The sequence below is a fragment of the Prionailurus bengalensis genome, chromosome B1 (assembly GCF_016509475.1).
Source record: "Prionailurus bengalensis isolate Pbe53 chromosome B1, Fcat_Pben_1.1_paternal_pri, whole genome shotgun sequence".
Taxonomy (NCBI): domain Eukaryota; kingdom Metazoa; phylum Chordata; class Mammalia; order Carnivora; family Felidae; genus Prionailurus; species Prionailurus bengalensis.
Genome location: NC_057344.1, coordinates 163,045,743 through 163,117,831, shown reverse-complemented (window position 1 = coordinate 163,117,831; position 72,089 = coordinate 163,045,743). Strand labels below are relative to the sequence as shown.

General features: G+C 37.3%; 1 protein-coding gene across 2 annotated transcripts; it reads right to left on the bottom strand.

Moving 5' to 3' along the window:
* Positions 1-15,813: 15,813 nt before the first annotated feature.
* On the bottom strand, positions 15,814-69,954 carry CHIC2 (cysteine rich hydrophobic domain 2). 2 transcript variants are annotated; one of them, XM_043572667.1, is made up of 6 exons: positions 69,404-69,954; positions 46,377-46,431; positions 46,073-46,228; positions 21,186-21,242; positions 20,960-21,019; positions 15,814-17,256 (listed from the first exon to the last, which is right to left on the bottom strand). In XM_043572667.1, exons 1-6 carry the CDS (start codon positions 69,520-69,522, stop codon positions 17,206-17,208), a joined length of 498 nt encoding a protein of 165 aa, XP_043428602.1. In that variant the 5' UTR covers positions 69,523-69,954; the 3' UTR covers positions 15,814-17,205. The 2 variants fall into 2 exon arrangements, with proteins under 2 accessions (XP_043428602.1, XP_043428603.1); XM_043572668.1 differs by having other exon boundaries at positions 65,031-69,891.
* Positions 69,955-72,089: the final 2,135 nt, after the last annotated feature.

The window sequence follows — 72,089 nt, the reverse complement described above, 5'->3', positions numbered from 1 at the left end:
AGCTTCAGAGTAACAGAGGCTCGACTGCTGACCCGGCAGAGTGGTGTTGGTAATCTTTCAAGGGGAGAGAGCAACCAAAACTGTATTAGGGTCAGCAAAGGTAAGCTGGGATGTGCGGAAGCTTCTGAGCTGTCTGTGAGATGTGAGAGGAGCGGCAGAAAGGGATAGGAGGTCCGGGGAGGGTTTTGTTTTGTTTCAAGATGGGAGGCAAAAGAGGATGTTTGTGTGTGGACGGATGAAAAGATTCAGTGGTAGGAGAAGGTTGGTGCTGGACACTTAAGAGGGAAGCAGAGATACGACAAAGTAATTTTGGAGAGCAAGGGAGCAATTGTATTTGCGAAGTATAACAACACCTCTGGGTGGTAACTCTTTGACACTTGTGGTAATGAGCTAAAAATGAAATGAGCACTGGTTGTGGGTTCTTCTCCAGCCTCCTTCGGCTGCTAGGTGTAAGCACCGAGTCGGGGACAGCTATGTTGAAGACACGTTGAGACTCCCAGGTGACTATGACGGGGGGGTGGGGGGTGGGGGGGTCGGAGCAGATGAAGAAACGGCTGTAATTACAAGGCAGCAGATGCTAATGACAGCCTTTGATAAGTTGAATTCCCAGTGCAATGCGAGTGTTTATTAAATGTTTGATGAAAAACACAGATCTGGAATCGAGCTTAATCACTTCCTAGAAGAGCAAGTTTATTCAGCTTAAGTCAAAGCTTCCTTTGCAGAATAGAAAAATTATCCTCTATGTACAGGATTTCATAACTTGTGTGTGGTGTCTAAAATCGCACCTGGCGATGAGTAACCACTCAGGAGATGTTAGTTTCGGTTCCGCTTTCCAAGCACAGTATGGTTTCCTCCTTGAGTTGTTCAATAACCATTTCTTCAACACTTAGTCTATGCAAGGCATCGTACCAAGTGCCTGGGATAAAATAACAGACAAACAGGGCCCTGCTCTCGTGGTATATCTGGGAACAGAGAGATCATATGAATAACTGCACTTAATATTTAAGTGCAGTCATGATGAACACTATAAAGGTCGGCCAGTGTGGTATTTACATAAAATAGACATGTTGGAATTAGATTTTTAAACTTTCCGTTAAACTTGCATAAAAATGTTCAAGGAATCAGAAGTTTAACATTCTGATTAATCCTTCCTGATTATGAAAAACACTAACTCAAAGTAAAAATCTAAAATGTAAGAAAAATCTATTCACATACAAGAGGCCAACAGAGCCACGATGCCAGATTTCAGAAAAGCATTTGAGACGTGGGCTCAATATCACAGTTCCTTAAGAACTATTCCTTAAGCTTTAACTGTTTGCCAGGCATCGTGCTCACTAAGGGGAGAAAAGCAGTCCATGGCATCTGGAGGCTGGCTTGTTACTATCAGCTAGGCCTTGAACGTACACTTAATGTCACAGAACACCAATATTAGGCAAGGTCACTCTATGACCCTGATGAAATGAGAAACAGAGAAGCCCTCTTCATAATTTCGTCTAAGTATAGACAAAAACAAAGCCACGGTGCAAAGCACAAATTCCAAACATCCCCCTCGCCCCGTCAAGACTAGCGACTGCCGCTTCTTTACCAATTACAGCTTTAACTTCGCTGCATTCTTCCCACCTTATAAACAAGATCCATAAAATAACCCCACTTCCTGAGAGAATCTCAGGAAGCAAGCAAACTCTTGCTTCCTTGAACTCTCCCAAATAAGTCCATATCCCATAATAAAGTCCTTTTCAGTGCTGTCCGATAGGAATACACTCACTGATGCCCTATTGTGCGCTCTAGTTTCAACAACGCAATGAACCCAACTTTGTTCGACGCCTACACTTCCTGGTGGCTTATGGCCAGTGGCATTGCCAGTGGCACATAGGCAGGATGTTATTTAATCCTCACAGCTATTTCGTGAGGGGTGCCTGGGTGGCTCAGCGGGTTGAGCGTCTGACTTCAGCTCAGGTCATGACCTCACGGTTCGTGAGTTCGAGCCCTGCGTTGGGCTCTCTGCTGTCAGCAGATTCCTTGATAAATTCCCAGATAACTATCCAAAATTGTCTGAAGGCTAGTCTTTAAGTTAAAGGGCAGAATCATTTTTCTACACCTCCATTCCCTCTTACCCATTATTTGCTCTTATTTCCAGAATAATGAGTTCTTTAAGGAAGTATGACTTTAACCTGTTTTACGCATTAAAACATTAACATTGGGGCTTGTTTCTTTTGGCTGATTTCAGGGTCAGGATGAGCTTTGTCAGGGGCAGACCGATCAGGCCCGCTCATTTCCTAAAAACCCTTTGACAGCTTCAGGTTAGAGTTAAATTGCAGCAGGCTATACACACCCCTTCTTCCTTTTGTGGCCTCTTGATGCTTCCACTTAATTCACTGATTTAACATATAATACTATGTACCAGACAATTCTCCATTTTCTACTCTTGCAGAACCCATTTTTGTCGTTAGTAGTGTGTGTGTGTGTGTGTGTGTGTGTGTGTGCTTGTAGTTGGCATACAATGTTGTATCAGTCCCAGGGGTACAGTGTAGTGATTCCACAACTCTGTATGTGATGCTATGTTCACAAGCACAGCTGCCATCAGTCTCCATACAACCCTTCTACAATACCATTGACTTCATTTTCTATTCCTATGCCGTTCCTCTCATCCCTGTGACTTCTTCATTTCCTAGCTGGAGGCCTGTGCCTCCCACTCCCCTTCACCCCTTTTGCCCATTCCCCACCTCTCTCTCCTCTGGCAACTGCTCATTCCGTTATTTATCAGAACCCCTCAGTTTTTTTAGCGCAACATAGTTCTGTCTCGGCACACGTCCGTTAAGTTTCAACTGGGGCTTCGAAATCACCTCTACTCTCTCTCCTGCAGACTTCACTGAACTTCCCCCACGGTACACAATGTATTGCTGAATTACATGGTATGGTCATTACCACGGCCGATTCCCTTGGCTCTTGTCAGACCACGTTGCATGTTTATTCCTCCAACCTCAACTCTTCAGAAACAGAGATGTTATTTCCTTTAATATCTTGTGCACTTGGCACACGGTATCTGGGAATGGGCCAAGCTTAATACATTGTTTGAGCCTTTCCTTCACCAAACCCATCTGAAATATGACTCGATTAAAGAGAATAATTCAAATGTCTTCAGTAGTAACTTATTTCTAGCTCTGTTACCTGGCACTCAAATCTACATTAATCAATTTAGTGCATTCAGCCACAATGAGGGGCAATTGGTTTTCAGACTATTTTCCTAAGATCGAATGTGGATCCGAAGACAACTTATTAATTGAATTTTTTGTCTTAATCAGGAAGAATAATTCAACAGGTCTTTAGAGCACCGTGGTGTCATCTCTTGGAAGTACACTTCAATACATCTTTTTTTTTTTTTAATTTAAATTCTAGTTAGTTAACATAACTACCTTTTTTTTTTTTTAAAGGAAGTCTTTATCTGCAATTCCAGGCCGCTCTATGTGATTTGTGGACGCTGTAATAATATATCTCCTTAATGACTAGTAGGAAAATAAATACTAATAACAAAAACAAAATAACCTCACAAGATAAGGATTACTTAAGGAAGTGAACTGAAGAGAACGAAAACTAGCAATTATTCTCTTTTGTGCCTTCTGAATTTTGAACTGATGTCAAAAAAACTTTCATCTGATGATGAAAGTACTCTTTAAAGCGAAAACTGTACTTGTTGGAAGTAACAAGAGTCCTACGGATCGTGTGAGATAATGGAGACGACTTTTTTTTTTTTTTTCAATCTACTTAAATGTAATGAACAATCTTATTAAGAAAAGTATACTAACAGGGAAGCTTTTAACAGTAGATTTGCCATATTGAGCTGGACTCCTTTGCTTCAGGAAAAAAGATGAGGTAATCACCTATCTTTAAACTGTTAAAATTAGAGTCAAAGAAAACACACTTGAAGTGGCATTTAAATGACAATAATAAATTTGTCAAATTTGTTTCTCTCTTTTGCTTTGAAAAAAAGATATTCTTGAAAGGCAATTTTGTAAGTAAATAGATTTGCTGTCATAGTAAATCCTATCTTGTTTGACTTATTTTTGCCATTCCCTTGGATTTGTTTTCAAAACTTCAACAATTAGACCTAGCAGTTTCAAAAAATCCAAAGCCTTAAGCCTTTTCGTTGCTGAAGAAAGCAGAATCAGCATTTTGTCAAAATAAACATAAAAATAACACTCAAATTCTGAAATCTAAATGTTACTTCAAGGCAGAACTACTACTATCTCTGGTCAATACTTTGAACTATTTAAAAACAAAGATCATTTTTGTCTTACTCCTTGTTTTAAGCTACTTAAATATTCCCCCAATTGATTTTAGACATCACTCAAAGGTGTACCTTGAACAAATTCTAGCATGCTATTTAAGTAGATAGGGTTCAACATTGTCAGCTGCTATACTTCATCTTCCTGTTTAATTGAAAACATTCTCCAGTTGGTTTCCAATGATGTAATGAACTTCATTTGTGGTCTTAATACAAATTCATTCCAAGAATGTCATTTCGATGAGTAAATCAGAGCAGTTCAATGGAGGAACCACAGATATAATCAAGAGATGCTTCATGTTTACCCTTCATGTTTGAAAATGTGGCATTCGGGATAAAGAAATTGTGGTTTATATACACAATGGAATACTACGTGGCAATGAGAATGAAAGAAATATGGCCCTTTGTAGCAGCGTGGATGGAACTGGAGAGTGTTATGCTAAGTGAAATAAGCCATACAGAGAAAGGCAGATGCCATATGTTTTTACTCTTATGTGGATCCTGAGAAAATTAACAGAAACCCATGGGGGAGGGGAAGAGGGGAAAAAAAAAAAAAAAGAGGTTAGAGTGGGAGAGAGCCAAAGCATAAGAGACTCTTAAAAACTGAGAACAAACTGAGGGTTGATTGGGGGGGGGGTGGGGGGAGGGAGGGGAGGGTGGGTGATGGGCATTGAGGAGGGCACCTTTTGGGATGAGCACTGGGTGTTGTATGGAAACCAATTTGACAATAAATTTCATATATTGAAAAAAAAAATGTGGCATTCAGGTAGAACACACCTGAAGCATAGTTTTAGGGGCTCCATACTGCCGCAGGAAGACAATTACCGTGAGAGACAACGTTGAGCTCAGCAATCCTACATCAAAAGGCTCTATCTTCGCTGACGGCTGCTTCTTTGAGAAGAGAATCCCAAACTATGTAAGAATCTGAGAGTGCTCGAAGCATTCAAAGGAAAAGCACATTCATAAAAACTATTAAAAATTCTGTGATTTTTAAAGTTTATAGTTTCCTCAAAAATATACCTACAACTGCTATGTTTTTTTAAGCTGCTAAATTTTCAAGCTGTACAAGAACAAGTCCTTAAATGGGAGATTCTGGTCAAAGGACTTTCAGTCAGTAAAAACAATTTTAGACATTATAACTTTCTGCAATTGAATAGTTCACACATCAAATTCATATGATAGACTACTTTCTTCTTCAGTCACGGCCTAGAGCCACAATGTCATTATTACTGATGCCAATAACTAAAACTAGGGCCTTTCCTCTCATCTCTCAGGCACCTGCTTGTCAATTACCCTACACTGGCAGCCTGCTGGCCAGCCAGCCCCTCCAGCATGGAGTTCTTAGTTCCAACATTTCAATTCATTACATTAGTCAGTCGCTATTTCCTCCACAACCCTTTCAAATCCCTTGTAACTTCGCAGAACTTCCCAAAGTATAAGATGTTTAAAAGAATGGCAAACTGAAGTCGAATTTCTAGTCCCTAGTGAACATTAATTGTCGAACATTCCATTTTTATATTGTCACTCCTTATCAAGACAATTGATTTCTATCCACGTGGATGCAGAACTAGAGTGGCAAGTCTGTGGAGAATGGGTTTACTACACAGCCGAGCAATGATGCTCAGACTACACTTCATTATCCCCAAGCATTTGTTACATAGGGAAGAGTACATGAAGTTTACATGCGTAGATCTATAGAAAATGTAAAGCAGGGTTCACTGAAATTAATGTTGCTACACATTATAGTTAACTCACACTTTAAAAGAAAAAGAACAAAAAGGGGGGCGGGAGAAAAAATAAAGAGGGAAATTAATGGTAAGGAAACAGGATATAGTTAAGTTAGCATCACATTATTCACTGTTTGCTTGGAAAATGCAATGAGAACACACACATACAAATCGGTATTTGTAGACCTGCCTTTGTAATTTAAAATGTTAATGAAATGTAAATTTTTTCAATACAAAATTCATGAATGTTCATCTCTGGGCCACATTGTGTCCAACCTTCTTGGAGTCCTTTTTTAAATTTTATTAGTACCAAAAGTCCCTCGTTGTCCATTTCTCTTCCATCTCACCACCACGGAAGAAAATACACCTGACAATCACAACCAGAATGGTGGCACTAACACATAAAATAATTTTAATTTAGAGAACAACACACCCCTTGCATTTTTTGTAACGAAATCAAGTTTTTGGGTTCCAAGCTATTCATCATGAAGAGAATGTGTTTAATTTGATGTGAAGTTGGCTACCCAGCAGTCTCGTCAGGCCGTAGAATGTTTAACTCGGGCCTGGGAGGCTGCCAGCCATTCTGAATGTTTTCACACGGATCAGCAATAAATAACTAAATGTCTAAGTCACAGCTCTCAGGTTGGGCAGGACCTAGAGCTAAAATTTCCTCACTTTGGACCTAAGAAATTTTGAGAACTTTTTGCTCGAACAATTTGCTTTAGATGATACTCTTTCAGCGACAAAGAATCAATTTTGATAATGCTTTCTGGATTTCAAATGGTAACTTCTTGGATTTTTTTTAAAAAAATCACTAAGTTGGTAAAAAAAAGACTCTATTTATAGCATTTACTGCAAGACAGACCCCACATTTGTGAACTAGGGATTTTAGTCCTGGTACTATCACTAACCATCTAAGAGTGTAGACAAGTGACAAACTGCCTAGGTCATTATAAAGTTAGAATGGGAAGGGAAAATGTCTTACCATAATTGAGAACACTTTTCAAAATATACATGCTCTCCTTGCCTCTCCTCCCAATTCTAATGGGGGTTGGGTGGGGATACAGTCATGGGTAATGGGAAAACAAAAATACTCCCCAGTTGATTCTAATGCACACCCCCCATAGGACATCTTTGGGGTTTCTTCCAGATCCAATATTCTACATTAAAAAAAAAAAAAAAAAAAGGTCTGTAAGCTATGGCTAAAAGGCAAGACCCACTCACTAATGACAAAACTGGAAAAGAAGGTAATTTATTTCCTGCACATATCCTTTCTTCAGAGCTTTTTCCAGCCAAATTGTCAATGGTTTTGACAGTATTTACACACACACCATGCATTTATAAATAATCCAACTCATCTTTGCCCTAAGTAGTATGCAGAAGAAATACTAGTCAGTCAAGGCAGAGTGGTTGGTTTTACACCTGTATCCTTTTACAAAAATTACCTTCCAGCAGGTAGTAGTAGCATGTTATAAACAGAAGACTGACTAACTATAAAGAGCTGGCTTATCAGAGTTCATCAATCTTATAATACTTCCGGTAAATTTTACCTATATTTGGAAAATAACCTCGCAAGAGTTTTTGGTACATGCTTGATGCACAGAGTAAGACTATAATGATTATGTTTTATGCACATGAACAGAACAGGTTTGCCCGCCTCTTCAGGTCAGGCTGTCCAAGTATGAGAATTCCAAAGTTTAAAATAATGTTGGAGCGCTGGGTGGCTCAGTTGGTTGAGCGTCAGACTTTGGCTCAGGTCATGATCTCACGGTCTGAGTTTGAGCCCCGCGTCGGGCTCTGTGCTGACAGCTCAGAGCCTGGAGCCTGCTTCGGATTCTGTGTCTCCCTCTCTCTCTGCCCCTCCCCTGCTTGCTCTCTGTCTCTCTCTCTCAGAAATAAACATTAAAAAAACAAAAAATAAATAAAGTAACGTAAAAGTCATTTTCAGTGGAAAGAAAAAAGCTCTCAATATATAAAAATACTTGTGTTTCTCACTACTTTTCACCTATAATGAAGTCTTAGCCATTTTCCTCATTCTTACAAATTCTCAATTTTAGGATTCCAGCATTGAATGGTAGCATAGAAACCATTGATAAATACAGTCAGAAACACAAGGCTGAAGATTTAAATTCATCCCTATACTTTTCAACTTTAGTCTTTAAGCTATAGGTAAGCTTTAAAAAAAAAAAAGCTTTAAAAATATCACAGGGGGGAAAACATCCACAAATATGTATATACCAAGGTTTTTGATTGTAAGAAAAATTCTTACTGGATGTAGTCTGGAAATTGGGATTTTATCTATGACGCACAGTAGCCAACAAGCATCTTCTGGGGGAAACAACTAATGAAAAGGTACGATAAGTACAGGAATTAAGAATTTCCTTTTCAGATGTCTTTTTAATAAATTTTGTATTTCCCCCCGGTAGCAGAATGCCTTTGCAATTTATGCTTCTTGCCCAGATCATTCAATATTAAAGAACTACTAGTTTAGAGTTTTTACTGATGTAATTAATTGTTTTGACCAGGAACAGTCATTTCTCACCTCCAAATCACACAGACTTGTTCTTTTAATACTTGAGATACTTCCCTTGTGATCAATTTTAAATTTGCGGAGATTCGTGTAGCAATTTTTCTTCCTAGTTTCTAGATTTCTGACATTTCTAATCGAAAATGTCTAAACTTTCTTCAAGTTATATCAGTGCAGTATTTGTGCTGAACAAAAAAAACAAAACAAAGCCACATGCATCAATGCCAGACTGTCTGAACGATGTCAACCACTAAAAGGGTGTGTACGATGTGCCATAAAAGGAAGTCCTTAGCACCTTCAGGTACTGCAACCTAAGCAAGTCAGTCCACTGGTTCAAGACCGAATTGGATCCTCCTTCCACTCAACTTTATAGTGAAGAGAGTCTTGGAAGTCTAGAACGTGATACCAAGTAAGGAGCCTATAACTAAAACCTTCAATTTCACAATCCAGTTAAGGTCTTTCTCACCTAGAGCCTTCCCAACAATTATGAATATGCTAATCCTCACAGCCAAAACTGGTTCATCCACAGGGCCTCCTTTAAAGGACAACTTCAGGTCATAAGGTGTAGGAAGTCTAGCCTCAGTCACGCACCAGGAAGGATTCGGAAAGAGAGTTGAACCATCTCTGTGCCACTTCAGAAAAGAGTTTCTCACTGTTTTAATGGCCCCATATGAGTCAGTGAGGTCATCTATGGTATGCAGCCTTGCGCTCCAAAAAGTGGGTGGTCTTTGCAGAGGGGAGGTGCTCACTCACTCTACCTCTGGCCAGAGCCAGTTCCTGCAGCTGGACCGAAGGCAGCCCACAGACTACACTCGGCACAGTTCTTCATTTCTCACTTGAGTGCCCTTCTTTAGTTCCCTTTCAACTGCCCACTTTATATCGGCTTCATTACACCACCGCTCCATTTGTGATGTAAATTGGGAAACTCGGGGAAGTTTTTCTTTTGGCCTTGTCTGCGGAAGAATACGGAGAGGTATTCAAAACGTATTAACACAAATCAATGGCACCAATAAAAGCAAAATCTCCTTAGCAACATAATCTTGATTGCAAAAGGAGAACTGAGAGCATTTAGCAGAACAGTGGCCCACATGGAATACGCATTTGTCTGGAAGAATCCAGCACAAAGCCTAAAAGAGAGATTTTGAAAAAATCCAAAATTAACTCACAGGGAACAGTTACTCTTTTTTTCAAAAGTACACAATTGGCTACATTAAATCTATCGTGTGCTTTTGGCTCAGCAACATTGTATCACACCGCTTTGCAAACTGAAATTACAACACCCTGCATGCTTCACATGAGTTACAGGGTGTTTTTTGTTTGTTTTGTTTTTTGAGGGTTTTTTTTTTCTCTTCGTTGATTTCTTTAGTAAAGCAAACAAAAAAGTCTCAAGAAATATTCATCTCACACACAATGCAAAGAAAACTGAATGGCTACCTAACAATATCTAAGGCTGTAGGTACAAAAGGTTGAGCTATCTTTTTTAGGCTTTCTGTGCTGCCTTCTAAGATAGTAACTGCTGCAAGAGGTAATGGCATTTTTGCTTAGGCCTCCATTTGTGAAAAAGGAAACTGAATACACTTCTGAGAACTCTCATATTTTTCTCATCAGAACGAAAAAAAATAAGCTAATGAAAGAGCAGGAATTCAGAAAATAAGGAATCAATTCTTTGAAAGCTACAGTATTGAGATGATTTGAGGAAACAATCCACAAACACAAAATTTCCCTCTTAGTTTTTAAACGTTTCAAATAGAATTGTCATTTTTATTTTAACGTCAGCAATCCAGGTGAAGGACGGAAGCACCTTTCCTGCCTACTGTGAAGAGAAGCCTTAGTAAGCTAAGTTACAATTTATCTTCGAATGAAGTGTGTGTGCATGTGTGTGCTGGGTCATCAAGTACAATGAGAACGTCAAAAATCTGTATGACAGTTATTTGAAACAATACAACAAACTTTAAACACTGCTAAATATGTATATTTACAGGAGTAGTGATTAGAATTATTTGTGTCCCCCTGAAAGCTTAAAAACCGAGGCTAAACCTAAATAAGATAATTGAGAATCCTATTTTAAAGCTGTATTGGCTTTTGAAATTTAGGAACAACTTAAATAAGATCTTTGGAGAAAAAAGATAATATATAAGTTGTATTTTTTCCTCTTCTTCTTTCTAATTACGTGCAAGTTATGAATACATAAATATAAAGGTTTGTTAGGCATGGTTCCTAAACTCATATACATAATGTCAATTATTTAATTCCCTGATATTCGTACAATCCATGTCTACAGAAGTATTTGTGTGTGTATTCATTTACATGGTCAATTCAACAGACATCCTTAGTTTGGCCAATTTCTTTTAAAGTGTTTGATCTCTACGTACCAGGCTCTCTTTTTCAACTTCACCTAAATTGCCTTAAAGTTTTATCTAATATTAGTAGAGTCTGCAAAGACCAAATGCTGTAAATCAGCCCACATTTTAGTTTCAAGCATAGAAACATGCACTGAAGTCACTCATTAAAACCAACTCACTTAACAAAACCTCAGCTAGCCAAAGCAAGCAAGTAAAGAAAAAGTAAAAAAAGTCCCCTATTTCAAATTAGAAATCCATTTACTAGAAAAACCCTCTCAATTAAGACTTGATTTTATAAGACTAAACCTACTGCAACCAACATGTGACCAAAAAGCAAATCGCCTCAAATAGAACCCATCTACATATTTCTTCACAATTATGAAGGTCAACAAATTTTTATCTAACCCCCCAAAAATCTAATTTTAATAAAAACAGACGTTTGACAATGGTGTTAATTTCTCAATGAAAGAAAAATACAAATACCTTTAAAATTCAGCTGTATATTTTACCGGTCATTTTCATTTTTTACAATGTTACTAGACTTACCTGATTGTAACTAGAATTAACTGAAAACACAATACGGACCCTGATCTTGGGTCTGCATAATTGTTCACCCATCATGAGTTTCTGATTATTCTATGTGAAAACTATTCCATGCTCCTTAAGGATATATATAGGAACAAATTCCTAAAATCCTTTATTTAGTATTTTTTTAAAAAACTGTCACACTTCCATTATAAAAGATAAATAAAAGAATACTTTATTCAAGGTAGCCTCCCATTCTCTTCTCAAAGGACATGATAGCCGAGGAAAACTATCTAGAACAAATTAAAAAAAAAAAATTCCATTGTAATACATAAAGAATGTATAAAAAGGAAGCAGTAAAGCTGTGTGCAATTCCCAGCCATCGCATAATTTTGCCCCTTGGAACCAAAGTGTAGGATAACAATGCAGTTACTTCTCTTGGCCAGTAGATTTCAGCATACTGCTTTCCAGTCATGTCTACCTTGCTTCCACTGCCAGCTTCATAACGCTTAACTCTTCTGCCAGGACAAGATGTCAGTCATTAGCTCCGACAAATGTCAAGAGAAATACGAACTTTCAAAGGGCTTTGATAACTTCAGTTAATACAAACTCCTGTTCATGAAGACCTCAGAGCAATGCAATGAGATTATTGCAATTAACCTAATTAAATAAGCTGCTACTTAGAAGATAAAGAAGGAGGTGGTCTTTTTATTAGTGCCAAAGGTTTCTTGAGAGAACAGAATGCTCTTTCCTTCTAGAACATTTTAAATCTGTATAGTATTTGTGTCAAGAAAGAACTGGAACCAGCTATACTAAATTACAAACCGGCAGGAAAGATAATAGGAGGAAATCTGCAGTTTGAGAATGTATTATGGTCCAGAAGAGTAGCCAAAACACTGATCCATTACTTGTCTTCTCTTAAAGGCTGGCTGACTTTCTTTAAAAATAAAATGTTGGCTTATCTGCCCAAATTAAGAATGCCTGGTATAGTTAGTTTACTGAAATATTTCTGACAAAGAGCTAGGAAAGCAATATATTATCTTTCATACAGAGAAAAAAGCACTCAACTCTCAAATTCCGAGCACCATGTTTTATGAAGTAGAGGAAATGTCACTAAAGGGGGGGCATGGTTTTGCTCAAGTATCTGAGATGTACCTATTATCTTAAAGGGTCTTATTAGAAAGAAACCTTTCTCCGGTATTATATTTAATGTCTATGTGATTTTTAAACATGCAAATCATTACTATATATATAAGGAGTACTCACTCTCTTTAATTTTAAATGCAAAATTGGACAGTAACTCAAATTTCTGCTGACTTTGTAACTCAATCAAAAAGCTACTCATTCGTTACTATTGAACATCTAGCTACTTACTTTTATATAGGATTTAGTAAATAAAAGCAAAATAAATGACTTAAAAATATGAGGTAGTCATAGTATCTTCCTTTTGTGGAAATGAAAATAAATGCAAAGAAGCCAAGTAATCTGATGATTTTGCAGAACATCAGAAATAAATTCAAAATCAGGATTAGCACTCTGAATTTCTGCTTTCAGTACTGTCTATTAAGGCTACAATCAGCCTCTGCTGTTTCAATTTACCATGGTGGGAGGAAGGGCAGTATTGCTCCCCGATTACAGAAACAAGTGCACAGAATTATGACTCACAATATAAACAATATTTAAGCTTCTCTTTTGTTACTACCTAAAAATCTCTGTAAAAGTACAGAACAAGATAATAAGCCTTAAAGACTAATCACCTTGAAATTTCAACTTAAATAAAAGGTATGTTCCTTAACATAACATAAAGTTGGCTATTATATCTAAAAGTATATTTAAGCACAACTATTATGGGATGATTAATAGTCTGGTTTAGGACTGGCCTTAGGGCGCCTGGGTAGCTCAGTCGGCTAAGCATCCGACTTGGGCTCGGGTCATGATCTCATCATTGGTGAGTTCGAGCCCCGCATTGGGCTCCGTGCTAACAGCTCAGAGCCTGGAGCCTGTTTCAGATTCTAGATCTCCCTCTCTCTGCCCCTCCCCCACACCCGCTCTGTCTCTCAAAAGTAAACATTAAAATATATATATATATATATATATATAAAAACAAAGGATTGGCCTTGAGCCTCTTCTTTCTAATACTCTATGAATAAATCAGCTTTCTTCAGGAATGGTGGTTTGAGAAGCCCCACTTGCAACCATCCTTGCAGAGTCTGGACTGATAGTCTGATGAAAAGGAAAATACCAATTGTACCACTGCAACAATGGGAAACTTAAGTCAGGAAATTTTTTAAATTCAAGTACCATCTTAGCAGAATTGAGAGAGTCAGCCATTAATCACTTAATGTGACTAACTCAATTTAATTGGCCTTCTAAACACCTAGCCAAGAACGCAAAAGAATTACCATTTGTACTGGGGAAGGAAGACAGAGGCATGGTGAACTCTGTCCATGGACATCTGGACGTCGAGAGGGCAGCAAAAGGACCCACGGTACTTCAGTAGGATAGGACAAGACAAGGAAACAGGGTCCAGGACTAGATGCTGGAATTCAGTCAAAGACAGTTTTTTAAACAGGTTGTACTTCTGATTTAGTACTACTGACCAACAGCCGAGCCAAAGCAAGTATTTACAGTGAAAATCAGGCATGCAGCTCAAGGTTGTAACCATAAAGCAGAATACCATACAAGTGGAAACAGTCTATGTACATAATGTCATGTAAGACTACTGTAGTTTGAACACATGCAACTGTGAATCCAGCTGTACCTGTCACTATTAATATCATTCTTTTATAACCAAAGATGGATATGGAATGTTGTCAACGTTTTACACAGTTTGCCTGTGTCTACTAGTATAAAGAAGCAATCAGAAGTCGTCTGCAAATAACATTGAGAACACAACCATGGAGAAATTTGTAGTTCTTCCTGCTCTAAAACTGTTCAATTATAAAAGTACTTTTTCTAGTAAGAAAAGGGAATCATTGCTTACTATTAAAGGTTTGAACACTTCTTGATTTTTGGCCCAAATTGTATGTTTGAATTTCAAATGAATGGAACCTAGTCATTGAAGAGTCTTAATAAAGCATCTGACGACCATTTGCCATAGGTAAGGTGACCCTCTTGTGAATGGGGCCAGTATCTGCCTTAGAAGCTAACTGTGTCACTTGAGTTTTACTATAGTCATTAGGTTTTAGAGTATACGTTTTAACCCAGTTATATTGTAGTCATGTATTAAAATATAATAAGCTTTGCAAAGTAAATGTTTCTACACAAGAATGATGGACTACCTGTAAAATGCCAATCATACATAAACAAGGATCACAGTTATTCACTTAGCCTATGTAAAATCTACACATTAGATTTTCTGCCAATAATACCTTTTCTTGGCCAACTTAAAAAGTACCTATATAGTTTATGTCTCAGGAACTTTAAGTCAGAAAATAGGAACTGAAGAACAATTACCATTTTAAATATTTCCTTTGGGCTAATGTTCACACAACATATGCATCTCTGACATTTCAGCTTCTAGTAACATGGGCCCTTAGATTCATGAATCAAGAAAAGATAAGCCAGAGGGCTCCGCGGGAGCTAATAACGAAAAGCCGAATGGGGAAATGGAACTGCTCAAGGTATAACTGGTTAATGGTGATGCCACATATTAATCATTCATCGTTCTTTTCTACACACACATTGAAAATATGAGAGTGCATATTTCTAGGGAACTTAAAGCAACTGACATACTTCTCAAAATCAGAAAAGCTTGAAAAAATCCTATTCCTAAATATTGTCAACTATGAATATTATCTTACTGTTAAAATATTCTCATGGGAATAATTTTAAAATTCTAATTTCCAGAAGACTAATAACAGGAGAAAAAAATTATGCCTAAATAGGTATAGTTCTTCCTATAAAGCTGATCAATATGGTACTCTACAAATTTACAAAATTTTTGATATGGAATACCTAAAATATGTAGACGTGTTGCAGTGTCTACACATGTATTTTTCTGTTCTTTCTGAATCCTGAGGCAGAGTCAGCCTTCTCCACTTAATACTTTTTCACACTGAAACCATACAGCAATACTAGTTTTTGAGTAGCATTCCCTTTTAGTTCCACTACTTTAACGTGGTAGGACGTGCCCTGGACATAAAGTCAATAAAGCGAGAAAGAAGTGTTTGAATCTTTGTACTCGAACTCTTCGTAGGAAAAGTGTTTTGGGGGGCAATGGAAACAAATCATTCTCAGACAAAAAACAAAAACAACACCCTAGTTTTTAAGATAGTTCCTAATGTCCAATATAGGATATAGGATATAAGATTCTAGACTCCAACTCTTCAAATTTATATACAATTACAGTACTCTGGAGAAGTACAGAGAAATACTTTTAAAAAATACAGGTATATAAATTAAAGAAACTGGTATTTAAAAGATTTAATACAAGGAGAAAAGATACTGTATAGTGGTACCAATTCTTAATACAAATTAGTAAGCATAGTTTATATAATTTCAAAAGTTATTCACATTATTGCTAGATACCACAGTTGAATGGAACAAGTTCTTGACACACATTAAAACTTGTATAATTTCAGGTTTATAAAAACAAAAATTTACACAGAGGCCATTCAGAAATTTAGAAAGTTTTAAAATGCATGGAGATATGTACAACCAAAAGGGGGGGGATATGTATATTTGTATATATTTAGAAGAAATATGTTAATCTGATTCAAACTTACATGTCGCATTCTCAGTCAAAAAAGTATACATGAACTGGACTGAAAGCAAACTAGTGGATAAAAACAGTACTAAATATGTCCTCCGTTTCTTAGCGATAGTAATCTGTTCTAAGTATCAATGGGGTATTTAAACACCAGCTTACTTTTAATTCTAGAACTTTTGCTTTCTTCCAAAAACTTTTCAGAAACATATATCCATTCTACAATTATGTTAGATTGGGAGAAGTATTTTCCTTAGAAATTTTTAAAAGGAGTATTTCCATACTTTTCTATAGAAGATTTGACAAACAATAAAAAATAACGCAAGTAAGGCCATTATTATCATCTTGATCAAAAATATACACAGATTGTAATGCTACTATATTTTGTGATCCTGAGCTCTAGTAACCATTAGGTGCATGCATACCATTCATTATTTGTCTATTCTATTAAAAATAATTTAATACTGCCTTACTATCTCTGAAGACAGAAACACTTTCAAAATTTGTTGATAGGTCTTCATAACGTAACAGATATTTCTGCTGTAAACAGAGCATTAGGAATTGTATGGAAAAGGATATGTTAGATTCCAAAAAGCTATTAAAGAAAACTTACTATTTTAAAATAATAACTATTTTAAATTTTAAAAGGAAGAAAAATAATACAAAGAGTGTGCTTGGAATAGATAAGTAGAGGCTTACAAAAGTGTTCTTCTATATTATGGAATTAATAAATAGAGGACTGTGTGTGTACCTTGGTGATAAAATAAAAAAGGCTGGCCACTTTTTATGCTAAGTTCAAATGTATTTTTTCGATAATACAAAAAAGTAATCCTTGAAAATCAGAATACATAACAGAAAAGAGCACAATAACTTAAGTATTAAACATCTGTATGAAATAACTGTTGCAAAGTTTGACAAAAATGCACACTTAGAACATGCGGTTATTTAAAAAAACAAAAACAGAAAAAAAAAAAACAAAAACAAACACCACACGATTCTGTAGAACCAATGTTATGTCACCACCAGGAGAGCACCAAGCAAGGCACCATTGGAAAGACAACATACTTGGAAAGTCTCTATAAATAAAGTGAATGCTAATCTGGTCGAAAAATCGGTGTCTTTGGTAAAAATTCTATGAGGATGACCTGTAGAGGGAGAGAAAAAAGTTTTAAAAAGATTTAAGTACATTTTTATCTCAAAAACTTTCAATTCTAGTCCGTCGCTCACAGCAATTTTGCTGCCTCTGAAGGAGAATGCATGCATGCGTGACAAGAAAAGGGAGCCAGAGCTAGCAGTCATGGGATGAGAACTGGACTACATACCAAGTGTTTCATACTCTACCCATCTATTTAATCCCAACAACTTTTCTACGAGGCAAGTATTAGCATCTCATTTTACAGATGAGGACAGCGATGATCCACCAGGTATAACATCATGGACTGTGGAGTCACTGCTTGAACAAAGGGCTACCTTAACTCCTAAGCCTTGCCCTTTCTACCGCACCACGTGGTTGCAGCCAACCCAATATTTATTTCTTCAGGCTTCCTCTTTTGTACCTAACCCAGTTCCATGGGTCTTTAGGTTCTAGATTTGCTCTCACTTTACTGCACCAGGATATGTGGATCTCTTGATAAAGGATCTCTTAATTTTTTTAGAAGCCCTTTTCTTCCTAAGTATTAGCAAAATTAAAGGTTAAATTTGTTCCAAAAGACCTTTTACTAGGAAAAACAAAAACACAGTAACACAGAAAAACACAAGTTGACTAGAGCTAATTTTTATTCCAATCTTGAGCTGCTTTAAATTACAATCAATTCTTTCCCTTGTTCCAACTCTGTATGAAATAGATGCTAAACAAAACATTACTTGAACAGCTTCCAAGTTTGGTCAACTCCTCATTTTTTCTTTCACAAACTTGTCCTGATGTAACCTCCAGGTTTGGACACTCTTGTACATTTAGCCAAATAGGCCAGAAACATTCATTTTCACTATTCATTTCTCTTGACTTTTGATCTGCCTCAATAAAGAAGGCTCTTCCACATACAGCTCAAAAACATTCCTCCGCTACTTTGGTTATCTCATACTAATAAGCCTTAGGTGCCACTCTCTGACCTGTTATTTGCTGACAAAATGTCCACTAGCTTCCTGTCTAGCTTTCTTATTTGAGCTAGATTCCCCTGTTTCTCAGTTTCCTCATATTAAATAAAGGGACTGGACTAGATGACAAAATTCTGTGCAGCTCTAAGATCTGATGATTAAACTACCTGATTTGAGGTTTAACAACTTATGAGTCAACATTCAATAAATACTTCTATATTTCAAACATGTCCTCATCAAGCAGTTTTTATAATTTCAGGTCTTAGGTGTAGGCATTACATTACATACTACAACTACGGAATACAAAATAAAAGCTATCTTTGACTACATGTCAATTATTATTGGTTTTCAAAAAATATATCCTAGAAACTCTTTTCCTTCAGAGTCACACACAGAAACTGGCCACAGAAACTGCAATATTTCTTCTACTGCATCTGGATAAAAGTTGGTATAAAGTTTATTTTTTTCCAGATTGTCCCCAGTATTCAAAATATAACCGAGAAGAATTCTTTTCTTTTAACTAACAAATGAAATTTCTGTAAGTTAAAGAAAAGTTAAGGTCAAAGAGAAAGCTGTGGTAAAAAGGCCCAATTCATTAGAAAAACAAAGCACTCTCTTCTTACTAATTATTGTGCTATCTTAACTTTTTAAAATTATTTCTTAGGGAGTTTTTGAAATTATGTTATTCCACCATGCGACTATCACAAATGACACGTACTCTGAGAAAATTTAGAAAAAAATACATTTTGTAGCAATTTTTCTGTATTTTTCCTTGTTTAAAAACAAAATTTGTATTTTTAAGTAATCTCTATACCCAACATGGGGCTTGAACCCACAACCCCGAGATCAAGAGTCCTATATGATCTACTGACTGAGCCAGCCAGGCATCCCTGGTTTTTTTTCCTTTTTACTACTCTTCTGGGTATCTTCTATGACGGTGTAAGAATAATATGGCTTTAGAGGAAAAGTGTTTATCTAAAAATTTGTAATAAATTAAACTATTTTACAAACAAAGCACATAGTTCAGAATGTTTTGGAAGGTTAGTAAATTATTTTTAGTTAATAAAATATGTCATAAAAATAAGCATGAATATAATGAGTACATTTTATGAATGGATGACTTTCTTATAGCTCTATCTGGAAATAACAGCATTGGGAATAACTTTTATGTTTTACTTTAAAAAAATTTTTTTTTCCAACGTTTTTTTATTTATTTTTTGGGACAGAGAGAGACAGAGCATGAACGGGGGAGGGGCAGAGAGAGAGGGAGACACAGAATCAGAAACAGGCTCCAGGCTCCGAGCCATCAGCCCAGAGCCCGACGCGGGGCTCGAACTCACGGACCGCGAGATCGTGACCTGGCTGAAGTCGGACGCTTAACCGACTGCGCCACCCAGGCGCCCCTATGTTTTACTTTTGAAAGTCAATTTAGAAATTCACTACTATTTGGGTTTATAAATATAGCAAGTATTTTTTCACAAAAGCCTTTAAATCTACATATTCATCCCTCCTCACAAAATACATAAACTCTCTTACCATCATGAGAGCACAAGACCAACATTTTCACAGGTCAATCTCAAAACGAGTTACTGGAGTGTACTTTTTTTAATAAAAAAGTATCAAGTGACTTTCACATCATCATAAATTAACATGTCTGATATACTAACTAATGATAAAATCTACATTTTTGATTCACTGAAACGACATTTTTAAGATGTCTTTTCTGTTCAAGGTTAGAAATGGGATTTGACTGTATGATAATGAAAGAAAGGGAAAACGCTACAGAGAAAAATGATTTTATGATAATTTGCAACTATTTAAGCACTGTTTTAATCAATCTCTTATCCATACACACACTCTCTCACACATGCACACACAAATCTATACTATCTATGATGGCTGTACTGTTTCAAAGAATAGACAAAATTTGTCAGAAATGTGCCTGGTACTTCACAAAGACTAGGACTTTAATTTTCAACAGTTAACCCTTCACAAATCTTTTTCTTTCAGTATAACAACCTTTCCATATTTCAAATAAAGCACTCGAGCTCAGGGGAGAGTAAATAAAAATTCATGATTTTCTACAGCATTTTCAACTTTGTACAAGGAAAATCGCTCCGGTAAAATCAAGGAGTCAGTAAGTTAAATCCCATACTGAATAAATTTTCAAATTCATTGTATACATGCACCACTTAGATGTCTTTTAAAGAATACAGGATGAGCAACATCTCACCTCCTGCTTTCCCTCTAAGTTAATTTTTACAAAACAATATTCTAATAACATTTTTAAAGATTCTTTAAAGGCCACTGAGGTATGGGCAGTTAAAATCTATAAAGGCTAAAGGTTTCTTAAGCTCCAACGGCTTGGTTGAAAGGTTTTCTTCCATACTTGGAAACTTGATTAGCATTATATAAAAAAGCCATATCTGACTTGCTGCGTAACCAAAGTTGTGGTTATTCTTTATACAGCATCTAAAATTTCACACTCCATCAACACATGTTCAGGCTATTTTATCTTGGCAATTAATTTATTATTTTTCAGAACACAGTGAAGCCTTGTTCTCAAGTCATTCATAACTTTATAAATCAGTCCTGCACATGAAACCACGCATCTGTGAACCGTAGAAAATCCTTGCACTCAGGAGATTAAGCTCCTGACACCTTTGCTGATTAATAATCATGGAAAGAATAAGATCAGAAGCAAAATAAATGATCATTTAATAGAGAAACTCACAAAACAGCCCTTTAACTTACATATTCCATCATGTTATTCGTTTCACATTTCCTTTTGCTCAGTCTCCAGTGCAAGCACAGCTAGACAAGTGGGAGAGTAAAAGAAGAAAAATGAGCTCTGTTTTATTGCAGCGCACAGACTAACCCATTTGTCCACCTTTCATATTTTTAGTTCAACAAAAGCATCTGTTTCCATACTGTGCAATTCAGACCCCAACAGTACGAAGCTGCTCCCTGCGGTACTCACCTTGTGGTATAACCTATTGTTTTCCCATTCTAATAACTTCTCAATCGATCTTCGTGTCTGGAAGACAAATGAGAAAAAAGTTTACTCTTGACTGGTTTTAGAAAAACTTTGTTTTGCAGCTGTTTTTTGTGTGAAAAGGAGAGAGGTAAGAAGACAGTGACTGAGTACATGGTAGTCTAGAACACTTTCAGCATTTTCGTACTGCATAGTAACCTGACCAGAAGTAGTACTCTATTTTAATAAAGATATGGCTTTATTCTCTAGCACTGTATCTTTTTTAAACCGTTTCAAAATTACTAGCTTCTGGTTTAAAACTGTCAACGTCTAAAAAGCTAATGTAATCTACCAAGTGATATACATTTTAATCCCCGTTTCTTTGAAAAATATTTTTGCGGTATTTAGTGATAAAAGTTCCTTCATATCGATTTTAAAACAAGTTATCTAAATATCAGTTAACAAAGTACAAAAGATTTTAGGGTAAAATCAAAAAGAAAATAATTAAAAATTAATAAAAAAATCAATCAGCTATCAAAACAAACTTTTACATCACACTTAAAAATAATATCCAAATTTAAAAGCTAGTTTATTAATTATTCCACAAAGATTTTCAAGCAGAGGCAAAACTGTATATAAACCAACAAAAGTGATTATTAAAATCAAAATTTTAAATCAATACTACTAGCTGCTCAAGGAATCAACTGAAAAACTTATGTTTAAGTTCCCTTGATTTTTGCAATATACACCATGCAGCATGAAACGTGTCTTGCCTGGACGTGTGAATAAAGGAGAGGATAATTCATGATGCCAGGTGTTAGGATGAGACTGACACAGCTGCAGGTGCAAAAGGGACGGTGCTGCCACCAGAAGCAACTGCAACTTGGTGCAGCTGCAGCTTCCTTGCAAGGGAAGGAAAAAAAGCACCCAGCGCTATTAATGTGCACAACTAAATGCCTACCAAGAATCAAATATGAAAATCTGCATGTCAAGCAAGGATGAGCAAGGTGAAAAATTGTTGGGATCAAGCTGGTTTTCAATAGTTTGTCACAGAATAAATGGTTAATATTTAAAGTATATACAGTAACCTAAGTTACCACATTACCTTTTAGCATGTTGTACATACTAACGTTACACTAGTCACATAGGTGCCAATTATAATTCATAGCTACCAATGAGTTACCCACTATTACTATTTTCTCCAAGCTTATGTCCTAAGAATCAGAAAATCACCTAACTCAGAGCAATAATACGCCAATGACTAATTTATTACATTACTTTTTTTTTTTAACAGTTGTGTGGGTTTTTTTTTTTTTTTTTGGCAAGAATTTTAAAGGAAAAAAAGTGCCCTTGTTAACAATGATCAGCAGACCTCACTTGTTTCTTTGTAAAGATAGCCTTTTAGAGGCAGCTCTCCTTTTAAATGAAAATAGGGCAGCAGTTATGGTCACACTTTTTGTTAATTTAGTTGCCAGTCAGCCCCAAATCAAAAGAAAATAAGGCTGCAGAGTGTAATTAACATTCAGTTCAGTCGTTTTGTCCCTTGTCTAGCCCCCAAGCTTTGTTAAAATTGCCATCTGAATGCTGAAGGCTGTAGGGAAATCGATTTGATTCTAATCGCACCATGAAAAGAACATGATCTAACTGCTTTCAGCCCTCCGTAAATCTGTACTAGGTCTTTAGCACAATGCAACTTCCAATTTAAAAAGCACTGAATGTCTCGTCAATGACTTTGTGAAGAAAAAAGAACAAGGAGCAGACATAAAAATTCCAATAGTTGTTTAAGCATTAAAGTTCATTTGCATCACAGCGAACCTGAAAAGGGCTGACCTCTCAAACCGCCTCTCAGGTCTATGAAGTTGTAGCCTTGACAAGCTCACATTGACAGAGCTCATTGACTCTGAAAGGCTACTCTATCAATGGTGAAAAATGGCAATAGGTTCTACTCTGAGCAGGCATCTGCCTGCCCACCCGCTGCTAAACCAATGGCAAAACCGATTCAAGACCTGAATCTACCTTGTAATCTTCCTTTCTAGGACTTTTTAATAATAGATTAAGATTACTATACAATTTGAGGTTTTACTTTTACTGATGTTTAAAACTGGGGGAGGAGAATGAAATAACTAGGGAGGAGAGAACAAGCTTTCCGAGTCCGTTGTTTTCTATCAATGTATAAAAAGTAAAAGCTTAACATTACATTCAGTAAATATTCATTGCGCAAAAAAAAAAAAAAGTGTAGATACCATCAACATCATTTCATCACAAATTTAAACCTATGCTATACTATAGCGAGAATGGATCTCATTAGGAATGGATCTCATGGTGTATATGATGCACACAAAATTAATTTAGAAACTTGAAAGTAGTTACTTTAAATAACTGACATCAACTAGCAGTTTTTGGATAAAAGGTAAATTACAAAGTATGAGCCTGAAATTCCAAAATATTTATGTAGGAATTCTGAATTGACTCTTTGCCTCTAATTAGGAGTTTAATGATAGGGTTTGGTATAATAATTGTATCTTACGACATTTAAGAATTCTAAAGCAAACAAACCCTGGTATGCCGTATTCTGAATAAGCATCTAAATATAAAATATTTCTACGTACTTGACAATCTGGAGAAAAAACTGAATTAGCAACATCTAATCTTGCGATAAGACTTCTTTCCTGCTTGACAGGTGAAAAAAAGCACTTGCACGTGCAGCTTAATTAATCACTGCACTTGACATCTCAATGATTTACAGTGAGGAGCAGGTGAGAACATACAAAACCAGAAAGGAACCCTTGATCTAAGTGGAACATTTCTAGGACACTAAGGTGACAAGTATATAGATTCTTAGCAGTCATTTAAAAAGGAGAAAGAAAGAAAGAAAGAAAGAAAGAAAGAAAGAAAGAAAGAAAGAAAGAAAGAAAGAAAGGAGGGAAGGAAGGAAGGAAGGAAGGAAAAAGGGAGCAAGAAACTGTGCCACAAATGATTTGTTAGTAACAACAAAAGCTCAAATTAAATGGAAAAATAAAGCTTTAACTACCAAGAATGTTTAATATTCTGTACTTATTTTAGCTAACAAAATCAAAATATATTTTCAAGATCAAATACAACATCAATTTAGCAAATATTGAAAAAATATACATCTCAGCATTTGTAAAAGCTACTTAAAAGTCTTTAAACAGGAAGAGAAAGCACCTCATAATTGCAGTCACCTAGAAATCAAAGTTAAGAGTTTATGTCCACAGTGTTGTTAGATAGCTATTTCTAAAGAAATATAAGATTTAACACTGCCAAACTCTATAATTACTACTAGACAAGCAAACCTAGCCATATAAAAATTTGTTCTTGATTTTTTAAAAGTTTGTATCAATCACCAAATTCAATAATTAAAGCAAACTAATGTGCATCGAAAAAAATTAGTATGTACAGGATCTGTCAACACAAAATACCAAAAAAAAAAAAAAATCCTTTTTCAGTATTCTAGCCCACTGGATTTCTAAAAATAAGTCATCTTATTAAAAGAATTTGGTGCTTATGAAAAGCACCAGATTGATATTCATGGGAACCAAAAATCTTCTTCTATTTAACTGAAAAGAACAGGGGAGAGGGCAGTGCAGGCTTCAGTGCAAGCTTCCCTACAGTGGGCCTTAATCCTTTTCAGCGTTCACACCCTGGGGGTGAGAGGACAGGTTAGTGGTTCTTTACCAATGAATCCTCGGTCCGGCAGCATAAGATGATCAACAAAAATCTAATTTTATCATGGATTCTTAACAAAAAGGACCAAGACCACCAACTCACACCATGCAAGCAAAACAAGTTTTTAAGGGAATAATGGCATGCCAGTAACCTGGTCTGTAAGGGGACAGCTCCAAGAACCTGGACTCCCACCTATCTTCCTTATCACAAAGCTCACTTTAACTCTTTTTTCACACATTTCTTCAACACCTTGTTAATTCTATTTCTGTCACAGGTGAACTAACTCTAATATAGCCATATGGCAATGTTAAAGTAAAAAATAATAGAGATTCAAAAACATTGCAATTCTAAATAAACTTATTTAATAAACAGACTTTTAAGTAACAAGTAGTAATAACAGAAGGATAGAAATTTTGGCTTCTATTTCTATTACCTTTGAGACCACTTTTTTGAGAATTGTGAAAATAAGTGAAAACGTGAAAATCTTAAGAGAAGTAAAATGGCCTGGACACTTCACAAAATGGCTAACTAAATAATGATTAATAAAAAAATTTACAATACGTATGACATGTTCCTATCAATTTCCAAAGAGGCATCTAAATAAAGTAAGCTTACAATAGTAAAATACCTATGAGGCACCTAGAAATAGTAAGTTAGCACAATTGAAAATTAGGGTTTCCTGAAAATTCAAATCGGACTCATTATGAAGCATTTTTGTCATTTTTTTCTAAATATCATTACTTCCTAAGGAATAAATTACTACTCCCTATAAGCAAATTATGTGCCAGTAGATCTAAATAAGTCATTTAGGGCAGCAAGAAATCCTCTAGAAAACCTTGAGCATGTTACTCCTCTACTTTGCTGCAAGTATTACTTAATAGCATACTCAATTACCAACGATTCATTGATCACAATCAATTGTTTAAAAAGTGGTTTTTCAAAAAGTGGTTTTCTAAAAGTTGCTAATACAATCAATGGAAATCTCATGAATTTTAAAGTACTTTAAAGCCAAAGAAAAAAATGCTAAATGTAGAAGCTGTAACAAAATTTCTCTGAAATTTTCCCAAAGAAATGGCATTCTTACCAGTCTTTAAAACATAAAGATGCTAAGATATGTTAATAAGATGTATAAATAAAATATCTCACGAATAACTATTTATAAAAGTTCAGCTATTGAAACTTCAAATTTATTTGAATAAGATTAATTTATAACATCACAATATCAATTCTTATTTAAATTCAATTTCTTATTTAAAACAAGTTTTAATTTTAAACTCCTAAATTTATAATGCATTAAGCTTTAACTAGAACAATGCTTGAATATATGCAAAATCTTATTTTTTAAAGTATTTTAAGTATTTTTCAAGAACTATACTTTCTTTTAACATCTGTGCAAATTCAAATTGCTAAAATAAGTGACACAAAAATGTTTTTAGCTGTAATTCATTAGAAACCATATAAAATTTTAAATGAATTATTTGAACAAGAGAAAATTACATGATACACCTCTATTCGGAATTAATATAAGTCTTATATTGTACTATGTGCAGAAAATTAAATGGCCTATCTTATTGTGACACACGAAAAATCTGGATTCAGCAAAAAGACAAAGTAGAACACGATCAAATTCCTCAGAAGGATGTTTAAGCAAATTCCCTCCCTATACTTAAAGGCTCCTTTTGAAAATTTTATGTGGACATTAACTTTTTAATAATTTAAAAAATTTTTAAATGTTTACTTATTTTTCAGAAAGAGAGAGAGAGAGAGAGAGAGAGAGAGAGAGAGCGCGCATAGGTAGGGGAGGGGCAGAAAGAGAGAAGGAGATACAGAATCCAAAGCCAGCTCCAGGCTCTGAGCTGTCAGCACAGAGCCCAATGCTGGACTCGAACTCATAAACCATGAGATCATGACCTGAGACAAAACTGAACACTTAGCTGACTGAGCCCCACCCAGGCTCCCCAGTAATTATCTTACTTTAAATTTCTTTCAAACCTTTAAAATCCCCCTACTTCTAGGTATAAAATCAAATTGTAATCAGTAATTTTTAAAAGCTTAATTTTGTATCCTTATCAGAGAATGGAAAAAAAAAAAAAAAAAAAAGCATGGGATCTGGAGCAGTAAGGCTGGGATTCTAGCCGTGGCTTAGCCTTAAGACTGTGGGGCTTCAAATAGATTACTTAACTTCTCCAAACAGATTACTCAGTTTTCTCATCATTAAAGTAGGAATAACATGAACATCTACTCATGAAATCTGGAGAAAATTACATGACACACTACAAGTAAAATGATTAAGCCAATCCCTGGCACACAGTATGCACTCAATAACTATTAGATATTGTAATATTTACCACATAGGACTGGTATAAAAATTTTAGATGGGTTTCAACAATGTATGTATATATCAAATCATCATGTTGTACACCTTAAATTTACACATGTCAATTGTATCTCAAAGCTGGATAAAAAAGACAATGTATGGAATAGATCTTACAAGTTAAATACTCTATTATACACACAAATACACACAAAAGAGGGAGGGAAGGAGGAAATTATCAGAGGTGATTGGTCATGTTCATGGTATTATGGTGACAGTTTCACAGGTGTATACTTAGCCGCAATTCATCAAGGTGTATACATTAATATGCACAGCTTTTATGTACACCAATCATATTTTAGTAAAAAGGGAGACAGAAAATCCAAAAAGAATGCATATAAAATGCTTTGCTAATAGCAGGTGTACAAGACAGGTTTCCCCACTACCCAAAAGAGTGTTAACAAAAACTTGTCCATAAACCAAAAACAGTATAAAGAAGCAATTACCATTAATTTATATGGAAATTTTTTTGAGATTTCTCAGACCCAAAAAATAACCTCTTAAGTTCTTCTGATACATTAGGACACATCTTGCTAACAAATGTACAAAATAAAAGGAGATAAGGTACTGATGCTCACAGACACAGTTCAAAGCTATGGTGGCTGGATGCTGAGATGCTAGTTGCTGGATGCTGAGATGTAGTTCCCCGGGGGAGGCAGCTTGGTGGGATCCTTCCTGCTGCCCCGGGTGCCCGCTGTCTCTATGACGGCTGGCTGCAAACTCTATGACGGCTGGCTGCAAAACAAACGCTAAACACTATTTTCACTTTTTGTCTTTTTTCCTAAAAGCCAAAATCCTCTTCAGATTTCATTCAGTGAGTTACCAAAAACAGGTACGAATACAGAACTTTTGTAAAACTGAAGTATTCACAATGTGAACTTTCAAAAAGCAGGGGCTATCTATAATGATCTTTCTCTTCATTTGTTCCTTGGAGTCTATTATTCCATTACATATCACTACAGAGTTTATATCTTATAGCAAAATATTTTCAGTTATGCAAATATCAAGAATTTAGCAATTTGGAGTGACTTATGTTATAAACCAAATGTTAATATGTTAAATTACATTAAAGAAGGTATAAAGGTCAGATAGCCAATATGAAAGGTTTTCTTAAATATAACATTAATACATTTCTACATTAATACATAATGTGAGTTATACCCAAATGTATAATTCAAGTTTGTTTCTCCTGGTTTACAGGATAGAAATTTCTATAAATCGTATTTTATAATACTAAGTGTATCACTGTACATTAAAAGAGCATTAAACCTTCCTTCGCAACAAAGACCAGATTCCTGAAAAACCTCTGTAAGAAGGGCATATAAAGTCAAGAAAAAAAAGACACTGAAGACAAAAAGCATTACTGACCACATGAAAGCCCTTATAAATATCCATTATACTTATAGAAACAAAGCAAACTGGATAGCATTCTAAAAAAGAAAAAAAGTTAGCACTGATTTTCTACATCTTCAATTAATAATAATGACTATTATAAGAACACATTTCTTTCATCATCCCTTGTTTATTAGAAACTTTTCAGGATTCCCCTTCACTAAAATTTCATTAAGATGTTTTTAAATTTGGGGGTGCCTGCCTGGCTCAGTTAGAAAAGCAGGTGACTCTTGACCCATCAGGGTCATAAGTGCAAGCCCTACTGAATGTAGAGATTACTAAAACATAAATAGATACACTTTTAAAAGAGAGAGAGAGAAAGATGCTTTTAAGTTTGTTTTGCTTCATTTCATTATCTGCAATATGGTAGAGGCATTTTTGTTTATCTAATTCTTCACCCAAATGTTCAATGCCATTCTCATTTTATGATTCAGTTACTGACTACAAATTCTCACCATCTAAACACAGAGTAACTTAGAGTTCTGAAAACTCTGGTAACTTTTAATACTATAGTATAACTGAGTAAGTATATTTCAAATTTCTCCCGTATACAAATATTTGTAGCTTCCTAATTATGATTCCCCCAGGTTGACTTTCCCTTGAATTTCTTCAAGTCTTACAAGACTATATTTTCACTCAAAAACTCTACTCCTGACCTCCCCCGTTTGGATTTTCAACTCCAGCTACATCCCAAGGAAAGTAATTCATAATTATTAGTTAACTAAACTGGGGCTGAGAGAAAAAGATATCCAGAAGTAAATCTAAGCATACCACAATTTAAAGAGAAATTCAGTTAGACTGTATACAGGCCCTTTTCATCAGTTTCAAAACCTAAATAGCAATTACCTTTTAAAACAAACAAACAAACAAACTTGAGGAACCTGGCTGGCTCAGTCCGTTGGAGCCTGTGACTCAGGGTTGTGAGTTCAAGCTCCTCGTTGGGTATAGAGATGACTTGAAAATAAAATCTTAAAAAACAAACAAACTCAGAGAAGCCAAAATTAAAAAAAAAAAAAAAACCTGTATGAAAAATTTTACTGAAATGTTCATTCTTTACATTTGAAATTAAAATCAACATTGAAAACTTCTTTACTTAAGTTTCAGAAATACAAACATTTCTGTAGACTGACACAGATCAATTTTTAAAGGATTACAGATTTTCAGAGCTGGAAAGAACCTGAGAGGTCAGTTAGGCTTCCTTTTTTTTTTCAGATTAAAAGAAAAAGAGGAGTAGGGGATAGAAAAACTTCAAGCTCACAGAGGTGTTAAGTGATTCCTCCAAGGTCACCCAGTTTCTAATTTTTTTTTTCCAACGTTTTTTTATTTATTTTTGGGACAGAGAGAGACAGAGCATGAACGGGGGAGGGGCAGAGAGAGAGGGAGACACAGAATCGGAAACAGGCTCCAGGCTCCGAGCCATCAGCCCAGAGCCTGACGCGGGGCTCGAACTCACGGACTGTGAGATCGTGACCTGGCTGAAGTCGGACGCTTAACCGCCTGCGCCACCCAGGCGCCCCAAGGTCACCCAGTTTCAAACGGTGATTTACTATTACACTATTACACTGCAGGAAAAAATGCCTGTTACTTACTCTAAAAGACAAAATGCTTTTATTTACGTAGGAATCTTGTTTTAAATAGTAAGAACCGTATCTTCTGAAATCTTATGATCTTACTACTCAAGGATTTCAAAAGCCAAAGGGTACATTCATTCGACACATATTTATTGAACACAAGGTAGACGTGAGGCACTGTGAGAGGCACTGGGACATAGCACTTAGCAGGACAAATACCAGGAAGAATAATAATAAAATGATAATAATAGCAACTGCCATTAACTAAGCACCTACTATAGACAAAATACTATACTAAGTATTCTACATGCACTTGATCTAAGTCTTAAAACACTGCAAGTAAGAGATTAACACCATTCTATTTAGGTAAAGACTGAAGTTTAGAGAGTGTAAACTGAGAAGTCACTCAGAGTAAGTGCCACTTTCCAAACCAGTTCTTTCTAGCACCAAACTACAGATCCCAGGTACCACATGGTGCAGCCTACTTCCCTATTCCTAAGCAAATGATTCCCTGATAGAGGACTAAGTAAAAATAAAATTAATAAATAAATAAAAATAAGTAAATAAAAGAGTATAAAGGGAATGGAAATATACACTATTTACAACAAATCCATATAGCATTTTTAGAAACCACATAATTCTGGTCATACGTAAGAGAGATAAGGCACGAAAAAGAGGAGGTAAATTTAAACTAACAAGTAGAAGTTGGTGTATGAACAGTCAACAACTTAGGGTTTTCAGTCAAAAAGGATAATGGCTAAGAGCATATACAGAGTCTATAAAGTTATTAAAGTTGGAATAGGATATAAATATGCACAAAGTCTCAGAAGACTGAAACTAATAGTCTCTCCAATATGAAACACAAATCAAAACAAAAATACTGTAACACAACACACAGTAAAATTATGAAACCTGTTTCCTCAAAAAATCAGCCAAACCCAAATGAAAACACATGCAAGTCAGAGTTCACTTACTTGGACATAAATTTTCTAAATTATAATACTACAATTAAGGCACAATCAGGGAGCAAAGTATAAACAAATGTGTAAGCAAAAATAAGCTTTTGCAAAGAAAATGCCATAAAATCTATTTAATGAAGCTAAAGCATTTTATTCACTTGGAAGCTCCTCAGGTGCTTACCAGAGAACCTACTAAGAGGCTGAAGTTTCCTGTTTTATTGTCTTCCAAGTTCTTATCAACTATCTGTAATCACCTCATTGCTTTTTGTCTTTTAAGTTCACAAGAGGAAATGCATAACCTCTAAATAGTACCTAAACAGCATCTAAAACAGTACACCAAGCCCTAATGAGGTTTCAGAAATATTAGCTGAATAAGTACTTTCCAGAGAATGGCACACTAGCAGCATAAAGAAATGGCAGTTGAAACCAGCATTTTCATAAGACAAATATGCTTTTTCCATACTATCAACTTAGGAAGTAATTTTAGGGGTGCCTGGGTGGCTCAGTCAGTTAAGCGCCTGACTTCAGCTCAGGTCATGATCTCACGGTTCGTGGGTTCGAGCCCCAAGTCAGGCTCTGTGCTGACAGCTGGGAGCCTGGAGCCTCCTTTCGATTCTGTGTCTCCCTTTCTCTCTGCCCCTCCCCCATTCGCACTCAGTATCTGTCTCTCAAAAATGAATAAACATTAAAAAAAAATTTTTGAACAGAAGTAATTTTAAACATTTTCTATTAAAACAAATATATGTTATGCAATAGAATGAAAGATTCAAATGAGTATTTGAGATATAAGACAAGATTCAAATGCATTTTGTGACTGCAGGTGGCCACTTCATGTTCCTAGGCCCTAAGGACATATATTTATTGTCTTCTGTTATTAGAGCTACTTCATGAAAAACATTACAATTACAAACTTACACTATTTCTGCACTCACTCAGCCAACTGTCCAAAGAGACTACATACTCTCTAAGCATTAACATACATGTTTCTATCCCCAGCATCCAGCATAGTACTTATATGTCAAGAACGGTTCTATAAAAAGAGAACGGACTTCCATTTTCAGCCAAGATACTACAAGAGGCACCATACTTACACTCTGGCCTGACACAACAAAGAAAAGTGGGGGCAAAACATATGAAATTGTTTCGAAGACAATGGACAACAGACAATGAAAAATACTGATTCCTGAGAGACCAGGAAAAAACGACACAGGTCCCATGCTTTCCCAAGCTTATTGATATAAGGCAGCTTCTGGGTCACAGCACATGGAGAGAGACCAGACAAAGCCTGGGGCCTCCCTAAGTTAAGACGACAAAACTGAGGGTCTGGGGAGACCAGGGCAGCTAGAAGCCACAGAACAGAACACCAAAGAGAGTGCTACACACTGAACAAACCCCAAAGATAATGCAGACAGTTCCTACTGAATTGCTAAGGTGAGTCCTGAGCAATGCTTGCAGGTAAAGAAACTACCAGAGGTGGAGCAAAGAGAACTACTAGAAAGAATTAGAGGTAACAATGTCCCGAATTCACAAAAATCTAGCAAACTGCCTCTTTCCATCAGCCATACTAGAAACTGTAACAATTCACAGGCGGTTAAGAAAAGTATCCAGGATAGTCTTGCCTCACTGGTGGGAAATAACTAGCCCTAAACATAACACTGCTCTGGTTCCTCAAGAAATTAAACGTAAAATTACCTTATGATCCCACACTCTTAAGTATACACCCAAAGAACTGAAAATAAGTATCACATCCATGTACACCCATGTTCATAGCAGCACTACTAGCACCTTTTGGGTAAAAATAGGCTAAATGTCCACCAACGGATGAACGGATAAACAAAGTATGGTATATACACAAAATGAAATATTATTCAGCCATAAAAAAAGAATGAAGTATTGACACAGGCCATAACATAGATGAACCTCAAAAACATTATGCTAACTGAAAGAAGCCAGACAACAAAGGTCATACATTATACGATTCCATTTATACGAAACAGCCAGAATAGATAAGTCCATAGAGACAAAACCCAGAATGATGGTTAGCAGGGCTGGGGGAAGAAGGTAATGAAGAGAAACTGCTTATTGGGTTAGGGATTTGGAGTGATGGGAAGGTTTTGGAACTAGAGAGAGGTGATAGTTGTACAACACTGTGAATGTACTAAATGCTACTGAATTGTTCACTTTATAATGGCTAATTTCTGGTATGTGAATTTCACCTCAATAAATTATATTAATCAGAGATTAATATATTATATTAATTCTCAATACATTAGAGAAATAAAAGGCCGGAAAATGAAAGTGGAAACTAAACACTGATGTAGGAAAAAAGAAAAAAGTAAAATTAAATTTTAAATTTTGCCATGTCACTGGTCACAATAAGTGCAAATGGTCCAAAATCCCTAAAAGGCAGATTGCCAGACTGAATAAAAAAAGCAAGACACAACACTGCCTGGAAGAAATGAACTTTATATAAAGGTACAAATAAGTTAAAAGCAAAAAAATGAAAGATCTGGATATTAATCCAAAGAAAGTAGAAATGACTAACTAGAGAAAGTAGTGTTCAAAAAAAAAAAAATTATCGGAGCTAAAGATCAATTTCATAATGATAAAGAGGTCAATCTACAACGAAAACACAAAACCTGTAAGTTTATGCACCCAATTATAAAGTGTCACAATATAAAACAAAAACTAGAAGAACAGAAAAACCCACGGCTACATAATTATATTAGAGATTTTAATACTAGTCTCTTGATAATTGATAGAATAATCAGTGAGAATACAGAAGATCTGAACACTACCAACCAACTTGACTTAATTGACATTTATAAAACACTCTACCCAATAACAGATGAATGCACATTCTTTTGAAGTGCACAAAAGTTATTTCATTTACCAAGACAGCTCATAGCTGAAATAAAACAATTCTTAATAAATATAAAAGGACTCAAAACAAAGTGTTATCTAACCACACTCTTAATTTTTAATTTACAAATTAAATTAAAAATCAGTAACAGAAAGATCTCTATGAAGTCCCCCAAATATCTGAAAGCTAAGTAAAATACTAAATAATACACTAGTCATAGAAGAAACCAAAAGAGAAATACATGCAAAAGAATGAAACTGAACCACTTCCTTTCATCATACATAAAAATAAACTCATACTAAGGAGCACCTGGGTAGCTCAGTTGGTTAAGCATCCAACTTCAGCTCACGTCTGATCTCACAGTCCATGAGTTCAAGTCCTGCATTGGGCTTTGTGCTGACAGCTCAGAGCCTGGAGCCCACTTTAGATTCTGTGTCTCCCTCTCTCTCTGACCATCCCCCACTCCCACTCTGTCTCTCTCTCTCTCTTGAAAATAAACATTAAAAAAAATTTAAAAAAAAAACCTCATAATGAATTAAACACCTAAATGTGAAACCTGAAGCCATAAAAATTCTAAAAGAGAGAACAGGCAGTAATTTTTCTGACACTGGCTGTAACATTTTTCTACATCAGTCTTCTATGGCAAGGGAAATAAAAGCAAAAATAAATTATTGAGACTACATCAACATAGAAAGCTTCTGCACAGTGAAGGAATCAACAAAACTAATAGGCAACACACTGAAAGGGAGAAGATATTTGCAAAAGACATATCCAATAAAGGGTTAGTAACCAAAATATATACAAAATGCACACAACCCAATACCCTGTAAGTAAATAATCCAATTTAAAAATGGGCTTCAAGAAAAAGACTTGAACAGACATTTCTCCAAAGAAGACATCCAGATGGTCAACAGAACATGAAAGGATGCTCAAAATCACTCATCATCAGGGAAATGCAAATCAGAACTGCAGTATCACCTCACACCTGTCAGAATGGCTAAAATCAAAAACTCAAGAAACAACAAGTGTTGGCAAGGATGTGGAGAAAAAGGAACCTTTGCGCACTGTTGGTGGGAATGCAAACCTGTGCAGCCATGGTGGAAAAGAGTATGGGGATTCCTCAAAAAGTGAAAAATAGAACTACTCTATGATCCAGTAATCACACTACAGAGTATTTACCCACAAAAAGCCCAAAACACTAATTTGAAGGGATACACACACCCCTATGTTTATTGCAACATTATTTACAATAGCCAAATTATGGAAGCAGCCCAAATGTCATCGATAGATAAATAGATAAAGATGTGGTATGGGGCACCTGGATGGCTCAGTCAGTTGACTGTCCAATTTCGGCTCAGTTCATGATCTCATGGCTCATGGGTTGGAGTCCTGCATCGGGCTCTGTGCTGACAGCTCAGAGCCTGGAGCCTACTTTCGATTCTGTCTCCCTCTCTCTCTGCCCCTACCCTGCTCACATTCTGTCTCTCTCCCTCTCTCTCAAAAATAAACATTAAAAAAAATAATAATAAAAAAAGATGTGGTATATACATACAATGGAATATTACTCAGCCATAAAAAAAGACTGACTTTGCCATTGGCAACCACATGGATGGAGTTTGAGAATATAATGCTAAGAGAAATAAGTCAGGTAAAGACAAATATATAATTTCATTCATACGTGGAATTTATGAAACAAAACAAAGGAGTAAAGGGGAAAAAAAGAGAAAGACAAACCAAAAAACACTCTTAACTATAAAAAAACAAACTGATGGGATGGGGCACCTGGGTGGCTCAGTCAGTTAAGTGTCCAACTTCGGCTCAGGTCATGATCTTACAGTTCATGAGTTCGAGCCCCGAGTTGGGCTCTGTGCTGACAGCCCAGAGCCTGGAGCCTGCTTCTGATTCTGTGTCTCCCTCTCTCTCTCTGCCCCTATCCTGCTCCTTCTCTCTCTCTCAAAAATAAATAAACATTAAAAAAAAAAAAAAAAACCCTGATGGTTACCAGAGGGAGGTGTGTGTGTGTGTGTGTGTGTGTATGTGTGTGTGTGTGAAATAGGTGATGAGGATTAAAGAGTACACTTAACAACATGAGTACTGAGTATGTACAGAATTGCTGAATCACTATATTGTATACCTGAAACATAACACTGTATGTTACACTATACACCATAGTAATGTACAGTAGTATACTATATACACTATAAAAAAATCTTAATTAAAAATAAAAAGATATATATATTATTCAAAATAGCATAAAAATAATACATACTTGAGAATAAACCTAAGGAAAGATATACAAGACATGTCCACTCAAAACTTAAAACATTGCTCAGAAAAAGTGTTAAAAGTAAATGGAGTGATATATTATTGTTCCATGGGTCAGAAGATTAAATATTTTTAAGACACCAATTTCTCCAAATTGATGCAGAGATGCAACGCAATCCAAACTAAAATCCCAAAAGAATCCCCTTGGTAGAAACTGACAAGCTGATTGTAAAATCCATATGGAATACAAACAACGTAAAAAGCAAAACAACTTTGAAAAAGAAAAACAACTTGACAAAGTTGGAAAACACTACCCAATTATACGACATAATTATAAAGCTACAATACTCAGGACAATGTGGTATTGGCATCAAAATAAACAAACAGATCAAGAGAACAGAACAGAGCTAAGAAACAGATGCACATATATACTGACAACTAGTTTCCAACAAATGAATAAATGCAATTCAGTGAAGAAAGAATGGCCTTTATAACAAATATTAGTCAAACATCTGGATACCTATATGCAAAGAAAAAATATTTTAACTTCAATCCATACACTGCACCATATAAAAATTTTAACTCTAAATCAATCATAGACCTAAAAGTAAAACTTGAACCTATAAAAATTCTAGAAGAAACAGGAAAAAAATCTTTGCACCCAGGCTTAGGAAGAGTTATAAGATATAACACTAACAGCACAATCCATAAAAGAACAAAAGAATAAGTTAGATTTTATTAAAATTAGAAATTTCCACTTTTGAAAAGACTGTTAGGAGATGAAAAGTCAAACCACTAATTGGAAGAAATGTTTTTTTTTTTTTAATTTTTTTTTTAACGTTTATTTATTTTTGAGACAGAGAGAGACAGAGCATGAACAGGGGAGGAGCAGAGAGAGAGACACACACAGAATCTGAAACAGGCTCCAGGCTCTGAGCTGTCAGCACAGAGCCCGACGTGGGGCTCGAACTCACGGACCGCGAGATCATGACCTGAGCTGAAGTCGGACGCTTAACCGACTGAGCCACCCAGGCGCCCCTGGAAGAAATGTTTTTAAAGCATATACTTGTACCCATAATACATAAAGAATTCTCAAAACTCAACAGTAAGAAAACTCAATTTAAAAAAAACAGGCAAAAAGTTGGAATACTTCACCAAAGACACACAAATGTTAAATAAACATGAAAAGATGCTCAACATCATTTATTATTAAGGAAATGCAAAATTAAAACTATAATGATGACATTACATACCTATTAGCATGACTAAAATTAAAAAGACTAACCATATTAAATGTGGACAAGAATAGAGCAGAAGAGACTCTCTTGCACACTGCTGGTGAAAATGTGAAAAAACAGCACCACTTGGGCACACAGTTTCTCCATTCCTTAAAAAGTTAAACACACATATACTATATGACCACACTACTCTGTTCTTAGAAATTTTTACTCAAGAGAAAAGAAAGCATATGTTTATAAAAAGACTTGAACAAAAATAGTAATAGCAGATTTATATAGACGAAAACTGAAAACACAAATGGCAATCAAATAAACAAATGTGATAGATCCACACAATAAAACATTATTCGGCATTAAAGGGAATAAACTACCTACCATCGACCCAACAACATGGATGAATCTCAAAATAATCATGAGTAAAAGAAACAAAAATGAGGGGCGCCAGGATGGCCCAGGTGGTTAAGCATTCAGCTCTGGATTTCGGCCCAGGTCGTGATCTCACAGTTTGTGAGATCGAGGCCCATGTCAGGCTCCTGTTGCTGACAGTGTGGAGCCTGCTTAGGATTCTCTGTCTTCCTCTCTCTCTCTGCCCCTCCCCTGCTCACGTGCTATGCATGTGCACGCTCTTAAAATAAATAAATAAACTTAAAAAAAAAAAATGAGTACATACTGTATGGTTCCATTTATATAATACTCTAGAAAACGCAAACTAATATATACTACCAAAAAGCAGATTAGCAGCTGCCTGGAAGGGGTGGAGGAGAGGATTACAAAGAGACACAAGAAAACTTTTGGGGGTGATGAATATGTTCACTATTTTAATGTATACCTGTATAAAGGTGTTAATTTTATGACAAAATTCATCAAATGATACACTTAAAATATATGCAGTTTATTGTATGTGAATTACATCTCAATAAGGCTGCTAAAATAAAAACAATTTTAAAGACATCTTTAACAAAATACACAATACTTGAGGCCCTAAAATAAAACTTAACACATTAAGAAAATGAAATTACACAAAGTATATTCCCTGACAACAGAATGAAACTAGAAATCAGTATCAGAAAGGTGTCTGGAAAATTCCTACATATTTGTAAGTTAAATAACACATTTCTTAATAATACATAAATCAAAGAGGAAGTTTCAGGGAAAATCGTAACATATTTTGAACTGAATGAAAGTAAAATATGGAATGCAAGCAAAGCAGTGCTTTAGAGAAAAATTTCAGCTTTATATGCTTATATCAGAAAAAAAGGAAGTTCTCACATCAATGTCTTCTGCATCAATCTTAAGAAACTAAAAAAATAATAAATGAAATCCAAAGCAAGGAGACAAAATAATAAAAATAAGAGCAAAGATCAATGAAATCGAAAACAGAAAAACAACAGAGAAACCAAGACTGAAGCAAAGAGTCCACTCTCATCACTCCTATTCAACATTTTACTGGAAGTCTTGCCCAGTGGGAAAAAAAGAGAGAAAAATAAATAAGAAGTATGCAGATTAGAAGCCAAGAAATAAAACTGTCACTATCCTCAGACAACATGGTTATTTTCTACATAGAAAATCCCCTGGAATCTAGAAAAACATTCCTGGAATTTAATAAGTGAGTTTGGCAAGGTCACAGAACACAGTGTTAATATACAAAAATCAATTGTAGTTGTTATGTACTAGCAATGAACAACTAGAAATCAAAATTTAAAAAATGATACCATTGGGGCGCCTGGGTGGCTCAGTCGGTTAAGCGTCTTACTTCAGCTCAGGTCACGATCTCGCGGTCCGCGAGTTCAAACCCCGCGTCGGGCTCTGGCCTGATGGCTCAGAGCCTGGAGCCTGCTTCCGATTCTGTGTCTCCCTCTCTCTCTGCCCCTCCCCCGTTCATGCTCTGTCTCTCTCTGTCTCAAAAATAAATAAACGTTAAAAAAAAATTTTTTTTTAATTAAAAAAAAAAATGATACCATTGGGGTGGCTGGATGGCTCAAGTCAGTCTGGATTTCAGCTCAGGTCATGATTTCACAGTTCATGAGTTCAAGCCCTGCAACAGGCTCCATGCTGACAGTGCAGAGCCTGCTTGGGATTCTCTCCCCCCCCCTCCTCCCCCATGCAAGCTCTCACTCTCTCAAAAATAAACTTAAAAAACTACCATTAACAATAACACCATGCACAAAGAAATACATATAAAGCTAACAAAATGTGTGTATGATCTGTATTCAATGCAAAAAACTACAAAACACTAATGAAAAAAATCAAAGAAGATCCAAATAATTGAAGAGTTATGCCATGTTCATGCTGTGGAAGACTTGTTGTCAATTTTCCCAAAAACTGATCTACAGATTTAATCCCAATCAAAAAAAATTTCAGACACAGTATTGGCAAGCTGAGTTTAAAATTTACATGGAAAGGTAAAGACATCAGAATAGCCAAAATAATCCTGAAAAATAAGAACAAGTTTGGAAGCCACCCTATCTAATTTCAAGACTTACTATAAAGCTATAGTAAAAATCATGTGGTATTAAAATTACGATAGACACACGAAGATCTAAAGAACAGAGTCTAAAAATAGATTCAGGTAAATAGGGTCGACTGACTTTTGTCAATGTGTAATGGCAATTTAATGAGGAAAACATAGTCTTTTCAAAAAATGGTACTGGAAAACCTGTAGTTATATACAAAAAAAAAAATGAACTCAGACCTGTACCTCACACTTACACAAACATTGACTCAAAATGGGTCATAGATCTAAAAGTAAAATACAGGGGCGCTTGGGTGGCTCAGTCGGTTAAGCGTCCGACTTCGGCTCAGGTCACAATCTCGCGGTCCGTGAGTTCGAGCTCCGCGTCGGGCTCTGTGCTGACAGCTCAGAGCCTGGAGCCTGTTTCGGATTCTGTGTCTCCCTCTCTCTCTGCCCCTCCCCCATTCATGCTCTGTCTCTCTCTGTCTCAAAAATAAATAAACGTTAAAAGTAAAATACAGAAGAGATCTATAGGAGAAAAAGTTTGTGACCTTGATTTAGGCAAGGAATTCTTAGAACACCAAACACACAACCCATTTTTTAAATATTGATAAATTAGACTTCATCAAACTCAAAAACTTTTGCTCTGCCAAAGGCATTAAGAGAATGAAAATACAAGCCACAGACTGGAAAAATATATTTGGGGGGCACCTGGGTAGCTCAGTCGATTGAGCCTCTAACTTTGGCTCCGGTCATGATCTTTCAATTTGTGAGTTTGAGCCCCACATCAGGCCCGCTGCTGTGAGCCTGTCAGTGCAGAGCCTGCTTCGGATCCTCTGTCCCCCGTTCTCTCCTCCTCCCCCCCTTGCGCTCTCCCAAAAATAAAAGAAAAGAAAAAAAGAAAAACCATTTAAAAGAATTTTTTCAATGTTTATTTTTTGAGAGAAAGAGAGACAGTGTGTGTGGGCGAGGGAGGGGCAGAGAGAGAGGGAGACATAGAATCCGAAGCAGGCTCCAGGCTGAGCTGTCATCATAAAGCCCCACAAGGGGCTCAACTCATGGACCATGAGATCATGACCTGAGCCATGAGTTGGGACACTTAACAGACTGAGCCACAGAGACACTCCTCTTTTAACTTTTTTTTAATATTTAGAAAAAGCATTTAAAAATATATATGGCTACATACCTAACAAGGGACTTATACTCCAAACATATAAAAAATTCTCAAAACTCAACAATAGAAAATATTTTTGAGAGAGAGAGAAAGTGAGCAAGGAACAGAGAGAGAAAAAGAATCCCATGCAAGGCATCAAGAGAGAGAAGTGGGGCTCACCCTAAGTGGGGCTCGTGCTCACCAGAAGCAGGGCACGAGGTCACCTGATGAGGGACTCGAACTAATGAACTCACGAACTGAGATCATGACCTGAGCTGAAGTCAGATGCTCAATTGACTGAGCCACCCAGGAATCCTAAAAAATAACGATTTATAAACGGGCAAAATATTTGGGGGTGCCTGGGCGGCTCATTCGGTTAAGCATCCAACTCTTGATTTTGGCTCAGGTCATGATCTCACAGTCATGAGATCGAGCCCTGCGTTGGGCTCCACGCCACGCAGTGCAGCCTGCTTAAGATTCTCTCTCTCTAACCTTCTGCCCCTCTCCCCCACTCTTGCTCACTCGCTCTCTCTTTCAAACACAAAAACAACAACAAAATGGGAAAATATTGGAATAAACACTTTAACAAAGAGGTACAAATGGCAAATAAGCACATTAAAACATGTTTAATACCATTAGCCACAAGGGTAATAGGAAGTAAAAACAGAATGAGATGCACTACATCTATGAGAACGACTAAAATTTCTAAAACTAACAATACTAAGTCATTGGAACTCTCATATACCGTTGGCTGGTATGTAAGATGGTACAGCCACTTTGGAAAACAATTTGGAAGTTTCCTATACAATCAAGCATGCACTTACTGTAGGATCCAGCCACCCAACTCCTAAAAATAAAAAAACTTATGTTCACAGAAAAATATGCATGTGAACATTTACAGTAAGTTTATTCAAAATCACCAAAAACTGGATTGTGGAAACCGATTACACAATCCACACTGGATTGTGTAAACCACACAATGTCCCTTCAGCTGGTGAGCAGATAAACAAATTGTGACACATCCATACAATGGAATGCTACTCAGCAAAAATAAATAAATAAATAAACTATGGATACATGCAACCAAATAAATGAATCTCAAATGCACTAGCTCAAGGAAACAGCCACACTCAAAAGGCTACATATACTGCATAATTCCATTTATATAACATGCTTGAAAAGGCAAAACTGTAGGGATAGCACACAGATCAGTGGCTGTCAGGGTTGAAGAGCTGAAAAGGGTATGACTACAAAGGAAGAGAGCAAGGAAGTTTTCTGGAGAACCGTAACGTATCTTGGTTGTGGTGGTAGCATACTACTCTATGCATTTGTCAAAAATCATTGATCTCCATCAAAAAGAGTAAATTCTGCTGTGTATTAAATAATTTTCAAAGATAGGTTATGGCGGTTTGTTTTTAAAAGGAAAGGCAATTTGGAAGGAATAATTATAATAATGCAGATTGAAAACAAGGTCTCCAGAGGAAGGTCAACTGATACAAAGGGGTACTTAGTTGGAGATGGATTTAAAAAGCAATGCAGAAATCTTAAGGAATCTACTCCTGAAATCATTGTTGCACTATATGCTAACTAAATTGGATGTAAATTAAAAAAATAATAATAATAGAAAAAGAAAAAAATAAAATAAAAAAATACAAAGCAATGCAGATATCTAATTATCCAAATTATTGAATAATGTCATGAAGGTGGAAACACTGAGCTGCATAGAAAGTATGCCTTTGGTCCTGATTCGACTTAAGAGTCGGAGACAATTCTAATTTTTTTTTTTTAATGTTTATTTATTTTTTGACAGAGAGAGACACAGAGCGTGTGCAGGGCAGGGGCAGAGAGAGAGAGGGAGACACAGAATCTGAAGCAGGCTCCAGGCTCTGAGCTGTCAGCACAGAGCCCGACGCAGGGCTCGAACTCACAGACTGTGAGATCAAGACCTGAGCCGAAGTTGGACATTTAACCGACTGAGCCACCCAGGCGCCCCAAGACAATTCTAACCAATACCACCTCACAAATGAAGACAAAGGAAAGGTTCAGTGGCTAACAATCAGGCAGGGTTTTAGCCTTTATTTATACTAGTATTTCAATCAAGGGTTCTTAACATGAAATACCTAGATGGAATTCTAGGACTCCACGAAAAGTGGATGAAACAAAGATTTGTCTTCATTTTCACTAACCTCTAACTGAAATGTGGTATAGTTTCCTTAGGTCATGAATGTATACAACTATCTGTGGTAGACTAAACAGGACTTGTACTTCCATCACTCACAGATATCATAGGTTTTTCCTATCACATCGTATTACCATAGATCCTCTGCTATCTTATTTTGTATTTGCATTAATAATTATTTGCATTAATATTAATATTAATTATTTGCACTAATAATTAATAATTTGCATTAATAAATATTTATAAGTAATATATTTGAGGGATTTTAGCACTTCAATAACGAAAGTTATAAGGAAACTTTATAACTTGTGTATTTCATTTCCTACATTTAAAATACATTAAGTATTTCATTTCATACATTTAAATACATTAAATCTTTTAAAATACAAATAAAACATTCTAAGAGAGGGTTCATAGGCTTCCCCGGAACACAAAAAGAGTCCACAACAAATAAAAGTCAAAAATCCCTGCTCTAAATTATCCTGCTCCCATTGTACAAAGCACCTTCATACATGCATGAAGTGTCACTCTCTCCCTGGGTATGTAATACTTTACATCAGAGACAAGGAAATGCACGGCTTTTTTAAAAGCAGTAATCGTATTTGTTTGCACTCACTAGATAGTAAAGTCCATATAAAATTAAATTATATACATACAGAGACCTTGGACTGAATACTACATTGTTGAACAAAATGTACTTTCTGAAACTACAGATGAGAATAACCTAAAAAAATCAATCTATCTTATGTCTCAAATAAGAATTTAATGAAAGCATCTAAGAAATGATTTATGTTGGGGCGCCTGGGTGGCTCAGTCGTTGAGTGTCTGACTTCAGCTCAGGTTGTGGTCTCTCAGTTCGAGAGTTCAAGCCCCGTGTCAGGCTCTGTGCTAACAAACAGATCAGAGCCTGGAGCCTGCTTCGGATTCTGTATCTCCCTCCCTCTCTCCCCCTCCCCTGCTCATGCTCTGCCTCTCTCTGTCTCTCAAAAATAAATAAATGTTTTTGACAAAATGATTTATGTTGCTAAAAACACATGGAAAAGAGTAGGAAGTTTAGTTTTGTTTTCTAAATCCTACAGTGTACACACATTGCAATGTCTTGTTTTCTCATTTAAAAGGTAAAAAACAAAGGATCTCAAAACCTCAAAAGCCAAAAAAAGTAGATTTTAAATACCTAGATTTCTAAAATAAGAAAATTCTTATGATTCCCTGAGTTAAACAGCAGTAAACTGCCAACCAAATGAGATACAGCAGTCATTTAAATAATGAAAACATCCCAAACAGGAGGCAGAAGTAAGAGGATCTAAACTCCAAGGGCTGCAAATTTGATCATGGATCAAGGGACAACCAAAGATCAAAAACAAACAAAACAAAACCAAAACCAAAACCAAAACCAAAACCAAAACCAAAACCAAAACCAAAACCAAAAACCATTCTGTGGTCTGAAGATGATCTGGTCAGAAATACAGGAAGGAAAAGAAGAAATATTCTTGGAGAAAAAAATGAGTATTACAGATATTACAGTAAATATTACAAAATTCTAACACAAAGGCATTATCTCCTTCCTATCAATAAAATGTACTAGCTAAAATTCTTTCTCATTAGAAATATACTGCTTATTTTTATAACAGAAATCAAGGGACAAACTGAATTTGCTTTTCCATGTTCCCTATCATTATTTGATGACAAAATGAAATGCAGCCACATAAAACCACTCATTCAATTTCAACTTAACAGTATTTCATTTTTATACATACAGTTACCATACTTTTTAAAAACTTTAACAAAAATGTAATGCATTCCATCCTTAACAATTTGCCATATCTCAATCCATATCTTAGTCAAAATTATGACTCTTTAGATCATTTTTTCCTGATTACAGAATCACTATGTACTCATCTCAGGAAACTTGTAAAATACAAAAGAAAAAAAAAGCCACAAAATTTCTTCAAAAGAAAACAGAATTCCCCATAATCTGACCAACGAGAAACAAACATTGTAACCATGTTACTTCATCTGTTGGTACTATCTTACATTTTAGTAATCACACCATTAGTCAATGTTTATTAGACGCTTTGAGCTACTTAGTTAATAGCTTTCCATATACTATTTCCCTTTATACTTGCCACAATCCTATTCAAGTAGTTGGGTGAATACTGTCATTTTGTATATAAGATAACTAGCTTTTATCAACGTTTATTTATTTTTGGGACAGAGAGAGACAGAGCATGAACGGGGGAGGGGCAGAGAGAGAGGGAGACACAGAATCCGAAACAGGCTCCAGGCTCTGAGCCATCGGCCCAGAGCCTGACGCGGGGCTCGAACTCACGGACCGCGAGATCGTGACCTGGCTGAAGTCGGACGCTTAACCGACTGCGCCACCCAGGCGCCCCAAGATAACTAGATTTTAAAAAGGTTAGGAAATGTGCCTAGGGTCACAGAGATTAGTGGTAGACCTGCATCCAGCATTCTCAATCACTATGCTATACCACCATTAATGTATACGTAGAGAGAGAATGCTGTATTGTACTCCACTCTTAGGTAATTTCCTAGATCATAAAAATTATAGATATAACATATAATTAAATTTAATATAACATTATGGACATACCATAATGTACTTAATCATTCTACTGGATCAGATTATTTTTGTTGTCGTATTCAACATGGTGTGATTCAATACAAAAATAAAAAGTAGGTAAATGAAAGATTTGCTTATCTACTTCTAAATTTAAATTAAAATATATTAATTCAACTTACTCTTTTACTGAGGCAAATAACTGGCCACATACTGCAACCTAATGTGCAGCAGCAACAAAGGCAGCCACAAAGGAGCCAACGTACATTAACAGGAAGGTTCTTCTTAAGACAACTGTTAACTCTGTTGATGCTGGCTTTAAATTCTTCAGGAGCTACCTAAAGAAAAATTTTAAGAAATAACAACACTGCAATATTAATGTCAAGAAACATGTCTCATTGGCATAATTATTTTTTCTAATTTGTTACGAAAAGACTCTACTTTTGAGGTATATAAATAGTACCTAAGTAAACGATAGACACTCACTTTTCCAGTTAACGAAGAAGGGAATTCTGATTCAAATTTGTTGCTCAGTCCAAATCTAGTTTTTAAAAAAAGAAGAGAAATATGTTATTACATGTCATTGTTGAAAAAAACCAGACCATTTAACTTAATCAAAGGTCAAGTAAATAGATGCAACTTGATATAGAGAGTAACAGTGGAAGTTTGAGACACAAAAACATTGTAATCAGCAAAAATTTATGAAATGCAACAAGCAATTTTAGCAGCTGAATCAAAACTTTTGTATAAGAGGCTAAAAATACAGAAAGAAATGACTTCTTTGGGGCTCTCTTTGTAAGTCAAATATTAATGTAATGAGAAACAACACAACTGTCCAATTTTGCCAAAATTACTGAGATTCTTCCAACTAAGTAATAGAAAGCCACAACCTCTGCTATTAGTTATTTTTTACGTCAAGAGCACTTGTCAGCACTCAATAAAGCAGAAACATGTCTAAGAATGCAAGTTGATCAGTTAGCATTTTCTGAGATCACATCGCCACTGCCATTACAACCAGAGAATGCTAAAAACACCTGGACGATGTGACAGCTGCCCTGGCTAATTAAACTTTCAAGTATGAGGACACCTGCTATACGCATATACCCCCAAAGAAATAGAACTGAGGTAGTACATTTCAATATCTTTAAGCTTTTAAATGTTTGCAAAAATCATGAGATTGGACTGGGCACTTGACTATTTCTTTGTATGAGTCATTAGGAAAGAATAAAATACTCATGGACACATTGGTAATAGCAGATTGCACCTGGAAATAAAAAGTGAGATACTTAAAAATGATAAGTTGGATCCTGAAGCCAAAATGTTTTCCACTTTTATTGATATAATTGACATATTAACACTGTGTTAGTTTAAGATGTGCAACATGACTTGATACATGTATATATTGTGAAATGATTACCACAGTAAGTTTGGTTAACATCTATCACCTTACATAGTTACAATTATTTTCTTCCTGTGATGAGAGCCCTTAAGATTCGCTGTCTTAACGACCCTTATAAATACACAATACTGCACTTCAGGTAGCTGGCACTAGTAAGAAGGATCCGCTAGGATAGTCTGTGTGAAACAGCTGGCCAGATGAGACTTCTAACTTAACCATCAGTAGAGCCAAACAGGAAAATCAAATAAGGTGAGCCATGCGAAAGCAGTAAGGAGTGGTGGAGACTGGCCAAGAGGAGGGTATACAGAACGTGTGTGTGTATGGTGTCATGGGACAGATCCAGCTGATTATGGTCCTACTAGAATGCAGGCCCAAGTCTGAAAAATTGTACGATTTGTCTTTCTTTAAGAAGAGTTGGAAAACTAGATTTCTATGTAAAATTTCCCATCTTTATAGTACCGTGCAAGGCAAACAAAACACTTCTGTGGGTCAGGTTGTGTGGTCTGCATCATCATCTAGATTTCCCTACGTGCGAATGGTGGCCTCGGAGACCATTTTATCATTATCATAAATAATTCATACATTATTTTATAGAAGCATTGAAATGATATCAATCTGTCTTTATAAATAACGGGTACTGTTTACAAAATAGATTACAACCCAACTACCTAAGTCCAAGCCAAAGTTCTTTTCGTACTAAACATAAACTGGCAACTATTGGTGTTGTACATAATCCTGGCATTAATGCCATTCTAAGACTGAAAGACTCTGAGTTAAATCTATTTTCTGTCTATGCAGGGCCCTCAGAACAATGTGGTTTTACTTGAAAAAGCCCCAAGAGATAACTCACTTCCAACCTCAAAAGTCCTGGCATGAGGAAGAAGTCACTGTGAAGTGTTCAATGATAGCTCTCAGTGAGGCGTCTACATAATGTACTTCCTTTTCATCTATTTCCCTCAGGGAAGAGGACATTCAACAAATGTTCGGTGAGCATAAATTATAAATTTCCATCTCTTGAAGTATTATCTCCCTTGGTCTGATGGTTCTTGCTTTCAATCAGTAGCTCCCATTTCAACCATGTTTATTATTGCAATTAACCATCTCCTTCCGATTGGTCTTTGAAAATTTTTTAGAGAAGCAACCACCAGATAACTCCAAGTCCCCTAAATAGAAAAGCCTCCCTCTTTCATCCCAATCATTAAACATTTAACACAGATTCAATTATTTTAGTGAATATCTACACTTTACTGCCAGGTAATATGCTAAATTGAAGGGAACAGTCCAGCATGAGTTTAAACCCCAATTTCCTTTCTTTCTAGAGGCTGAGTATTTCCTTATTGGCTAAGTGGCTGAGTATTGATGCTTTGCCCAGGGAGCACAACCAGCTAATAAATTGTCCTGTTGTTCCTGCAGGTCAGGGCTCCTTTTAAGTCAGGCTTGTTATTCTTCCAGTAAGAACTGGTAGCTCCAAGGATATTCACTCAGTTCCTCTTCAGTCATACTTTCTGTTAGGTTTTATCTTAGGAACAGATCATAAACCTGCCTCTTCCTTCATCTCACCCCCCAAAGAATGTCCCAAGAAAAGATTACCCAGTGACATGATTAACACTATAAGGGAGTGCTTAGTTTTTCTACCAGCCATTAACTTGGTGCTGATGATTTTTCCATTCCTCTTTGCTCGTGTTTCCCATCCACAGAACAACAATACCTGGAAGGAAGGTAAAGAAAATCCTGTGCTTGAAGCCCTTGAAGTCTCCCCAGCCCAACAGGAATGAACCCCAACTGTGCTTTCTCTTTTAAAGTCTCTAAACAAGTCATTTAATATTCAAATCCAGTACTCATGATTACCAGGAGAATGAGCCATGATAATCAAGCGCCCCTTCTTCATCTTCATTTGGAAATTAGTTCTCTGCTACAGGGCAATTCAAAGGTTTGGTCAGGACCTCTTCGCTCTCTTAAATCCTTGAGGACCACAAAAAGCTTAAGTTTATGTGGTTTATATTTACCAGTATTTTGGATTAGGCATTAGAACTGAGCCTTCAAAACATTTTTAAAACTTATTCATAAAAGAACCTAGTATATGCTAATAAATATAACATTTTAATGAGACACAACTTTTTCAAAAAAAATTTTAGAGAGAAAAGTATTGTTTTACATTTTTACATCTCCTTAATATCTGACAATGGAAGACAGGTGGATTCTCACATTTCTTTGTGCATTCAAACTGTTGTGATATGCTCTTTTGGTTGATATTTAAAAGGAAACTTAGGCTTCACCAGATACGCATTTGGAAATCTGTATATATCATTCTTTGATTATATACAAAAAAAAAAAAAAACTCAACATGTGGTAGTTTCTTAACTGTTTTTCTGCAAAAAGGAAATTGAAACCATATCGATAAACTTTTAATACTTTGTTACATAAAATTCCGTTGATATATTTTGCCTTTTGAAGGCTTTACTTACACTTGATTTTATAACTTCAAGCATTTGTCCCTTGGAAATGGAAATATTACTAAGTTAAGTTATGCAAATACTCCAAATGTTGACACACTTCATGGTATGATGTTAGAATCATCACACTCATTAATAGAACCGCTGATCTCATCAGAAAGGTCTTTTAAGTATTGGGAAGCTGTCAAGTTCACAGTGACAGATACAAGTTTTCCAAAGTTCTAATTTTCATACTGAAAGCTAGAATTTTATTACTGACAACAAATGCTATCAGTTGTTTTGAAGTGACAGTCTTGCTTTATTTAAAAAAAAAAATTTTTTTTAATGTTTATTTATTCTTGAGAGAGAGACTGAGCATGAGTGGGGGAGGGGAGAGAGAGAGAGGGAGGGAGACACAGAATCTAAAGCAGGCTCCCGGCTCTGAACTGTCAGCACAGAACCCAACGTGGGGCCTGAACTCGCGAACCTCAGGATCATGACCTGAGCCGCAGTTGGACACTTAACTGAGCCACCTAGGCACCCCCGGTCCTGCTTTATTTTAAAAAAATATTAACAAGAGGGGCACTTGTGTGGCTAATTCAGCTGAGCATCCAACTCTTGATTTTGGCTCAGGTCATGATCTCACAGTTTTGTGACTCTGAGCCCCATGTTGGGCTCTGTGCTGACAGTGCAGAGCCTGCTTGGGATTCTGTCTCTCTCTCTCTCTCTCTCTCTCTCTCAGCCCCATTCCCCTGCTCACTTTCTCTCAAAATAAACAAAAAAATTATAAGAGGCTGAAAGTTAACTAACCAGCATTACGTAAACAAAGAAAAAAATGATTCATTTAAAAATATTTACGCTACCATCTATACCTTAAAAACTAACAGCATATTATTTTAACAGTTGTTTTTCTAGCTTTGAATGTTACTGCTAGAGATACACAATGGTTGTTAATTTTAACAGGTCTCCTGGCAATAAAAGCAGGAGAGAGGAAAATGTAAGGGAAAGTGGGGAGGGGAAAGTAGAAGGAAAGAGGGAGAGATGACATAAAAAAGAAAGTAAGCATTAACAAAGTGCTACCAACAACTGTCTCATTTACCCCTCAATACTTACTGTCAGTCCACCAGATGGAATTAAAGAAAATGTAGACGTGCTATATCGACATCTATCCCTCTTACCTAAAAGACCTTTTCCTCAATTATGGTTAAAATACTCACGGCTTCAGAACTGATAAAATATTTAAAATTTTTTCAAAGAATGGCAAATATAACAAGATAAAATATATTAAACTTAGCCTACTTTACAAGTTTACCATTACAAGTTTACAGGTCTCCAAGTCTCCAAGTACAATTGGAGAAAAGACAATTCACTCAAATCACAACCACCGAAAACCTTCTATGTAATACTTCAAGAAAACAAGGTCCTACAACAGAAGACACACAGGTTTTTTAAAAAATTTCAAAAAGCAAGCATGTACAAGGCTGATTTTTACTTTTATGTAATTTGAGGTAATTTTGAAAGTTCATGTAATATACTTAGTAAAGCTTTGGAGAGACAGCAGCTTTACACCTAAATCTATTTAGTTCGTTTGTTTGTTTATTTAAGCAATCTCTGCACCTCATGACCTCGACATCACGAGTTGCACGCTCTTCCAACTAAGCCAGCCAGGTGACCCCAACACTTAAATCTAAATGAAATCTTCAAATAGGTTTGTTTTCCTCCTATCCCTTCTTCAATTTCACTGTCCCCTCATTCTTACAATTCTTTTTTTGTTTGTTTCGTTTTTCATTCTTACAATTCTATAGCCATAATTCAGAGTGTGAGCCATTCTAATCTGTTACCCTGCACTGTCATGTTTATCCAATTCAGAATCTCCCTTTCCTGATAGACCACTCCTCTTCCAAACTCCTTTTAATATTTAACTCTGGTACCCCTAACCTGGATACCTTCTTCTATCTTCTCTTTAAAAATTTTTTTTTCTTCTTGAGTATAACCAAAAATCCTGTTGGAATGACACTCTTTCCTAGAAATTCTCAATTATAGCTTATTTCCTCAAAGTCCACCTTTCAGACTCCCCATCTTCCAGGTTCCAGTAATACTTGACTACATTCTCTCCTCTACAGTCCTTACCGTACCTTATTATAATTATGTTTACAAGCCTAACTCCCTACTCTGATAAATAATGAGTTGTTTATAGGTTAAGTATGGTTTCTTAATTATACCCCAATGCCTGATGGTCAATAAATACTTGCTGAATAAATTAATTAATTTCCAAAACAAAAGCTGAATCTACATTCCACTAACTCTTTGTTGCAAATTTCCATACCATTTTTCTCTCTTCCTCTGATGCCCATGACTTCTGTTTCTGCCACACTGTTCTAAGTCTCAACCATCACTTTCAGCCTTCCAGGTCACCCCCTTTGTTGGAGGTCCACAAAACTACCCTCAGGTTTGATGATTTACTAGGATGACTCACATGACTCAGTACATAGTTGTACTCAAAGCAAAGGATAAAAAACAAAATCAGCACAGGGAAAAGGCACACAGGGAAAAGGCACATAGGGCAAAGTCCAGAGGAAACCAGTAACAAGCTTGCAAGAGTCTCTTCTCAGTGAAGACACAAGGATGCGTTTAATTCCTCCAGCAACTAGTTTTGACAACATGTATACAATACTGTCTACCAGGAAAGTGCATTACAGATTCACTGCCCAAGGCTTTTATCAGGAACTGATAGAATGTACCCTCTGCTTAGCATATACCAGAATTCCAGATTCCCAGAAGGAAAGCAGGTGTTCAGCATAAACCACACTGTTTGTTCAAATAGTTTAGGCTCAGTGAACCATGCCTATCAATTTTGGGAACACTGGGAACTTTCCAAAAGTTCAAGTTCCCAGACACCAGCCAAGAGCCGACAGTATAGGCAAGTATTTCTAAGGACAGCAATCTCAAGCCTACTATGTTAAATCTTTTCTGTACACCTTCCTACTCTCTAAAGACACACATCCTAACTCTCTACGGATGAAGACTGTTGTCTTTATCCCAATCACATTTACCTATGTCTTCAGTGTCTACCATCTGTCTCAACGCAGGCAAGCTTCCCAAAAGCTAAACCATCTGCTCCTGGTTGCATCTCCCCCAGTCTCCTCTGTAATCCGCTCTATTGTTCCCTCTCGTTTGGCTCCTTACACATATCCTACAAACCTGCCTATGTCTACCCAGCCTGAGAATCTGAATCCCTATTTTCTTCTCCCTCAGTGAATGACGGCATCCACCTCTTTTCTTTCCTCATCCAATGTCTTGAAAGAGTCCTTATATTCACTATCTTTATCTTGCCTTCCATCCACTATTCAAACTACTAAGATCCAGACTTTACATTTCTTTACTGATGAGACCACTCAACAGACTAGTTGAAAACAAGTCTTTTCAGCAAGTCCTCCTTCACAGAGCATGCTTTCTCCCAGCAAAAAGCTTCAGTATTACGTTGGCAAATGTCTTTTTTTAACTTTGTTTATTTTGAGAGAGCGCGAATGGGGGAGGGGCAGGGGGGTGAGAGAGAATCACAAGCAGGCTCCTCAAAGTCAGCACGGAGACCAGGGCGGGGCTTAAACTCACAAACTGTGAGATTATGACCGGAACCAAAATCAAGAGCCAATGCTTAACCAACCGAGCCACCCAGGCATCCCTAGAGTGGGCAATGTCCTATTTGGCACAGGCTACAGCAAATAACTCCTTAGCAATGTCTTTGAGTTCTGCTTTGATTTTTGTTTGTTTGTTTAATTCTAGGCCAACCAAAGCAAAACCGTCAGATAAAGTTTTAAGAAAATCATCTTATTTTATTAAGTGAATAAGAAAAGTCACACTTCATGTTTGTTAATATAACTGCAAAGTATCTTAAATGGTTTTGATGTGACCTAGATCACTTAATTTTGATGTTACCTTAGTTCCAGTTTCAGGGGGTTTTAAGTTTGCCAGGAAGTGGGGTCTGTTAGCAATGAAAATGAGTTATATGTTTCAGCTTAACTTGACCACATTATAAATTACTGCTTTTATTATAAATTACTTACTTTTATCCATTATGCTCCTCCAAGTTTAAAGTCTTTAAATATGGCAAAATATAATTTCCTTTATTCTAAATCAAAGGACAGTTGGCTCTGGACAGTACTGAAAAGGCCAAATTTCGTCTTCTACAATGCCAATTTGATATGCTTGAAAGAAGAGCAATGGGTAGGAAGCTGAACTGCCTTCAAGCCTAATAACCTAACATCGTATTGATCCAAAAAAGCTGCAAGTAACAATAATTTCAAAAGATATGATTCAGGGTGGGTGGCATCTTAATTCAGTTATCTACAAAGACTAATATATGAATACAACAAAAAACTATTTGTCAAGAGGTCTTAAGATAGAAAATATCATGCACTGCTAATGAAACTTTAAGTCATTACAACCAGGGGCACCTGCCTGGCTCCTGTAGAGCATGCAACTCCTGATCTTGGGGTTGTGAGTTTGAGCCCAACACTGGGTATAGAGATTACTTACAAATAAACTCTTTAAAAAAAAGCAAATAGGGGTGCCTGGGTGGCTGAGTCGGTTAAGCATCCAACTTCAGCTCAGGTTATGATCTCATGGTTCGTGGGTTCGAGCCCCATGTCAGGCTCTGTGCTGACAGATCAGAGCCTGGAGCTTGCTTCGGATTCTGAGTGTGTGGGTCTCTCTCTCTCTCTCTCTCTGCCCCTCGCCCCCCACACACTCTCTTTCTCAAAAATAAAGTAAATAAATAAATAAAATTAATTAATTAATTAATTAATTATAACCATTCTAAAAATCAATTTGGCATTACAAACATTTAAACCTTTGTCCCAGTAATTTCTTTCTCAGTACTCTAACCTAAAATATAATCTGAGGGGTGACTGGGTGGCTCAGTTGGTTGAGCATCTGACTCTTAATTTCAGTTCAGGTCATGATTCCAGAGTAATGGGATCAAGCTAAGCTAAGCGTGGAGCCTGCTGGGGATTCTCTCTCCCCCTGCACTTCTCTCCAGCTCACATGCTTGCTTGCTCTCTCTAAAAAATAAAAAAATAAATAATTTAAAAAGAAAGAAAAATAATCTAATGTGGATAAAATAACAGGCATAAACAAGTTCCCTGAAACTTTATTCACAATAGAGAAAAATAAACATAATAACATTACGGGAATGTTAAGTAACTTTTAGTATCTCAATATAACAGAATATTAGACAACTATTAAAAATGAAGTTTGCAAACAACATAGGAGATACATATACAATACTATTAAGTAAAAAAATACAAAGCTGCACATACACTATGATTTTAATTGTAAAGAAAAAAAACTTACAAAATAAACAGAAACCTTCAGAGTACAATTTGATTGTAAGAGTCAAAAACATACACATACCTTTTGACCCAGTAATTCTCCCTCTAGAAATGTATCAGAAGAAAATAATTACAGTTGGCACAAATATGTTAATAAATAATCAAGTCTTCTAGAGCGTTATTTTGGTATGAGAGTATTAAACATTTTATTTGTTGTTTCTTAAAATAAGATCTAATTTTCAGATGTACTATAGTTGCTAAATAAATACTTTAAAAGCATTTCATAACATACAATACCATTATAATTTTTTTCTATATGAATCTATTTGGTATTAACTAGGTAACTTATCATAAGTAAACATAAAAAAAACATAAAAAAAGTTTGGGTTCACTAATCAACAGTTTTTCTGAATGCATTTCAACCTTTTCTATAGTTCAAGCCTATATAATATCCAGTCTTGGGGCACCTGGCTGGCTCAGAGAATGCAACCCTTGATCTTAGGGTTGTTAGTTAGAGCCCCATACTGGGTGTAAAGATTACTTAAAAATAAAATCTTAAAAAATATATATCCGTGGCACCTGGATGGCTCAGTCAGTTAAGCATCCGACTCTTGATCTCAGGTGAGGTCTTGATCTCAGGGTCTTGAGTTCAAGCCCCATGATGGGCTCTGCGCTGGGCATGGAACCCACTTCAAAAAAAAAAAAAAAAATCCAGTCCTTTTTGCCTCCATTTTTAATTCTTCCATGTTCCTTATATCTTCTCACATTAATGTCTCTTATAATTCACTAATGCACTGTTATTTTGAGTTGAATCATGTTTTGATCTCATGACGAATTTTGTCTTTGAAATACAGAACTGCAAGAATCTGACTGCTTCATCTTGTTTTGTATTTATTTTCCTTGCTTCTCAGTTGCAGTGCTATTTTTGACAGTGAAAGTTCTCAAATACTAGAAATGTCCTACAATTACATTAACAATAATATGTCCATCTGAAAAGACACTGTGTAGCTCAAAACCACGTATACTAAAGAGAAGTCTGTTACTCTGAGTGCCTGACCAGGAGTTCCCTATGCTCTGGTGAATTAGACCATAAATGGGCATCTGATTTTAGAACCCCTACTCCCTGGCTATATAGCTAGCAGCATGTGGGACGGAGGCCCAACAAACCCGCCCAACTTAGACAACATTCACTAATTCGGTCTGATCCTCTTTCTCGAGGTGTCTATCTACACAGGAGACAATAGTTGGTAACATGAAGCTTCAACTGAAGCCAAGATACAGTAAAGCCATGAATAAGTAGAAGTAAGGAATAAGCTGAGGCCAACAGTAAGCAGATACAACAAGAGAGGGGAAAAGCTCTCTGCCAGTTCACACTGCAACAGCACAAGCTCCAACTGAAAGTAAGTCATTGTGATAGACCATCAGACCAGGGAGCAAAGGACACATGCTATTGAGAAAAATAACAGAATAACCTCATAGCTAGATTGCACTATATCCAAAAATATTAATATTCCAGTCTCCTTGAAGCCTGGCTGTACAGTGACAAATGCCTCTTGTCTTCCTTAGTGTCCATGCATTCTTACAATAAGTTTCCACTGCCTACGGTCCTCTGAGTGATTCTGTTCTCTGAAATCTAATAGAGTCTCATATTTCATACTTTAAGAACCCATAGTGACATTGGCATATTTTCCTAATGTCAAATGAAAAATGTAGAATACAAAAGACTTTTAAGTTTGGTCTCAATTTTTTTTAATACAAATATTTACATACACAGAGAAAAATTTTAAAAGATAAGCCATCAAAATATTCATAGCGGTTAATCATAGGCAATTACCTTACAGGTGATATTTCACTTCTAATATTTTCAAGTTTTCTAAAATTTCTATAATAACATATATTGCTATTTTAAACTAAAAAAGAGATTCCTAGAAAGAAAAATTTAATAAGGACTAGAAACAAATACACCAAAATATTAAATGACCTTGGTCTCTTGCTGATTATAGACAGTTTATTTTCTGCTTCACTGAGAAGTATTACTTTCCAATTTTTAACTAATCTTTGTTTTTCACTATAATTAGAAAAGAGTAAAAAAAAAAAAACAAAAAACAGAAGGGACACCTGGATGGCTCAGTCAGTTAAGCGTCCAGCTTCAGCTCAGGACATGATCTCACGGTTCATGAGTTCCAGCCCCACATCGGGCTCTCTGCTGTTAGCACAGAACCCATTTTGGATCCTCTGTCCACCCACCCACCCCTGCTTCTCTCCTGCTCACGCTGTCTCTTTCTCAAAAATAATAAAGTAAACATAAAAAAAAATCTGTAGCATAATGCTCCATTTAAAATCAATCAATCAGGGGCGCCTGGGTGGCGCAGTCGGTTAAGTGGCCGACTTCAGCCAGGTCACGATCTCGCGGTCCCTGAGTTCGAGCCCCGCGTCAGGCTCTGGGCTGATGGCTCAGAGCCTGGAGCCTGTTTCGGATTCTGTGTCTCCCTCTCTCTCTGCCCCTCCCCCGTTCATGCTCTGTTTCTCTCTGTCCCAAAAATAAATAAACGTTGAAAAAAAAAATTAAAAAAATAAAATAAAATCAATCAATCAATCAATCAATCAATCAAAGGATCACTATGTCAGATGTACTAAGAAGACTGTATAGGTTGAGAGGCAAAGGAAGGAGGGAGGGGGAAAAATTAAGTGTATAGCAGAAGAGAGACGATGACAACTCACACCAGTAGTGGAGATGATAAAAAATGGTCCAATTTTGAATATGTTTTGAAGACAGAGCCAATGAATGATTTCTTGACAGCCTGGATGCAAGGAAAGAGAAAGAGGGACTTTAAGGATGTATCAAAGATGTTTTTAATCTAAACAAATAGGATGCCAGATCTGCCATCAACTGAGAATTAAAAGACTGCAGTTGAAATTAATTTGGGGAAAAGATTATGAAATCAGTTTGGCTATTCTGGATCTTGAGACACTCAACCTGTACAAACCTAGACTCACAGAATTTTATTTTCCTATTGATATGACAAGATCTATGAACATATGAACTAGAACTTTCAAACTGAACACAGGGGGAGTTATGAGGATGGCAAGTGAAGACAACATTTATTTCCTAATGTTGAACTCTGAGTTCAACGGAATCAGTTTTTTAGCTATTTTGGAAGGTGAAGTCGTAACTATAGAGAAAATTAACAGTTTAATGCATAAAAGCCACACTTTAAATTCATCTGGCTGTCTCGATAGACATCAGAATATCAATGTGGCTCAAGGAGGAAGGGACAGAACTGAAAGTGCAGTGTTTATTTACCCAGAAGATATAGAATCCCTGGTGTTGGGAGACATATACACATGCATCTCAGAACACATCTAAAAATTTTAACTATGTGACCAAATTCTGAATATCTGGGGTTCATCCAACTCTGTAAAAGTACAATCTTTTTTTTTAAATGTTTATTTATTTTGAGAGAGAGAGAGTGTGCATGCCGGGGAGGGGAAGAAAGAGGGAGGGAGAATCCCAAGCAGGCTCTATGCTGCCAGTGCAGAGCCCAATGTGGGGCTTGAACTCATGAAGTGCAAGATCATGACCTGAGCTGAAATCAAGAGTCAGATGCTTAACCGACTGAGTCACCCAGGCGCCACCGTGAAAGTACAATTTTACTAATAAACTTGTGAAATCAAAGACTTAATTAAATCATTTATTAATTCACTCATCACTATATAGTTCCATAATATTCTAGCATTAGAATTTTACTAATTTTCAATTATTAAGATTATATTTTCAAGTATTTATAGATGTTTACATATGTTGTTAAACAATGGCAGTTATGTAATATATATTGATTAAACTTAATGGTATTGACTTCTGATGATATAAGAATTCAATTAATCTAACTCAACTATCTAATTTATACATATGTTAGAATATTCTTCATGCTTACGTAAATTGTATGAGCAACACAATAATGATAAATTATGGGGGCGCCTGGGTGGCTCAGTGTGTTAAGCGTCTGGCTCTTGATTCCAGCTCAGGTCATGGCCTCATGGTTAGTGAGACTGAGCCCCCTGTAGGGCTCTGCACCGACAGCACAGAGCCTGCTTAGGATTCTCTCTCTCCATCTCTCTGCCCCTCCCCCACTCTTGCACAAGCATGCTCGCTCTCTCTCTCTCAAACATTTCAAAAATAATGATAAATTATGTTCATTTAAGAATATGTGGTTGAACTGGATTATAGTATAAACTACCAAAAGTATCAATTTCAAGTGACATTTACAATTGAATAGTTTAGAAAGAGCAGAAAAAGAAGGTTAGTATACAGGAATTCCTTTACTAGACTTAACCAAGGACTCCACTGTAACTACAACACAAATTCAAAGAGAAAAAAAAAAAAAGGAGCTCTTGCAGGAAGCATACACATACACACACACACACACACACACACACACACACTAAAAAACAACAACAACAGGGGTAGCTTACCCCAAAGTCCAACCAACTCTAACCTAAATAAGTTTAGGTTTACTTAGATGGTAGGACCCTACGTAAATGAGAGGCTGGAGAAGAGCTTAAGGAGAAAACGAATCATCAGCCCAGGCCTTTGTGAGAAAATTTCATCCACTGTGTACTCAATCTCACTTTAAGTGTCAAGACTTTAAAAGCACAGTCTTTTCTTCCAGTCTAATAGATCATTGTCAAACACCACACGTCTTGTCGTTGAAGGGTAAGACCTGACAAAGTTCCTCGCTTCCAAATCTATGATCTTGTGGGAAAGCCCCTCTCCACTTCCGACACAGGCTGTCCTCTTGGCACGTGAGCTGCCCTGTGGCGGCAGAACAGGAAATGCAGGTATGTCATCAAGACAGTCGCGTCTACAGTCAGGGAAGCCACAGTTCTCCGACCTCACTCTTTACAAAGCAAAACAAAAAACACAAAGCAAAATAGAAAATGAGATGGGAACGAGACAGCCAAAGCAGTTACTGCTATTTTTTCCGGCTCTCACAGGAAAGTTGCGAAATTTGATGACCTCTAGACAGAACCGTAACACTTCCTTTATCAAAAGACTATCACCACCATCATATCTCATCTACACCATTCAAAAGCCTTCTGAATGCGGTTTCAGTCTAATCCCTCTACCATCCTTTCCTGCCCCTACGGACCTCACCGACCTCATTTCAAGGCACCGTCCCCTTCAACTCCCTACATTCACCGCAGTTCACAAGTAGCTTTTCAGCATCTCAGGCCAGCCAGACTTATTTTACTGTTCTCCACACCCGGGATGCTCTTCACAAAACTCTTTCGCCCTTCCTAAATGTTACTCCTCCGGGAGCTTCTCCCTAACCACGTTATTTTCAGTCACAGCACTCTACCGGGCTCCTTCACAGCAATGTGCTCCGACATAATTTGTCTCTTAACCATAAGCTCCAGAAGGACAGAGGAACTATGTGTTTTATTCATAACTACGTACCTAGAGTCTCGCATAACACCGTAACACAAAATCTGATAAATGTTTGTTAAACTACTTATCAGGAAACTTTAGTAAGACAGCTGAGAATGGGGGCGCCTGGGTGGCTCAGTTGGTTGAGCGTCTGACTTTGGCTCAAGTGACGATCTCACTTTCCATGGGTTCGAGCCCTGCGTTGGGCTCTGTGCTGACACTCAGAGCCTGGGACCAGTGTCAGATTCTGTGTCTCCCTCTCTCTCTGCCCCTCCCTGGCTCACGCTCTGTCTCTCTCTCTCTCTCACACACTCTCTCAATAATAAATAAACATTAAAAAAAAAAAAAAAAAAAGACAGCTGAAAATGAAGGATTAAGCAAAAAATTCTCTGATTAAACAAATATCTTAAAACTCAAGGATCTAAATCCAGCACCCAGAACCAACTACTCTTACTTTATTCATAGTTCTAATAATGTTGGTTGTCTCATTCTCAACCTACAGTTCATCCATTAGATAAAGAAGGTATAATAGAAAAGAAAAGCCCACACATGTGAAATTTAAAATAAAGTGCCATTTAGAGAAGATCCTCAGGATGCCTCACTGGCTCAGTCGGTTAAGCATCCGACTTCGGCTCAGGTCAGATCTTGCAGTTCCTGAGTTCGAGCCCAGCCTCAGGCTCTGTGCTGACAGCTCAGAGCCTGGAGCCCCCTTCAGATTCTACCTCTCCCTCTCTCTCTGCCCCTCCCCCACTCACACTCTGTTTCTTTCTCTCTCTCAAAAACAGATAAACATTTAAAAACATTTTTAAAAAAGAGAAGATTCTCAAACTCCAAAATAACTCAAGAACCCCTAAGACTATGACTGTGTACCAACCTGATAATATCTGCTTTTGATTAAACGTTTCCTCAACACAATGAGATAATTCTGATTTATGGTCAGGATCTTGTTTTACTTTTATTTTTTTAATTTCTTTTATATTTATTATTTTTTTTTTTTTTGAGAGAGAGACAGAGTGTGAGCAGGGGAGGGGCAGAGAGAGAGGGAGACACAGAATCCAAAGCAGGCTCCAGGCTGAGCTGTCAGCACAGAGCCCGATGCAGGACTCAAACTCATGAGCCTTCAAACCATGAGATCATGACCTGAGCCGAAGTCGGCCACTTAACCGACTGAGCCACCAGGATCTTGTTTTAAAGTAGGAAAGCATATGTTACCTTTTATATGGATTTCCAGGAAAATGGTAAATATTAGCCAAAAATGTGCACAAAAGCATAAATATCAAAATATGTAATGAGTAATAATTTGCTGTATTTCTCCTGTGGACACATGACATTAGATAAATTATTTCTGACTCTCACACCTAATCTCTGAGGCAGACCTTACTTATCCCTTTTGCAGATGAGGAAACTAAAGTTCAAAAATGTTAACGGTTACAGTTAGGTTACAGTTAGGTTACAGTTAGGAAGTATCTGAGAATTAAAACTAGTCTGCTTAACATCAAAGACCATACTCTTTCCACATATCATCAATTGCTTCTAAATGTGTCTGATACGAGAATTACCTAAGCTCCTATTAAAAATAAAAATTCCCGGGGCGCCTGGGTGGCGCAGTCGGTTAAGCGTCCGACTTCAGCCAGGTCACGATCTCGCGGTCCGGGAGTTCGAGCCCCGCATCGGGCTCTGGGCTGATGGCTCAGAGCCTGGAGCCTGTTTCCGATTCTGTGTCTCCCTCTCTCTCTGCCCCTCCCCCGTTCATGCTCTGTCTCTCTCTGTCCCCAAAAAATAAATAAACGTTGAAAAAAAAAAAATTTAAAAATAAATAAATAAATAAAAATTCCCAGGGACACCTGGGTGGCTCAGTTGGTTAAGTGCCCAACTCTTGATTTCGGCTCAGGCTGTGATCTCAGTTTGTGGGGTTGAGCCCCGAATCAGGCTCCACGCTGACAGCACAGAGCCTACTTAGAATGGATTCTCTCCCGTCTTTCTGCCCCTCCCCAGCTTGTGCGCAATCTCTCTCTCAAAATAAATAAATAAACGTTAAAAAGAAAATAAAAATTCCTAGACTCTTCTCCTTAAAGATTCCGACTGGTGGAGAACCTAAAATGTATATTTTTCAAAATGCTCTTGGGTGCCTGGGTGGCTCAGTCAGTTTAGCGTCCGACTCTTGGTTTCGGCTCAGGTCATGATCTCACGGTCTGTGAATTCAAATCCTCCATCAGGCTCTGTGCTGGCAGCCTATATGGAGCCTGCTTGGGGTTCTCTCTCTCCCTCTCTCTACCCCTCCCCCCACCCCCAAATGAATTAATAAACCTTAAAATAAAAAATAAAATAAAATACTCTCAGTGATTCTGATAATCAGGCAAGTTGAAGAAATCCTGCATTGGGCAGGGGCACCTGGGTGGCTCAGTCAGTTAGGCGTTAGACTTTAGCTCAAGTCATGATCTCCCAGTCTGTGAGTTCGAGCCCCGTGTCAGGCTCTGTGCTGACAGCTCTGAGCCTGGATCCTGCTTTGGATTTTGTGTCTCCCTCTCTCTCTCTGCCTATCCCCCACTTGAACTGTCTATGTTTCTCTCTCTCTCTCTCAAATAAAAAAAAACAAGAAGGAAATCTGCATTGGGACTAAGCTAGACTACACGAATGGTGAAAGTCTGGCTTAAGATTTGATTTTATAAATGGATTCTGAAACAAATTATGAAAAGTCATAAAAAAAATGTTAAACAGAAGATACTAAAGTAAGGATACTTAAAAGTATCTGTTGCTAAATGTTATATTTAAAGCCTAATTTTATTGAGAATAAAATCTTAAGTAGCTTTATAGTTTAGAAAGCTAAACCAGGCATAGATACTACAGGGAGTAAAAGATCCTGGGCCTTTAACCTATTCCTAATAAGGACTATAAACTCAGGACGTCTGGATGGCTCATTCAGTTGAGCACCCAACTCTTGATTTCATCTCAGGTCATGATCCTAGGGTTGTGGGATCGAGCTTCGTATTAGGTTCCATGCTGAGCATGAAGCCTGCTTAACATTTTCTCTCCCTCTGCCCCTCTCCCCCACTCCCACACTCTCACGATGGCACTCTCTAAAATAAATAAATAAATAAATGAAGGAATATAAACTCAATCTGGAGTTTAGGAGTAGCTCTCAAAGTAAAAATATTACTCTTTAGAGAAATATTATTATTCAAGGTAATGTTACCTAGAATAGTATTTAAGTAATTATAATTTCATAGAACTAATTTTCACCATTTAGTCCCTGTATTGCACTTAGCTAGTCACATAAAATTTTAAGCACTAGTCAATTTCACATCTGTTAATAGGCAGAAATCCAACACTAAACTGTTTACACTGAAACACCATGTAAATTTCAAATTCGAATACAGTAAAATTTTGAAACTTCAGCTTATGGCCATAATCCTCATTTCTTCAAGAAAGTTTACCCACTGAGAAGTTTTGGTAGCTGATCCAATTAAAGTGTTTAGCATTCTTTTTCTTTGTGTTAGTTACCAAAGATATGTTCAACTCTATATTCTAAATCAAACTAATTTCCTTTGAAATAATGAGTAAGAAAAATCTCTGAGGAAAAAATATCTTACTTTAATTTTACAATTTCCTTATAATTATCAATTCAAAAAAAAAAAGGAAGCCAGTTATCATTTGAATATGATTTTATAAGAGTTCTATTGTAAAACACTGTTTGCCTTCATCAGGAGGTTCAGGAAAGAAAACAGTTACACCTTTGGCAATTCTGACAAGATCCAAAGATGTATGCAATTATCTCATTTATTTAGCAAACATTTTAGGACCCATAAAATTCCAGACACTAGATTAAATAGTGGAGAAATACAAACTAATAACCACAATTCCTGCCTTCAAACAACTTCACAGCCTTATGGAGAAAGATCAATAATGTCTTAAAAAAAAATCTCAGAACAAAAGCTTAATCTTTAAAAATGGAATATACCTGGGGCACCTGGGTAGCTCAGTCGATTAAGCATCCGACTTTGGCTCAGGTCATATCTCGCGGTTTGTGGGTTCGAGCCCCATGTCGGGCTCTGTGCTAACAGCTCAGAGCCTGGAGCGTTTCGGATTCTGTGTCTCCTCCTCTCTGTGCCCCTCCCCTGCTCATGCTCTATCTCTCTCTGTCTCTCAATATTAAATAAACATTAAAAAATATTTTTTAATAAATAAAATAAAATAAAATAAAATAAAATAAAATAAAATAAAATAAAATAAAAATGGAATACACCTTACATATCATGCTGGGTGGGGGAGAGAAGGTGAAAGCTATGAAGTTAAAAAACTTGTTTAACTGAAGTGATTCTATTATTTGGGAAAATCACGTTCAGATCTCCTGTTGCTAACTACAGCATCTGGTATCAGTCTTGGAATACTGATACATTTCAAGATAGACCATTTTTTATTAACTCTACCATTTGAAAGGTCAACGTGTTCTTGTGATGTCTCCTATGCAAAGATTTTATTGCACCCCAAAGTAGTTTCCAAGTTTTTTCATTTCAAGCCCCATTCTAAATCTTTCAATTTTCCACAGCATACCTGACATGAAGACAAGCAAAGAGAGTGAGTTCCACAGCCATTGGTAAAAACTGGTACTGAAGAATGAGGAATTATTTGTGGAGATGGTAGGAAGATTATACCTCAGAAGAGAGTACATGAAGATACAATAATTTAGTGAAATTAAAAGAGAATAACATTATTAGAAACAAACCTTAGCAAAATAACTTGCCTCTTTGACAGGACTTAAGTTAGAAGTCAAAGATTATATATGCCCTAGGAAAGCCCCAAGTGTGATTCTGATATGGGAGGGCATTAAATGAGACAGAAGCAAATAATGTCAGTTATAATGATAGATCAGCTAGAAAATACTGGTCCAAAAACTATTTTTAAATTCTAAGTTTTAGATTAAATCCTTTAACACTGTCATCATTGTGAAAAATCAAAGTCTTCAACAATGATCACTATATTTTGACAAATCTACTGAAGAGTAAAAAACTTTGTAATTTAAGAATATTAACCAATCTCGCCTATACCCCCTAATGAGATAATCACTTTCCCCTCATTTTCATTACATAATAAAATGAGAAAACTCTCTCTCTCTCTCTCTCTCTCTCTCTCTCTCTCACACACACACACACACACACAGGAAATGTACTTTTAATTGAAGTGTGAACTCAAGTCTTAAATTCCATGCACATAAATGTTATGCAATAATAGGAACTTATTTCCCTCTTCCTTCAAATACCACCTTTCCTCAAAATATGCTTCTATATAAGATTTCTCCCTGTTGGAGCTGCCACTCTGTTCCATATTGTTACATGCAAATCTAGCAATGAAGAAAACTATTAAACGTATCCAGAAGAATGTCAAAAAAGAATACTGATCATGATGGAAGTACAAAGTATAAGTCTGATTTGCAATCGATATAAAAATATTTGTGTTAAAAAACACATTAAAACAGACTTTGTTTAGACAAATTGTTTTACATCCTTATATCCCAAAAATCTGATTATACAATTATACCCCCAAAATAACCACGACCTGCCTACGTAGGAGAAAATGGAAGGTATCTTACTTTTTCACATCACTATACTGACATGCCAGATCATGTCACATGAGAATACAGTAATTTCTAAAATAAAGTAAGAGTAATACTGTAAAATGATTATTATGGTAGGGAGGAAAAAAGAGTGGAAATATTCAGATATAAAGGTCTACTCAAAAGTGAAATCTATGAAAAACAAATATGGATGAATCGGTATGTTTTGAGATTGATCAGGATTACAGACGATTCAGGTGGCACTATCATTTACTTCCAAACCTGTAAGAGAAGACTGCTCTGAAGAGCTCCTTAGTTTAAAAAAAACAGGTAGGGTGGGAGCAGCAGCAGCTTTACTACAACTGTTTTAACAACTCTTATTTATATTTAAAGGTAAGAAAAACTGAACATGCTCAACAGTTATAGTAACCCCTGAGAACCAATTTCAGGGGTGCCTGGGTAGCTCAGTCGGGTAAGCGTCCCACTTTGGTCAGGTCACGATCTCACAGCTTGTGGGTTCAAGCCCTGCATGGGGCTCTGTGCTGACAGCTCAGAGCCTGGAGCCTGCTTTGGATTCTCTTTCTCCATCTTTCTCTGCCCCTTCCCAGCTCGTGCTCGCTCTCTCTCGCTCTCTCTCTCTCAGAAATAAATAAACTTTAAAAAAAAAATTTTTTAAAAAGAGCCAATTTCAAAAACCTTATAGGCACTAAGTGGGCTACCCACGGGCATAGTATGCCAGTGAATTATGTATGACAGAGTCATGTAAAAAGTTTTGTATTACTATTACTATACTTATCTATGTCGTTACAAAACAGGTTTAGGTTTTCAATGAAGATTCTCACTAATTTTCATGCAAATACTTCACATAGTAATTTAACCTCATATACATTGTTTAGAAATGGAAAAATAGGACTAAAGTCAATCACTGTTAGGTTTGAAAATGGCAGTTCAGATTTCTTAGTACTGTGCTTTACACTTATGTTTCTCAAAGTGGAACACTTTTAAATATAGAGGGTAACTAATGAAGGTTAGTATTTATTGGGCACAGTATCACACAATGTGATGATTTCCTGGCGTATACTGTCTCATTTAATCCTTAATAACCTTAAAAATTAAGGACTATAACGATCCCCATCGTAACTGAAGAGGCATAAATAATTTACCCAAGTGGCAGAGAGTAGATTTGAACCCAGAGCCTAGAACCAAGGTAATGGGGAAAAGAGGGAAAGTGACTGAGAGAGATCACAGAAACATGAACTCCAGTGCAGAAAGGCATACTGCTTACTGGGGGCATGTAGTCCCTCCTCATACTCTGGATGAGAGGTTTTCAACTCTGCCTGTACATTAGAATCACCTGTAGGACTTTCTAAACCAACATCCAGGCCTGGGACCTCACTCAGATACCAGGCCTTCAACTGGCCTGGCCCTGGGGAAAACGCAGCTTTTCTTGTTGTTCTTTTGTTTGTTTAATTTCCGCAGGTAATTTTAATGGGCAGTGAGATTGAAAACCACTAATAATCATTTCCCACCCCATTAACCTCTCTGAGTAGCCAACTACAATCAAATTTACTAATCACCTACTTAGTTCTGAGCACTTTATCTATTATATTTTCTATTTACCCAACAAAGTGCTTAGTTCTTCTTTTCCTTAAACAGAGGAAACATTATAACTCTAGCAGCGCCTTTTTAGATAGCAAAAAATTGCCTGCTTTTCTTTAACAAGAGGAATTTAGGGGGGAAAGGCAGGGAGATAGCATCAAAGAGTTTGAAAAAAAAATCCCTTCTTTATGCACACATACACTCATTAGGTTTAAAACAATGTAAAAAGAAAATAAATAAATAAATGAATGAATGAATTGAATGTATGTATGTATGTATGTATGTGTGTAAAAAGGTCCTGAGTGTCAAACTAAAAAATTAAATGGCAGGCTATGAGACTAAAAAAGTTCTGTAATACATGTTAAAGAAAGATTTAATATCCATGAAACTTCTTAATTCTGCTGGAGATGACAGTTAAAATACTAAGGAACTGTTATTGTGGTGATAAATCCCATTGTCTTCCCATGGCACTGTGACAATGATTATGCAGTGTTTTTACCCTATTAAGTCACCTGAATATAGACTAACAGGTGCTAAAGAAATCAAAGCATTACATAAGCACACCCAAACAACAATATGGCTGGTCATATCACGTAGTGAGAAATACAAGGATTTTGCTGAAAATCTTCTATAAGGAGTCTTACCTTTTCACTAAAAGTTATTCACTGCACATCCCACTCACCCCACACCAAAAACGCAACGAAAACTGTTCCAGACAGTCTCGGATCTGCTGGCCCTTTTATTTTACTAGAAGGGTGTAGTGGGGAGATTTCCGACAAGCATACAAGTTTGATCTAGGATTTGAACAAGAGATCTAAAATGAAGAATATAAATACTTCAAGTTCTACACAACTCTGGACTTCTCAGACAAACATTACAAAACTTCCTGCTTCCGGACAGCTCATTATTTGGTTCAAGTCTTCACATTCCTTTATTAGTCATGACCTTTTCACAAAGCTCTCATTCCTTATTGTTTGAATAACATCGGACGTTTAAATGTTGCAAATCAGACTTACAGGAAGGAACCCTTATCAAATGAAGAAGCCATCCCAGAGTTCATGCCCAAAGGAGGCTCTGATTACAGAGAGAACTCAGTAACCCCAGCAGAGTGTGTCCAGCACGTAGATTTCTTTTTAAAAACTGGTAGTAAACATAATATCGTTCTGCAGATCTTAAATATAGGCTCATCCACACATTTTTATCATATACAATCACAGGAACCTGCATTTCCGCAGAAATTGACTCTGCAAGAAACTGGGAAGACCTGTGAGTATGTGTGAAAGGCACAGACACAACGGTGAACCACTCATTACCAATTGTCACTGGGGTCTCACATGGCCCAGATCTGGCCTCTGAGCCATATGTCACTAGGCTCAAAGGCACAGATGAGAGGAGAGAACCACAGGGTAACTGGAAGAGAAAACAAGGGGGAGGAACCTCATAAATACGTGTACTTCCACCCCGAAGCTGAAGAGGTGGCCCAAAGGGCAGACTCCAGAAAAACCTTCGCTCCTGGGATCCGTCACATCGCCCAGGCCTGTAGGGCCTGCTAAAGGGGGCGTGTGGGGGAGGAAGGGCAGTGTCTGTCCCCACTCCGGAGATCGAAACAAACGAAATTAAAGCAAGTTCTCACTTCCTGGTCGCCTACTCTTCCCGAAGGCCCCGACACAAGACGGACACCGGGGAAAGAGGGCTCCCGAGGAGTAAAGGGGGGGGGGGGGCCACCCCAGCCCTGCACCTTCCCGTCCTCGCCCTCCCCTCCTCCGGGCCTTACACGGTGACGTGACCGGAGCCGCGGACCACCACTGGGTCCGGCGAGTATTTGAGCAGCTGCTCCTCCAGGGCCCGCTCCTCGTCCTCCTCCTCCTCATAGATCTCGTCGAAATCCGCCATCCTGAGCCTCCGAGGCCCCCTGCCCAAAGGGGCCTGACTCCAGGGGCCGGGGCCGCGGCCGGGAAACGGGCAGGCGAGGCGGCGGAGGCTGAGGGGAGTCGCTGCCTCGGGCTCAGAGGCCGCGGAGTTCGCTCTTGGCTGCCTCGGCTCCGGCTACAGAGGAGATGGGGTCCCGGCCGTCGCCGCCGCCGCCGCCGCCATTACCATCAGCAATAACAACAACACAATGTCAACATCCGCCCAAGGGCCGACACCTCCACCAGTACCGCCGCTGCCGCCGCCGCCGCAGCAGCAGCAACTCAGGCAACCACAGCAACAGCCAGAGCCACCCGCAGCGGGAGCAGCCGGCTACGGCATCGCGAGACTTCCCGGGAGTGCGGTCGGGCGCGTGGGCGCGCGGGCGCGCGCGAACGTGTGGCCTCGCGCGCTCCCAGGGCGCCTTCCTTCCTTCCTCCGCTCCCACCCGCCGACGACGCTTCGGCAGCGCGCCCCCGCCGGCGCGGTCCCGCCCTCCAGCAAGAGAGTCCTGCAAAGGGCGGCTCCGAGGGCCCGGGGCGTTGATCCCGCCTGGAGGAATGGAGCCCGGAGTGTCTGTCCAATGGAGCACTTAATCACCCAAAGTAACCTCTACCCAAAACTACTAAAAACAAAAACCCTGGTTGGAATACAAAATTTATAGTGCGCGTTTGCCAGTTTATCTAATAGCTGAATCTCGCTTTTTGTCGGTGTTTTTAGTCTTGATGGAAGCCAGAGTCTGTATTTTCCCAATTTGAGGAGCCCAACAGCAACATTGCAAATGTTTTTGTCCACTTTGATAAAAGAATTTTCAAAACATGTCCAAACTGAAACATCATGTCCCATCATCCCCTTAAATACAGGCCAATGATGCTATTTTTTTCTTACAAGAGAACTCACTGTAGTCATGACATGAAGCAAAAAAATTGCCACATTCTCTGGATTCCAGTTTGAAAGATGCAGTTTCCCTGCCCCAACTCCCTCATCAACCATAACCTGTTTTCTTCCCTTAAGACCTTAGGGAATCCCTTTCCCTTCCTTACAGCCCCTTCTAGAATGGAAAGGGTAGAGGAGGGAGAGGAGGGGAGGGGAGGAAGAGTTTAATGGATTCTGCTTACCTGCCTAGACCACAAATGAAGGCCTAAGGGTCACTCTGGGTGCTTAGTTTCATAGTCAAGAACCTGTCCGGCCATACAAAAAGTTCAGGGGCAGGAGTGGACTCCTGAGGGAGTCCTAGATAATGAGTATATACCACAAAGACAGGAGAGAACAGTCATACTGGATCCAGGGCTGGTGTCAGACTATGCTGCAAGTACAGTGTTCACATTCTGACATTTCCCTTTAGACGGGTCATTGCTGAACTTGAGAAAAATGCAAAGGAGGGCAATAAGGACGGCAAGAAATTCCAAACATTTTCTTATTGGAAATGGTTGAAGGAAATGAGCATAGGTAGCCCAGAAAAGATAAAGGAAAACCGTAGTAGTTGTATCAGACTTGCTGTATATCTCCCCGGGGGACATTTATTCATTTACTAATTCAACAAATACATACTGAGCTCTGTGTGTCAGGCACTGTGTGCGTGTGTGTGTGTGTGTGAATGAAATACAGTCCCTGCCTTCTAGTAGTTTATTTATCACTAACGTAAGCAATTATAATTGTGTCAAGTGCTCCCAGAGGAGTATACAGAGGGTACTAATGAAGCACACAGAAGGCAGCTTAGTTTGGTGGTTAGCAGTGGGCTGTGAAGCGTGACTGCCTGCCTCTGAATCTCAGCTCTGTCACTTACTATGTGACCCTGAACAGGTCACTTAACCTCTCTGTTCCTCATGTGTCAAATAAGAATAATAGTACCCACCCCCCACCCCCACAATGGCCTCCTCCGCAGATGCATGAAATGCCTAGAAGAAGGTCTGGCACACAGCAAATAAGGGCTGTCTAAGGCCCCATCCCACTAATCAGCTCTATGAGGATCAGCACAATTGCTCGCATTATGTAATGCTTTACTGTTTATAAAGCACATACATATCATTGAATATTCCCCCAAGACTCCTATGAGGTAACCAAGGAGGATGTAATTTAGTCCTTCATCTCGGAGACGCTATGTGACTTCCTCATGGCCAAATAGCTATGTAATAGTCAAACCCACGGCTTCAACTTCAGTGCGCTGGGTAGGCCAAGCTCCTGAGTTTCCTTCTTAGCAGGAACCAAGAGGCCAGTGGCTGCCCTCCATTGAAGGAGCCGCTGCAAATGGGAGGGTGAAAAAAGGGAACAAGAGGAAGGAAGGTCAGTGTGTTCTAAGCGTGGCCCACACCCAGCGTGCCGTGACTGAGAATTCACCTTTCTGTGGAAACAGTGGCCGAGATAAGGGGCTGGGGCCCCAAAGTATCTAAACCATCACATAGCTGGAAACTTCCCAAGGGCAGAGGAAGTCACCCACAGCAACTCACAGCTCAGCCACAGCTCCTGCTTCAGAAAAGGAGCTGGATAAATGTTCTCTGAATGGACACATATTGCTACTAGTGCTAGTTCCAGAACAGCACGAGTTAACTAGG

Bases quoted from the DNA above. Each gene is read 5' to 3' on its own strand.
- CHIC2 (XM_043572667.1), bottom strand. From the start codon at position 69,522: ATGGCGGATTTCGACGAGATCTATGAGGAGGAGGAGGACGAGGAGCGG. The intron at 46,432-69,403 runs GTAAGGCCCGGA...TTTAAAAACTAG, and splicing joins GGCTCCGGTCACGTCACCGT to ATTTGGACTGAGCAACAAAT. The intron at 46,229-46,376 runs GTGAGTGTCTAT...ATTTTTCTTTAG, and splicing joins CTTCTTCGTTAACTGGAAAA to GTAGCTCCTGAAGAATTTAA.